Raw genomic sequence first — 70,588 nt, 5'->3', positions numbered from 1 at the left:
TTGCTGGCTATCTGCATATTTAATAGTACAAACTAGAAAACTGTTTTGGGGTAACTTTTTATTTTGATATCATTTGAAACTTCTGCATGAATAGTATGAAGCATTCATGTATGTGCGTGTATGTGTGTCTGCATGTGTGTCTGTGTTTGTGTGCACGTGTCTGTGTGCATACGTGTTCGCGTCTCTGCGTGCACGTGTCCGTGCATATTTGCACATGTGTGTATATACACATATACAAATTATGGGTGTTCCTCCTCTTAACCCTGAGAGTAAATCGCATTCTGCGCCCCTTTATCTTGAGATACTGCAGTGAACTAGGTTTTGGGAGTGAGGGACGCCCTCTTGTGGTCACACTTTTTCTCCACTGAAAGAATTCCTTCTACATTCTAGAAACAATCACTGTCCTTATATGTTTCGCAAATATTTTCTCCTTGTTGTCGCTTGCTTCCTTGTTTGCTTCAAAGTGGCTTTCAAAGAGCAAATACTTAAAATTTTAATGACCCACTTGATCTTTTCGTTGTGTGTGTTTGTCACATTTTGCATACTATCTAAGAAATATTTGCCTGGCCTGAGGTCGCCAAGATTTTTTTTTTTAAGATTTTATTTATTTATTCATGAAAGACACAGAGAGAGGCAGAGACATAGGCGGTGAGAGAAGCAGGCTCCGTGCAGGGAGCCTCACGTGGGACTTGATCCCAGGTCTCCAAGATCACGCCCTGGGCCAAAGGCAGGCACCAGACCGCTGAGCCACCCAGATATCCATCACCAGGATTTTTTTATCCTGTGTTTTCTTCGAGATGTTTATGGAGTTTCGGCTTCTACACTCAGGTCTAGGATTGGCTCAGAACTGATTTGCGTACGCTATACTATGATGAACTCACTGGTTCTGCATACACAGGCATGTTCTTAAAAGGAAGGCCTGTAAGAATTTTCAATTCGCCTTAAATTGGGCCTGTTGATTTAATGCAGTTGTAACCAGCTGTCCCAGCACATCCCAGTCACCATGCATAGCACATCGGAACATCTGCAGGTGCCTGAGATGGGAGCTCCCAGTCAGGAGCTGCCCAGAGTCCCCAGGCCTGTCCCAGCCCCTCCTCAGGCACCCTGGACCAGCCCCCCACCCCCACCAGAAGCATCCAGCTGGAACCTGGAAGAGGCTGGGGCTGCTCCGGAGGAGGGGGTAAGTGTGGGGAGCGGGGTAGGGGCTTGCCTGGGAGTGATGGGACTCAAACAGCTGTGCAGGGCCTGGGGGAGGCAGCAGAGGGGGGGACAGGCTTGCAGTCACTCTGCTGTCCACACTGGGATGTATTACATTATCATATATGCCATTTATTAATATAGTTAATACTTTTGTCCCTCCCAGCTGCAATCTAAGAAGGATGAGGTCAAGGCTTTTTGCGTTCATTTACTGCCATGAGCCCCGGTGCAGAGGACAGAGTCTGGGATACAAGAGATGCCTAATGAGTAGGTGTTGGAGGAGTCCACAGGCATTTTTCCGGAGTCTACCCAGTGCAACAAAATAATCACGACCGTGAAAATGTGAACTAGGCCGCCATCCTGTGGTCAGGACAGGATACCACGCTCATCAGGAAGAAAAACCGCCTGTAGGGAAATGCACAAACCCTGACCCCATTTCTGGAAGAAGTAAAAGACATTCCAGGGAGAAACATCCCAATGGCGTGAATATCTTTTCACAGGAGTGTGCAGGCACGCGGAAAGCGTGCAAGAAGCAGTTACTACCGACGTCAACGGGGCGCTCAGGCCGCGCTCGGTGGCCACGCCCCCGGCCGCACCCCGGGGCCTCGTCCTACCTCTAGCCACGCCCCCGGGGGGAGGATCCAGCCTTAACCACGCCCCTAGCGCCATCTGGCTTCAGTCAAGCCCTAAGGGGGCGGACCCGGAGACTGGACCCAATCGCGTTCCAGAGGGCGGGAGGATTAGCGCTCCCCTGCTCGCCGATTGGAGGACGCGGCTCGCCCCTCCCACCACGGAGGCTCCACCAATCCCGAGACCCAGGCTTGTTTCCTTTTCCGCTCCCGGCAGCCCCGGAACCGGAAGCGAGGGCGCCTATCCGGCCGGCGGCTGCGGTGGCACCTGCGTCGGGGCGCTCGCCTTTCCTAGTGGACGTTTCTGTGTCCTCCGCGGAGTCCGACCCTGCGTCTGCTCGACAGCCAGGGCTGGGTCAGCGGGCGGAGTCGTCCAGTCCGGGTGTTGGTCCCTGGGCGTGGGGGCGCGGGCCGAGCCCAGGCTGGGGGAAGGGCGCGTGTGCGTGCGGCGTCAATGCAGCCTGTGTTTCGGGGCCGCGTGCGGGGGGCGGGGCCGCGTACAGGGGGCGGGGCCGCGTACAGGAGGCGGGGCCTGCTGGACCCGGGCCCGTCTCCTTGGCAACCGCAAAGAGATGCAGGTGGTTGCGACCGGGAGCCCCTTCCCCGAGCCTCCGCGCCTGCTGGGAAATGCGGCCCGATTCTCGAGCGTGCGGGGGAATCAGATCGTCCAGGCACAAGAGAAATGTTCCCTTCTTAACTGAAGGGACACGGTTTTCAGCAAGTTGGGAAAGGGGGGTGGGGGAGACTCCGACCTGGTTGGTTGTGACACCCGGCGCTGCAGCGCGTTCTTGGAGGAAATATTTCTTGCTGATTCTGCAGTTGGTTTTACTTTTCTGTCCTCCCGGCCCCTGAATGTCAGAGCAGGGACTTACTGTCTCAGCCGATTCTTCCTGTCGCTCCTGCCTGCCGTGCTGAGTGCGCCCTCGTACTCGCCTGGGCGCCAGCCTCCGGCTCCCGTCCTGGCCCCAAGCCTTAATTGGTTCTCAGATGGTAACACGCAGTTTGCCAAGCCCTTCAGAGCCTCTGAGTCCACGTCTGTAAAAATTAAAGTACAACGGGACCTGCATTGGGCAGGTAACATGTGCCGAGAAGCGTCAGTTGTTAATGTCCGCTCATCATCATGGTCATCCTCATTCCAGTCTCTCTCTTTTAAAACATTTTGTTTATTTATTCCTCAGAGACCCAGAGAGAGAGAGAGGCAGAGGGAGAAGCAGGCTCCCTGCAGGGAGCCCCGTGTGGGACTCGATCCCAGGACCCCGGGATCACGCCCTGGGCGGAAGGCAGATGCCCAACCACTGAGCCCCCAGGTGCTCCTAGCATGTACATTTTCAAAATTTATTTATTTATTCATTCATTCATTTATTCATTCATTTGTATTTTATTTATTTATTCGAGAGAGGCAGAGACACAGGCAGAGGGAGAAGCAGGCTCCATGCAGGGAGCCGGATGTGGGACTCAATCCCGGGACTCCAGGATCACGCCCTGGGCCAAAGGCGGCTCTAAACCACTAAGGCCCCCTGGGCTGCCCACTTGTACATTTTAAATTGCAATGCAAACTGCCCGATTGTCCTCGGAGCAGCCTGCAGGGCCTGATAAGAGCAGATTTTACCCAACGTTGGCCAGTACTTGAAAATCTTGAGTTCATGGTCACCCGGAAGTGTTGACTCGGTTGTCACTTGTGCGACTGTTCAAATTATTCACTGAAGCTCCTGTGTCTTGAAGCTGCTTCCGATGGCACGCTTCCTCGGCCAGGTGTTGCAGAACTTGTTGAGAAGATTTGATTCTTCTGTCATTTTTATACACACTTATTTTTTTCCAGTTATTTCTCAGAATTGATTCTTGCAATTCTTTGTTCCCCGCAACCTGTGATTTTTGTGGTGCTGCTTTCAGCAGCAAATGCTGTCCCATGTGGTAGCCCCATGAGGCGGTTTCAAAAAATTGTATTTTTATTTAAAGAGTTTAGCGTATGTTGTTTTTAAACAGCTTTACTGAAATATAAAGTGTAGAAATATAGGGCTTTTAGCACCCACAGAATTGCACAACCATTGCCACAATTTTAGAATATTTTCATCGCTTCCAAAAGAAATTCTACCCTTTAGCTACCACCACCCTGTTTCCCTATCCCCTCACCCCCACTCATAAATTTTCCATCTAGAGATTTCCCTCTTTGGGATATTTCATATATAGAGAGTCATACAATATGTCGTCTTTTGTGACTGGCTTCTTTCATAAAGTTTTCAAGGTTCATCCACATTGTCAGTGCTTTATTTCTTTTTAAGACTGGATGATCTGGGCAGCCCCGGTGGCTCAGCGGTTTAGCGCCGCCTTCAGCCCAGGGCGTGATCCTGGAGACCCGGGATTGAGTCCCACATCGGCCTCCCTGGAGCCTGCTTCTCCTCTGCCTGTGTTGTGTCTCTGTCTCTGTCTCTCATAAATAAAATTAAAAAAAAAAAAACAACCAAAAACTGGATGATCTTCCAGGGCGTGGATGGGCCACATTTTGTTCATATCCTCACCTGTCGGTGGACATTTGGGTTGCTTCCACCTTTGGGCCATTGTGTGTAATGCTCCTGTAAACATTTGTGTGCAAGGATCTGTTTGAAACTGTTTTCAGTTCTTTCCTTAGATACTGTTAAAGAGACAGCAGGACCGAAATGGAGTCACTTGTGCCAAGCCCATGCCACCAAATGGAGCCGTGACACCTAACGTAACTGCAGTTCGGCCTCTCCCAGGAATCTCGGCCAGGCAGCTGGGAGTCCCCCGGTTGGGTGATCTGCCTGACGGCTCCTTTCTGTCCCACAAGGGTGACCTTGCCTGAAACCAGTCCGCTCTACTAATAACTTCTGTATTCTCCCTCTGTCTATGAAAACCTCTCGTTTTGTACAGCTCTCTGGAGCTCTTTTCTATTTGCTAAGAGCACATGCTGATTCATTAAATGCCGCCAATAAGATCTTTAAAACATATATATATATATATATATATTTTTTTTTTTTAAATACCTAGGAGTAGGGATGCCTGGGTGGCTCAGTGGTGGAGCGTCTGCCTTCAGGGCCGAGATCCAGGCTCTCTGGGAGCCTGCTTCTCCCTCTGCTTATGTCTTTGCTTTTGTCTCTGTGTCTCTCATGAATAAATAAAATTTTTTTTAAATTTTTTTAAATTTTTATTTATTTATGATAGTCACACACACAGAGATAGAGAGTCAGAGACATAGGCAGAGGGAGAAGCAGGCTCCATGCACCGGGAGCCCGACGTGGGATTCGATCCCAGGTCTCCAGGGTCACGCCCCGGGCTGCAGGCGGCGCTGAACCGCTGGGCCACCCGGGCTGCCCGAGCACGACAGGTGCAGCCAGCCTCGGACCCGGATGGATCAGGACAAACGCGGATCGTTCCCTAACCGCTTCCTGGAGGGCGGGCTGCTGGGCTCCCAGCGAACACCGCAGCCTTCCGCGCGGGTGTGGGCGGGGCCGCTGCTCTGCCAGTCGCAGCCTCCCCTTCCGGAGGTGAGCTGGGCCAGCAGGGTTATCCGGAGCCCAGGAGCCAAGCTGGCTGTCTCAGGCCTTCCTCCATATTCCCAGAGCTAAGCCTAAACCCTGTGATAGGTCTTTTCTTTTATTATTTCTTTATTTATTTATTTATTTATTTCTTTATTTATTTATCTTTATTTATTTATTTATTTATTTATTTATTTATTTATTTATTTATTTATTTAATGATAGGCACACAGTGAGAGAGAGAGAGAGAGAGAGAGAGAGAGAGAGAGGCAGAGACATAGGCAGAGGGAGAAGCAGGCTCCATGCAGGGAGCCCGATGTGGGATCCGATCCCGGGTCTCCAGGATCGTGCCCTGGGCCAAAGGCAGGCGCTAAACCGCTGTGCCACCCAGGGATCCCCATTTATCTATTTTTTAAAAATGTACCAGTCATTAAAATTTTATTGTTAATTTTCTGACGACATGGGAAAATGTTGGATTGTTTAAGATTTTATTTTTAAGTACTACAACCATTACATTTTTAAGTAAGAACACCCAACCCGGGGCTCAAACTCACAACCCTGAGATCAAGAGTTGCCTGCTCCACTGAGTGAGCCAGCCAGCTGCCCTGAAAGTGTATCATTAAATAAAAATATTACAAAGCAGGGATCCCTGGGTGGCGCAGCGGTTTAGTGCCTGCCTTTGGCCCAGGGCGCGATCCTGGAGACCCGGGATCAAATCCCACGTCGGGCTCCCAGTGCATGGAGCCTGCTTCTCCCTCTGCCTGTGTCTCTGCCTCTCTCTCTCTGTGTGACTATCATAAATAAATAAAAATTAAAAAAAAATAAAATGCTTAAAAAAATATTACAAAGCAGTACTTATAATCTTTTTCTATGTTTTTGGAGAGAGCGAGCGAGCACGTGTGAAAGCGGGGCGAGGGGGTGGGAGGCAGGCAGAGGGAGACCAGAGCCTCAGGAGGTTCCACGCCTGAGCACAGAGCCCGAAGTGGGACTTGATCTCACAACCCTGGTGTCATGACCTGAGCAGATAATCAGGAGTCGGACATTTAACTGACTGAGCCACCCAGACACCCCAATACAATCTTAACTGTGTTTAAATTTTTGTTTAATAGACTTAATTTTTTATTTTTAAAAAAATTTTGTTTTTGAGAGAGACAGAGGCCGAGGGAGAAGCAGGCTCCATGCGAGGAGCCCAACGCAGGACTCGATCCTGGGACCCCGGGGTCACGCCCTGGGCCAAAGGCAGACGCTCAACCGCCGAGCCCCCCAGGTGTCCCTAGACTTAATTTTTTCGAGTGGCTTTAGATTTGTAGAAACTTAGAGCAGAAAGTACGGGTTCCCACGGGCCCTAGGCTGCGCCTCCTCCGAAGCATCCTGCCCTCCTGGAGCCTTCGTCGTCGCGGGGGGACCTGGTGTCCACAGACTATTAACTACAGCCCGTGGCTGACAGGAGGGTCACCGCGCTGCCAGCTTCAGGCGGGTGCGGGGTGACGCGTGCCCACCACCGCCGTGTCACTGCCCCCAGCCGCCTCCCGCCCGGCCATGCATCCCTGCCTCCCCGCTGAGCCCCCACAGTCACTGATCTTTGTGCTGTCCCCACGGTTTTCTCCTGTTCCAGAATTGTCGTAGACTCGGAATCACACGGCGGGGACCCTTCCCCACTGGCTGCTTGCACGCCGGCTGCGTTCAGGTCCCTTCCTTTCCAGGGCTGATAAGGTCCCCGGGCGACTGTCGCACAGTTCTCTTGCCTGCTTGCCCGGGAGGGACACCTCCCAGCGACTTTGCACCAAGCGGCCGGGCACGTCCCCGCCGGGGTTTCTGTGTGGCCCTGCCTTCGAGTCCGGGTAGACCCCCAGGAGTCGGGTGGTCCCGTGAGAGGCCATTTATCAGTTTCGTAGCGAGTCGCCAAAGTGAGTCCGGGGTGGCCGCCAGCCTCGTGTCCCCGCCAGCCTGGACGGGGAGCTCCTGCTGCACTTGGGGACCGGCGCCCCGGTGCGGGGCATTGTCGCAGGCCTGTGTTGGTAGCTCGTCGTTGCTTTAATTCACGTGTCCCAGATGACCTAGGAGGTGGGGCATCTGCCCATGTCCTGCTTCATGTCCCCGCATCTTTGGGGAGGGGTCTCTCGGGTCCTCTGCCCGTTTCCGATGGCCTCCCCCGCTTCCTTGGTGTTGAGCCTTAAGGATCCTCTGTGACCAGTGAGCGTCCCTTATCAAGGTGACCGTGTCGCCAGCATATTGGGCAGCCTCCTGCCTGCTGTCCCCCTCAGCAGGGCCCGTCACACACACCTGGACGCTGTGATTTGCGTGGGTCTGGCCGGTCAGTGCTGTCTGTCGTGGGTCGTGGGGGCGCCGGGGGCGGGTGGGACGAACGTGCTCCAGGCTATGGCCCCATCCTATGTCACTAAGGGCTTTCCAAGGGGCGACCGGGTGGCTCCGCGGTCGAGTCTGCCTTTGGCCCAGGGCATGACCCCGGGGTCCCTGGATCGGGTCCCACGCAGGGAGCCTGCTGCTCCCTCTGCCTGTGGCTCAGCCTCGCTATGTGTGTCTCATGAATAAATAAGTAAAATATTTAAAAAAGAAAGAGATGAGGGCAGCCCGGGTGGCTCAGCAGTTTAGCGCCGCCTTCAGCCCAGGCCCTGATCCTGGAGTCCCAGGATCGAGTCCCACGTCGGGCTCCCTGCATGGAGCCTGCTTCTCCCTCTGCCTGTGTCGCTGCCTCTCTCTCTCTCTGTGTCATGATAGATAAATAAAATCTTAAAAAAAAAAAAAAAAAAAGAGATGAGGGTAGCCTGGGCCCCGGGTTTGTGCACGGAGGGGTGGCCCGGCTGCAGGGGGGTGGGGGGGGTCTCCAGAAAACCAGCCCCGGCCGCGCCGAGCTCCGTGGGGCCTGCAGAGCCCGCCGGCCAGCACCTGGGGCCCGCTGTTCTGATGGCCCAAGCTGACTAATTACACTGATTTTGAAAACTTTTTTTTTTTTTTTAATTTTTTTAACTATTTATGATAGTCACAGAGAGAGAGAGAGAGAGAGGCAGAGACATAGGCAGAGGGAGAAGCAGGCTCCATGCACCGGGAGCCTGACGTGGGATTCGATCCCGGGTCTCCAGGATCGCGCCCTGGGCCAAAGGCAGGCGCTAAACCCCTGCGCCACCCAGGGATCCCCTGATTATGAAAACTTAATGAGCTCACTGGTGCCCGCCTGACGCCCGTGACCTCCCGGGGGCTCCGCGGCGGTGCCCTATCAGTAACGGGCTGTGCTGTGTCTTCAAGGTTAAGGGCGCTCCCGTTTTGCCTCCTTCCCTGGGACGGGGACGATCTGAGGTCGGGGTGCTGGACGGGCGGTTGCGGGGGTTCATGGTTCAGACAGGACGCCCAGGGGCCTGGGGCACCGGCGAGCATCCTGGCGTGGCTGCGGGTTGGCCCAGGAGCGACCCGGCTGCTGACCCCGCGAGGTGGGCACCCCCAGGGGCTCCTGGTCCTGGAGGCGTCGGGCTGCGGGCACGGGCCGACGCGGTGGCAGCTGCTTCCTGGCCTCACCAGAGGCTGGCGGCGCCAAGGCCCCGGTGCCCAGCCGGCCGGTGTCTGATGGGGAGGGGGTTCTCCCGGGGGGCAATCCCAGAACCCCATTCATGAATTCATTGGGCGCCCGGCCTAGGCGGCAGCCAGAGGGCCCTGAGCTAATCTGCAAAGCAGCCGTGAAGGCGTGAGTGTGGCAAGGCCGCAGCTCTGGGGTCGGCGTGTGGTGGCCTCCAGGACGGCGGGGGCCTGGGGTGCTCGGCCCCCGTCTCCCACCTGCCCCCAGGGCCGGGGCACCTGTGCATCCCCACGAGGGCAACGCCGGGGAGGGAGGGACGGTGGCTGCTTTCTCAGGAGCTGGCCAATTCCTCCTTCCTCCAAAGGACCCCTGCACCCCCGCAGCCCCGCACCCCCGCACCCCGAGGCCGAGACCGAGTCGCCTCCTTCCCAGGCCTGGAGCCGGGCAGCCAGTGGGGACTGGGCTGCACCCCCCCCCCCCCCCCCCCCCCCCCCCGTGCCTGAGCCTCACAGCAGGTGGAAGCTGCCCTGCAGGTGCTCGCTGTGCCCAGCCCGTGGGGGAGCGTTTCCTCCGTGGGAGGAACCTGACCGTGACCTGACCCAAGACCGAGTTGCACACTCAACCCACTGAGCCACCCAGGCGCCCCAGAGCAGCCTTTAAGCCACGAGCGGCCATGGGAGGACTGGGTGCTCCCCCGAGGACTCCCCCCTGGCGAAGGGCGTGGCTGGACCCCCCAGGAATCTCTCTGCGGGGTGAAGTGGGGACCCGGGAGCCCTCACCCGTCCCCACCCAGCCGTGTGTGTCCGCACCAGCACCCCCGGCCCTGAGGACCACCAGGGCCCCCCGGAGGCAGGCTCGCCCCGTGACAGCAGCTGCCACCACTCTTGCGGGTGCAGCCGGCGGGGAGCTCATTGGTCGGCATGGGGTCCTGTCCTCCGGGGAGCGCGGAGCCCGGCGGCCGAGGCCGTGGGCGCCTCTCGGCTGCGACTGGGGGCGCCGGCCCATGAGGACCGTCAGCTGTGTCCCTACAGGTGTGACTCCCTCCCTGCTGCTCCTAAGTCAGACCTGCCAACACCTGTGCCCCAGGGTCTGCGGTTTCGCCCCCAGTTTGGGGAAGGGTTTGGGATTCCTCGCTGGGTCCCCCCACGTCTCCCTGCAGGATCGGGGTGTCAGCCCCTGGACCTCCCGGGGTCTCCTGGGGAGGAACTCTCCGTGGCACCTGGGCAGCTGCGTGCACTCAGCGGGCTCTCTGCTGTCTGGACTTACGAGGACACCTGTCCTGTTGGATCTGGGCCTCCCCCTAACCTCCCTTTGTCACCTCCCTAAAGGCCCATCTCCAAATACCCCCGCGCTGGGGTCAGGACTGAACAAAGGAATGTCAGGGGACCCCGTCCAGTGCCCATAGGGACCTTGGGAAGAAGACACCTGCAGCGCACGAGCTCAGCTTCACGTGGGGTCTGCGCGCGTGGCTTCTCATGTGGGTCACCCCGTTTCTTCTTCTGAGGATCAGCCTCATTTATTGTAAAATAATCCTTCCCCAAGTACCTACCACCTGGGCCATTTGTGGGTGATGGCAGCAAACCCCCGGGGTGCCCGCCCGGGCTGCTCTCTGCCCGGGGTGGGGGCTCCCCACATCTGCCGGCACCCAGGGGTCCAGGCTTGAAAACACCTCCGGGGGGCTTTGGGCTCCTACTCACCCTCATCCAATGATTTCTTCTTCTCCTCTTCCTCTCATTAATGTTTTAAAATTGAGGTGTAGGGATCCCTGGGTGGCGCAGCGGTTTGGTGCCTGCCTTTGGCCCAGGGCGCGATCCTGGAGACCCGGGATCGAATCCCACATCGGGCTCCCGGTGCATGGAGCCTGCTTCTCCCTCTGCCTGTGTCTCTGTCTCTCTCTCTCTCTGTGTGTGACTATCATAAATAAAACATAAATTTAAAAAATTGAGGTGTAATTTAGATACTGTTAAACTTCTCATTGTCAAGCATCCAACTCAGGCACTTCCCGTCTAGTCTGAGTTTATCAGGATTGTAAGCTCTGGGGAGCATCTACTTATTATGTACATCATTTTCTTTTTTTAAAAAAAATATTTAAATTCAATTTGCCAACATATAGTATAACACCCAGTGCTCATCCCATCTGTACATCATTTTCACAAAAGTTTCACAGGCAACAGTATGCAAACTTGAAATAATTTTATAAAACAGAAATAACGTGACAGTCCCAAGTGGTAAAATGAGTCTAATCCAGGCACCTGTTCCAACCTGGGAGAGGACGTCCTCCCTGTGGGCAGACCCGGAGTCCTGTGTGGCTCCTGGGGGTCCCTGCTCCGGGCGGCAGGAGAGCGGGAGAGGGGATCCTGCAGGAGCTCGGGGAGAGAACGGGCCAGGGCTTTGGGCGGAGACGGGGCAGGTGAGGACACGGGCTTAGCTGGTGACGTGTTTGCCAAAGTAGCACAACTTCCAACCTGTTTTGAAACTATTTTTCTTGGAAGAACTGTTTGGAACCAAACTCATGTTACCCAGTAAGACAGCCTGTAAGGGTGTGTGCTGAGAGACCGTGAGTTTGGGTGAGTTTGGGTCCAAAGCCAGCGTCGGCTAGTAGCTCGGGTGAGGGAAGACTGGGATCTCAGAGCCCTCTGACACTTGAGAAAAGGCAAGGGAACGATCTCTGTGTCCTGGGATCCCGATGAGCCTGTTCCCGAACGGCCAGGGCCCCCGAAGAGGCTCCCCCTCCCGCTGGGTCTTGCACAGGCAGACAAGGAGCGTGTCTGTTCGGGAAGGAGAGAAGGAGGCGCAGTGAGGAGCAGCCCAGGCCGGGGCCCCACGTCTCGGGAAGCCTGTGGCTCAGGTGTCATCGGCTGCCGCCCCGGGACGTCGTCGCTGTCCCGTCTGCACGGGGTGTGCAGGGCCCCCCGGGGTTCGCCGCGAGTCTAGATGCAGCAGGTGCATCCCAGGGCCTCCTCCCTGGAGGGTGGCGACACGGGGGCCCGCCCAGCTAGGGAGAGGCCGGAGGTGGCTTTTCAGGGACGAAATGTGCAGGTTGGTGGGTGCGATGCGGTCCCCCTCGGGCCGGGCGCTGTGCACGCCGCTGTCCCCAGCGTGGCTGTTTGCAGTAGAAGCGACCGGTCTTTCCCAGTATTGAAGTTTGTCTCCTTTTGTCCCCTGAGGGTCAGAGGAGGCTGGGGCCGTGCATCGGACGCCCTGTGACATCTCGGTGGTGGGCGTGTGGGGGCTCCAGAGGATGAGATTTACCACTGCAGTGAATTTTAGTGTTCGCTTTTAGATGACACACCTGTGGTGGGAGCTGGGCGGCCAGATTCACTAACTCTGCAGTGGACATCATTTCCCACGGTGGTCCTTTTAACTGAAGGAGCAGATCCCCATCTAGCTCCTTAATAAATGTTTATTTATTTATTTAAAAGATTTTATTTATTCATTCATGAGAGACACACACACACAGAGAGGCAGAGACATGGGCAGACGGAGAAGCAGGCTCCCTGCGGGGAGCCTGATGTGGGACTGGATGTGATGTGGGACTCGATCCTGGGTCTCCAGGATCACACCCTGGGCTGAAGGCAGGCGCTAAACCGCTGAGCCACCCAGGGATCCCCAAGAATACATTAAAAAAAAGGAGGGCGGGGTACACAGGAGGCGGGATGGGGCAGAGGGAGGAGGAGAGGAAGAGGCCGCAGGAGGTGGGGCCTGAGCAGCAGGTGGCTGCCACCCAGCATGTCTGGTGACAAAGATTAGGGAAAGGAAAGAGCCTCAGGAGCCATTTGGACACCTTTCAATGGTTTGTTGGCCACAATTATTTATTTATTTTTGGCCATAGTTATTTTATTTTCATTTTTTTAATCTTCATTTTTAAAACATTTTTAAACATTTTTATTTTTTATTTATTTTATTTTTTAAATTTTTTTTCATTTTTAAACATTTTTAAAACATTCATGAGAGACACAGAGAGAAGCAGAGACACAGGCAGAGGGAGAAGCAGACCCTCTGTGGGGAGCCCAAAGCGGGACTCGATCCCAGGACCCCGGGGTCACACCCTGAGCCGGGAGCAGACGCTCAAACGCTGAGCGCCCCCAGGCGTCCCAGGCCACAGTTATTTTAGAAATAGTATTTTGCAAATAGCCAAAATTAGGATCCAAAAAATGTCTGGAAGCCTCAGGTACCAGTTGAAGTGGGCATCCCTTCAGTTTTCGATGTTGTTTGTTTGTTGCTGTTATTTTTGCAACCACAACTTTCTCATTTCACTTCGAGTACACAACAAATTGGGGCAGATGGGAAGTTCTGCAAAGGGCCACTGAGGTTCTCCGTCTCTCCTGGTTCCGTCCACCTAGTTAGACGCACACCTGCGGAGGGAGCCCAGTTTTTACACACGAGAAAGAAGGGAGCGCTGCCCACAAAGCACTTGGATGACCGAGATCCCATTTCCTAGGGGTTTTTCTCTAGAGGAAAAAGGGAAATGTCCCCTAGAGCACCAGGAGTCAACCCAAAAGCCAGCGCATCTCCATCAGGCACCGCTCAGAGAGGAAAGGAGCTGGAACCAAAGCCTGGGGAGTCCTCTCAGAGGACGAGCCCCTCACACGGGTCCCCAGCCGACCCTGCAGAGAGCACACCGGGAGCGGGGCTCTGACCCCAGGACAGGACTTAGCCTCAGGTCAGGGTGGGGGGGGAGAGTGGGGGGCCCTGGGGGGACCTGCACCTGTTTGCTCAGCAGCTGGGAGTGGTTGGGGTCTTCTCTGGGCCCGTGCGTGATCACCAAGTCACGGGTTTGTCATTAGAAATAAAACTTTAGGGGATCCCTGGGTGGCTCAGCGGTTTAGCGCCTGCCTTTGGCCCAGAGCGTGATCCTGGAGTCCCGGGATCGACTCCCACATCGGGCTCCCTGCATGGAGCCTGCTTCTCCCTCTGCCTGTGTCTCTGCCTCTCTCTCTCTGTGCATCTGTCATGAATAAATAAATAAAATCTTTTTTTAAAAAGAGGAAACATAAAAAAAAGAAATAAAACTTTATGTCGGTTGTTTGCAGAAAACTGGGTTTATGTGGGAATAAATCATTGTAACAGGGAAGCTGGGAGCCACAGCCAAACCACAGGCAAGTCTGGAGAAGGAAGGGAGGGCCGCTCTTCTATAGAGCAGAGGATGTGGGCGGGGCTGCGCTAACAGAGACATCCATTGGAGCAAAGTGGGGGGAGGCGCCACCGTGGTGGCTTCTGATTGGCTGGGCTGTAACCGTCTCTCATTGGCTGGGCTGTTGCTGGGGCAATGAAGTCCCCCGCTAAAGTAGTGTGGCCCCCAGGATGCTGGGCCTCCCTCTGGGTCTGCCTTGAGGACCTGGGAGGACTAGGGTAGGGACAAGGGATTCTCATCCTGGCCTCTTATTTTATTTTATTTTATTTTATTTTATTAATTTATTTTATTTTATTTTGAATTACGACAGAAATCTTTATATTAAAATGTGTCCTTCAGTAATATGTTAGCATACATACAATATACACACATACATCTGTACACTCTTTGACACACTTCACGGATTGCCACTATCAATTTAACCAATAAATTAAAACTAAAAAAAAGGAGGGAGGGGTTGGGGGGTAGGACTAAGGGCAAAAATCTCCATGTTTTATCTGGTAAGAAACTGAAAATTTCTCAGAATTTCCCTGGGGAAAACCTGTGACCAGGGAATCTTTGAAATAAAATACATAAGTCCCCGCCTCCCCAAAAAAGAATTCCAAAAGATGCAGTTACAAGTGTGCTTCTCAGAACAGGAGCATTCCTTCCACTTCATACTCTGGCTTCTGCACCTTCTGGCTTCAAGATAGTCTTCCCCTCGGCTGGGGCAGAGAGGTTCATATGGGCACTTGGGCTCGGTGCACCTGGGCCGGCCTCTATCTTAATAAGGCTTTATTTTGTTAATTTTTGCTTCCTTTTTATGGCTGATTAACATTCTACGATATGAACGGACACGTTTGTTTATGCATTAGTTGATGGTCGTTTGGGTTGTTTGGACTTTTGGGCTGTCGGGAATCGTGCCGCTATGAACGTACATGAACAAGATTTTTTTTTTTTATGATAGTCACACACACACACACACACACACACACACACACACACAGAGGCAGAGACACAGGCAGAGGGAGAAGCAGGCTCCATGCACCGGGAGCCCGACGTGGGATTCGATCCCGGGTCTCCAGGATCGCGCCCTGGGCCAAAGGCAGGTGCTAAACCACTGCGCCACCCAGGGATCCCTTTTTTTTTTTTTAAACTAAAACAGTTGACAATTTTATTTTCCCATTTCACAATACAAATGAAAATTGCCCCCCCTTTTTTGTCCCACTACTCCCCTGCAAAAACTATTCTCTCTTTGATAGGAAGGGGAAGCAAGTCTTCCTTGTCATGCTGTTAGAAAACACCCAGAGTCACAGCACATGATCTCCTGGTGAAGTAGAACAAGTAATATAAAATGAATATAAAGAGGTTCCTGTCTCTCCTTATCTGTCTGGTCGAGTCATTCCTGCCCGAGTGGGCACCATCATGGGACGGGCAGGAGGTCTCATCATTGGGGGCCCAGGCATCATTGGCATGTGGCCTCCCATAGGTGGCCTCATTCCAGGAGCAGGTCCCACTGGCATCATCCCAGGAGGAGGAGGGCCCATCATTGGCATCATGGGAGGGCCCCCCATATGGGGGCTGGCATCATACCAGGGCGAGGAGGACCCGGGAGACTGGGGGGAGGTGGGATCATTGCCCCTGCAGGAGGAGGAGCCCAGAATGGAGTAGAAGGTACCTTTCCTGGTTGAAACGCAGCGGTTGTCTTGTCGACCAGGCTCTGAGCCTGCTCTCCCATCCATTTCTGAGAGGAGTCTTTCACATTCTTTGTGTTTCCTTCCACTGCGCTGTGTCTTTCTCACAGGTGGAGAGTCATGGGTGAGGTATGTGTCGCAGTAGTCACAATAAAACTTAGGCATGTTGCTCTGCAGGCTGTTGGCCACTCTGTCCCACGCCGCCCTGAAATGACGACAGGAACAAGTTTTTGTGCAGAAATGTTTTCCTTCCTCCTGGGTCCTGGCTTGTGATTCTTGTGGGCATATATCTGGGGGTGGAATTGCTGGGTCATGTGGTAACCCCATGTCTGACCTGTGGAGCTGCAGAACTGTGTCCCAAGGGGTTGCACCACTTATACATTCACAGCAGCCGTATACAAAGTGCTCCAACTTCTCCCTGACCTGGTCAGCACTGTTATCATCAGTCTTTTTTTTTTTTTTTATCATCAGTCTTTTTGATCATCCCCATCGCAGTGGGTGTGAAGCAGCGTGTTGTTATAATTTTATATTTCCCTAATGAATAATGGTGTCGAGCATTTCTTCATCTGCTTATTAGCAATGTGTATGTCTTCTTAGGAGAAATACCTATTAAAATGTGTTGCCCATTTTTCATTTTTTTGATCTTTTTATTTTATTTTTTAAATGGAAAAAGGAAAAAATGCTTATTTTAGAGAGAGTGATAGAACGAGCAGAGGGAGAAACAGAAGGAGAGAAGCTCAAGCAGGAGCCCCCCTGAGTGGGGAGCCTGATATGGGGCTCGATCCCAGGACCCTGAGATCATGATCTGAGTTGAAACCAAGAGTTGGACAGTCAACTTACTGAGCCATCCAGACACCCCTGTTTTGGTCTTTTAATTTTTGTTTATTTTAAACGTTTATTTATTTGAGAGACAGAGAGAGAGTATACACGCAGGGGGATCAGCAGAGGGAGAGGGAGAAGCAGGCCCCCTGCTGAGCAGGGAGCCTGATGCGGGGCTCGATCCTAGGACCCTGGGATTATATGTTTTGGTCTTTTTTATTGTTAAGTATTGAATCCTTTTTCTACGACATTAAATATATATATATTTTGTCCACTTTATTTTGGAGTGGAGGAAACAACTTAAACTCAACCCCTAACCCTAACTCAAAGAGCCAGGGGCTCCTGGCCGGTTCAGTCAGTGGAACGAACATGTGTCTCTTGATCTCAGGGTCATGAGTTTGAAGCCCACATTGTGCACAGACTTTGCTTAGAAAAAAAAAAATCAAGAAGCCAACTTCTAAACAGGATATTCTGGGAGAGAAGTTGTTGGGCGGCATGCAAATGTTAAGACTCACAAAGGGGTGAATCTTGTCCTTTGCTGTTGGAGAAGTCGGTACCCAAAGTTAGGGAAGAAGCAAAGGAGCAGGAGAGAAATGTAGGAGAAATGGCTTTTGTTCAAGACCTTTTGTGTCTCAGGAGAAAAGTCCATGCAAAGTATGAATTGGGGGCAAAGGACACAAACTTTTTCTGGCAAAGGCCAGTTGGCAACTCTTTCTGGCCTGCTGCCATGTGTCCTCTGGGCAGCTACTTGGCTCTGCCACTGCCCCTGAAATCAGCGCAGGCGGCCCTGGGGAAGGGCCTGGCACAACTTCCACCCACGGAGGCAGTGGGTTGGATTTGGCCTGCGAGCCATCCTTTGTCAGCTCCACCGTAAACCTAACTCAAACCTTGCTTTCTGGAACATTCCTGCAAGTAAACCGTTCCTCGGTCTGCAGGAGTGTTTGGAAGAGAAGCCAGGAGGAAACCGTGATCCGACAGCCACCTGGGACAGGCCTGTGGGTGATGGAGCCCCCTGGAAGCCCAGCGTCGGGGAGCCTCGCCCCAGAGCACAGGCGGGGTTCAAGGCCCGGGGTGCCCCAACGAACAGCCCCCGTCCTCTCCTGTTAGCAGGTGCGCTGGGGGCCCCGGCAACGAGAGCTGGGGTCACCGCACACCCCTTGGGACAAGGGTGCACACTGGCAGCGGCCAGAGCCCCTCTGTGTGACCCCGAGGGTCGTCTCCGGTGACCTGGGGTCCCTCTGGGCGCAAGAGGGTGCAGGGGGCACCCCCCTCCCCCGGGAGCGCCCCCCCCCCCCCAGTGGAGGCGGATCCTGGGGCGCCCGCCCTGCTGGCACCTTGCTGCTGGCCTGGGTCACCGGTGCTCCCCTCACCAGCCAGTGCGAATGGTGTGATTCGGGGCCTGTGCTGAGAAGGAGAATTCTGCGTCCTCACGGGTGTGCCCCCGCTGCAGAGCAGACGCCCTCGCGGCCACCCGCTGCGTCCTTCCAAGCCGAGCCGCCCTTGCGCTCCGGGCAGTGCGGCCTCCGGGAACAAAGCGCCGCCCCGCCTCTCCTTGCATCTGGCTGCGGATGGCTGCGGCGCCCCACTTCCTGGGAGACGACCTGCGGGTCCCGGGTTCCCTCCACCCCAGCACCATGCAGGCCGGAGGGTCCCAGGCACAGGCTGCACCCGGGCCCGGGGCCTGCACCTGCAGTAGCTCCCGGGCCGCTGCCCGGTGACCTCACCTTTGCACCTCCACGTGTGGGGAAAAGAAGCGTGTGCTGGCTGGCGCCATTGATTATTTATTAATTTTTTTAGATTTTATTTCAGAGAGAGAGAGCACACGCATGAGCAGTGGGGTGGGCAGAGGGAGGGAGAAGCAGACTCCTGGCTGAGCAAGGAGCCCCATGCAGGGCTGGGCCCCAGGACCCCAGGACCCCAGGGCCCAGGATCTTGACCTGAGCCAAAGGCAGATGCTTAACCAACTGAGCCACCCAGGTGTCCCTTAAAATCACTTTTTAAAAAAATCGGACGTTGCAGTAGTACAGAGAGGCCTCCTATCCCCTGTCCATCACCCCAGGCGGTGACCCGGGACACAGCTTTAGCGCCACATCAAAACCGGGAGAGCGACGTTGCTAGGAACCGAAGGCCTCGTTCAGATTTCAGCAGCTTTACCTGCACATGTGTGCGCGCGTGTAGGGTTCTGTGCCGTTTTACCTCCCGTGTGGGTCTGTGCAGCCGCCAGCCACGTCAGGACACACAGCCGCTCATCCCCCCAGGGGTCCCTCCTGAAGCTCCTGTTTTAAGGACGCCGCAACCCCTGGTGCATCGAGTTCGGATGAGGACTGAGTGTCCTGCATCTTTGTATGTGGGCTGGCTGGTTCCTTTCCTCTCTGTGTGGTGACTGTTTTCCACCTTAAAAAAACTTATTTTTAAATGATTTTTATTATTTTTAGGGGGGAGGAGCTGCAGAGGGAGAGGGAGACAATTCTAAGCAGGCTCCATCCTTGGAGTGGAGCCCCAAGCGGGGTTCAATTCCGTGACCCCGAGATCATGATCTGAGCAGAAATCAAGAGTCGGAGGCTCAAGGGACTGAGCCACCCAGGCGGCCCTGCTTTCCACTTTAATGCCGGATCCTGCATTGGCTCCACTCTCCCTGGGCTGAGGGCACGAGGGTGACCAGTAGTCTCATGCGTGTGTGCACAGAGTTGGCTGGTCCAAAGCAATAAAGGGCATCGTGCCCCTCTCCATGTGAGACACCATCTGTTCTAATCGCCTCCCCTTGACCCATTGGGGACCCTCACCCCAAGGTTACGGGGACAACCAACACATGGCATCCAACAATGGGCAGATGAGACTCAAAGCCATTAATTCGTCACGTAGACTCACAGCCTGGGGGAGCAGACACCGTAGGCCACTTGGGGGACGCACTGGGGGACAGAGTGAATCACAGGGGCTGCGGGAGGAGGGCTTTGAGTGACACGGTGGTGGCGCTGGTTCCTGGAGTGGGATGAGATTGGCTTGTGTGAATGATTCCAAGGCTTGGGGGTGGGGGACAAGCAGGAGCTGTGCCCGGTCCCTCGGGGAGGGGGCTTTGGGCTGGGGGCTTTGTTGGTGGGAACAGCGTTGGGGCCTGGGCTCCTGTTTGAGGCCGAGTGGCGTTCCCATGGGTGGTGGCCACGTTGTGCGTGTCCCTTCATTGAGCTTCAGCTCGTGACTTGCGCTGTGATGATCAGTGACGAACAGCATCTATTTGTTTTTTTTTTTGTTTTGTTTTGTTTTTTGAACAGCATCTATTTGAAGACCCTTTCCAGCTCCTGTGGGTGTGCACCTACGGGCGGGGTCCCTGGGTCACAGGGTCACGTTACCTCTAACTGCTTGAGGAACCACCCGACATTCCCACCAGCCGTGGGCAGCCGTCCCAACTTCTCCACGTCCTCACCCATGTATCTTCATGCCTTTTTATTTTCTGTCTTCTGATGCTTGGACATTTAGGGCCTCCTGACCCAGGAGGGTCAGGCACAGCCCATCAGGGGTCACCAATTCCAAGGCAGGAAACAGCTTGCCCGCTCTGCCCACCTTTTTTTTTTTTTTTTTTTAAAGATTTTATTTATTTATTCATGAGAGACATGCAGAGAGAGAGGCAGAGACATAGGCAGAGGGAGAAATGGCTCCCTGCAGGGAGCCCGATGTGGGACTCGATCCCAGGACCCCAGGGTCATGCCCTGAGCTGAAGGCAGACACTTAACCACTGAGCCCCCCAGGGGCCCCAAGATTGATTTAAAAAATCTATAGGGGGATCCCTGCGTGGTTCAGCAGTCTAGCACCTGCCTGCGTCCCAGGGCATGATCCTGGAGACCCCGGATCAAGTCCCACATTGGGCTCCCCACAAGGAGCCTTCTTTTCCTCTGTCTGTGTCTCTGACTCTCTCTCAGTGTCTCTCATGAATAAATGAGTAAAATCTTAAAAAAAATTATATAAGCTGTATGCCTCACATCAGGCCTGAGTTCATGACCCCAAATCAAGAGTCTCATGCTCTACCAATGGAGCCAGCAGGAGCCCTGTTTCGTTTTTTTAGAAGCACGGTCTGGATTACTTACATTACTTGTTGCTTCAGAGGCCGCTCTCCTTGGTGTGAGGACGGCTGTCTTCTCCCCGCCTGCTCACTGGGCCGTCCCTCTGAGTGTGAGTGTTCTAATCTCTTCTTTTCTTTTCTAAAGATTTTATTTATTCATTTATTTTAGAGAGGGAGATGGTGAGACAGAGCACGGGTGGGGGGCAGGGAGAGGGAGAAGCAGACTCCCCAACATGGGGCTCGATCCCAGGACCCTGAGATCCTGACCTGAGCCAAAGGCAGATGCTGAACCGACTGGGCCACCCAGGCGCCCCTCTAATCTCTTCTTATAAGGACACGGGTCAGATGGGCGTGGGGCTCACCCTGTGACCTCATTGTACCTTCATTATCTTTAAAGACCTCGTCTCCAAGTACAGTCACCTTCTGAGGTCCTGGAGGTCAGGACTTTCACAAATAAATAGAAGGTGAGGGGATCCCTGGGTGGCTCTGCGGTTTGGCGCCTGCCTTTGGCCCAGGGCGCGATCCTGGAGTCCCGGGATCGAGCCCCACATCAGGCTCCCGGCATGGAGCCTGCTTCTCCCTCCTCCTGTGTCCCTGCCTCTCTCTCTCTCTCTATGTCTATCATAAATAAATAAATCTGTAAAAAAATTAAGTAAATAGAAGGTGAGACACAACTCATTTCCATAACACTATACTAATACTAAAGTTTATAGACCCGCACACCCCCAAAATAAAATCAATTTTGGTGTGTAATACAACATAAAACAAGAAGCCATGCAACATATGGCTTGTGTTGGATCTTGGTTAGGACAACATCTACAAAGAACATTTTGGGGATAATTGAAGTAAATATAGACACAGACTAGATATAAAGGAATGATAATTTTGATAATGGTGAAAATGAAGGGTTCTCTATGTAGATTTTTTTTTGTCTAAAATAACACATTAGAAGTATTTATTTTGTATTTTTAAATTTATTATTAAAATTATTTTAAGGGGATCCCTGGGTGGCGCAGCGGTTTGGCGCCTGCCTTTGGCCCAGGGCGCGATCCTGGAGTCCCGGGATGGAATCCCACGTCGGGCTCCCGGCATGGAGCCTGCTTCTCCCTCCTCCTGTGTCTCTGCCTCTCTCTCTCTCGCTCTATGTCTATCATGAATAAGTAAATAAATAAATCTTTAAAAAATTTTTAAAGTAATCTCTACACCCCACGTGGAGCTCAAACTCACAATCCCAAGATCAAGAGTCCCATGCCCGACTGAGCCAGTCCCAACACACTGGAAGTATTAAGGGATGCTACATTGTCTTCGGTTTTGACTTTAAAACAATTCAATGTAAGTAATAAATATGCAGCGTCAGCTCTGCTGGAGCACTTGCTTTGCGAACACCAGATGGGTCACAAGATAATTAATATGTTAGGGAGTAATTTGAGCAAAATCGCAACTCCACATCTGTTCGCCTGTGGTTTCATCCACAAGAAACACTAGGGGATGGTGGGAACCTCACACGGTCGACCAGAGCCTTGTAAGAAAACACAGATACGCACCCTACAAAGCGGCTTATCAGTGTAATTCCAGGAATACCCATTTTCTGAAATTTCAGAAGAGACAGAATTAAACCAAACATTTAGTCACAAATAATAGCTGGTAAAGTGATGAAGAGCAAGACATAATTCAGGGTGGTGACCACCTCCAGAGGCCGGAGGTGACGAGTCAGGAGAGGGGGCACCCCAATAGATGAACAGCATGTTCATGAATGTGGTTGCCTGGGTTTAGTCGCCTTTATTGTTTATTCCTTAAATGTCACATAGTTTTGTTTTTTTTTTTAACTTAAAATTACTAAACTTAGCATGAGGGGTCACCTGGGTGGCTCAGGGGTTGAGCTCTGCCCTCAGCTCAGGGCGTGACCCCAAGGTCCTGGGATCAAGTCCCCCTGCTTCTCCCTCTGCCTGCGTCTCTGCCTCTCTCTGTGTCTCTCATGAATAAATAAACAAAATCCTAAAAAATTTTTTTAAAAATAAACTTAGCATGAAACATTCAGTGCATTCCCCCCCCCCCGGAATACTATGTGCTTCACAATACAAATTTAAAGACTTTTTAAAGCATGAACTGTACAGTTTTCAAATATTTATTTTCCCACGTGATGTGAGCATCTCCCAGTTGTTTTGAATTCAATTAGCCAACATACAGAACATCATTAGTTTCAGATGTGGAGTTCAGTAATTCATCAGCTGCATATGATACCCAGGGCTCATCACGTCACGTGCCCTCCTTAATGCCTAATTTTTTTAAAAAAATATTTTATTTATTTGAGAGAGAGAGCGAGCGAGCACGAGCTGGGGGAAGAGCGGAGGGGAGAGGCAGAAGCAGAGTCCCCCACGGGGCGGGGAGCCCAACGTGGGGCTCGATCCCAGGACCCTGAGATCATGACCTGAGCCAAAAGCAGAATGTCAACAGACTGAGCCACCCAGACACCCCAGCTTTGATTTTATGCTGAGTTTGGAAAAGGTTCTCAAGACTTTTATGGCGGGATCCTTTGAAATTTACTGTGTATAGGTGTAAGGCCAAATCAGATCAGACCAAGAGCTTTCATTCTCCCTGTTGAAAATAAGGAAACACATTTCTCTCTCCATTTTTTCTTTTCTTTTTTTTTAAGAGCATTTTCTTTAGAGAACTTGTGTTTATAAACCCTTTCTCTGTCCTTTGAAATATTATATAAACCTCTATAAAAGCTAAGGAAGGCTGCCTGCTTTACCACCAGGAGTCTTTGTTGGGAGCTATCACTTCGAGATGCATCAGTTCCAAAACTACCTACTGCCATAAAGGTAAGAGAAGTTTGTTCTTTTTCTTTGCAAAAAGCCAATTGTAACTAATACGGGTGGCCACCCAGTTACTGGGTGGATGGAGGATACACGATTGTTGATTTTTGTCATGTGAGGACTGGTTAACACTCATCCTGAGAACAGGTATGTCACCACTGGCCTTGCTTGGCTGTATAAGTGGGAGAGATGTCTTTCTGCCTTTACAGTCTCTTAGAGGATGGCCTGTGACTCATGTCACATTCTGGTTTAGTGCTGATTCAGAAATTGTTTTCTCCAGGCTTTGTGAGGGGTTTTCTGGGTTGGCAGGAGGTTTTGTTTTCAATCATATTGCCCCAACAGAAAGCAATATTTGAGTAGTAGAAGTTTGGAAATAAGCCCAGAGTATAAGTAGAGAGAACTGGTTCATGAACTTCTATCATTTCACATCCCCCTTAGGAAGATTATGAAAGTCACCAATTAAAGTGAGAAGCTATAGGATTTATTTTTAATTGAACCAAAAAAGCAAATTGTATTGCAATGTGTACACCTTGTTACTTTTTTAGAACATAGGAAATAAAACAACACACATAGGTGAACTTGTTCCTTTTCACACAAACACTGAGCAGATGTACAGGAAAGCAGTTGCTGAAGGACATGCTACCTAAGCCTGGCTAAAGTCTTAGATTTCTAAATCTCAGGCTGATTTTTTTATACATGACACTCATTATTAATGCATACAAAGAAAAGATTTTTAGGTAGTTATAATTCAAAAGTGATTTATTTTTTAAAGAGTTTGTTTATTTATTTGAGAGAGCCTGAGAGCCAGAGAGATTGCAGAGGGAGAGGGAGAAGCAGACTTGCCGCTGAGCAGAGAGTATAATGTGGGCTCAATCCCAGGACCCTGGAATCATGAACTGAGTCAAAGGCAGAGGCTTAATGGACTGGGGGCCCTCAAAAGTAATTTATTTTTAATTGAAAGTCACTTTTCTGAATAGGAAACCATTCTCAAATATATTCTTCTTGTTAAAAAAGAAACAACAACACCACACACACACAAGAAACAACAGGTCCCAAATGGAGTCCCTTGTGCTAAGTCACACATCAGCACATGGAGACTTGACACCTAACCTAATTGTGGATTTGGCCTCTGTGAGGAATGTGAACTTCACCAGTCAGCCTGTGATTGCCTGGTCAGCACCAGTGGGATAACCGGCTGGGTAGACACCCCTTTCCTCAAAGGAAGGTGACCTTGCCTGCAACAATCCAGTCATTGCTAGAAACTTCCTTTTCCCATCCCCTTCTGCCTCTAAAAATGGCTGTCTCCGTTTTACCATTCCCAATCAGGGCGCAGAGCTCCTTGGAGCTCCTTTCCATCTGCTAAGATGCGATGTCGCCTGATTCATGAATCATTAAATAAAGCCAATTACAAATTCAAATTTACTGAGATGAGTTTTGTTAACTCCCCCGAACACTTATTTTTATGAAAGTAAGACCTTTTTTGCAAAACAGAGAAAATTAATTTTTATAATTATGTTTGTGAGTAAAATGGTCAGTAGCTACTGGAGGTTATGCTTCTCTATCCAAAACTGGAGGGGGGTAGGGGAGAGATTTTTGAAATGAGCAGTCATATTAACTGCTGCTCCTGGTGTATTAAGAGTTTCAGGTCCAACATAAATTTATTTCAGCTTTTATTGCTTTTAAATCAGTTAAAATAGGAATTCAATTGCCTTCAGGATATCACAGCCTTTTATATTACAAAATTCTCTAGAGATACACTCAGAAACATCTAAAAACATTTCCTTGTAGGGTGTGAAGGAAGATTGAAAATGAAGGCATCTCTAAAAGAGTCACTCAAAAGAAAGTCGGAAGGACATTGAGGAAGCAAGGTTTATGCACATCTCCTGTTTCAATTTTCGGAACACCATGAACTTTTGACTTTTGTCTTTTGCAGTGGGACCACCTCCTGGAACACATCTTCCTACTGGGGACTGAAATAGAGATAATGTAATGCCTGTTAGCGCAACAGCCAATCACGGATTAGACAGTCAGTTCAAACTCTGCCAGCACCAATCATAATTCTTTCAAAACAACTTATGTAACTGTGTATTTTTCGCCTTTATAAGCTTGCACTCCTTGCTAGCAATTTGGAGCACACTGGATTTTGACTCTGTGCCTCCCAGATCCTAATGCCTAGGACCCCAAATAAAAGCTTTTGGATGCTTTATAGTCTTGCGGCCTTGACTGTGAAGAGGACAGTGCACATCTGAGGATTCTAACACTTCACACTGCAGCTGTGCTGAGTGGGGGTCCTACAGCTGGCTGCAGAGCTAGGGTCCCACTTCCGGGGACGGGGGTGGGGTGGGGGGTAGGGGGGTGGATAGGAAGGAGGTGGTAGTGGTGCAAAATCCCCAAGGTTGGGGCGAGGTTGCTAACCTCAAGCCCCAGAGGTGGGAACAACGGGAGCGAGGTCAGGGCCTCCAGCTGTGAAAGGTCACAGGTCAAAACCCACTGACCTCTCCCAGCACGCAGTGACGTCATTGTTGAGGATGTTTGTTCTTAAACAAAAGGCACAGATACGCCCTGACCTTACCCCCACGCTAACCCTTGACCCTAGGGCTCATCAGCCACTCCGGTATGTCAGCGCCGGTCCAAGCTCTCAGCAAGGGGAGCTCCGCGGGGAAACTGAGTCAGGACTTCACGGTCGGGGAGCCAGACGCAGGTAGCCGGAGATCCGAGCGCTGGGAGCCGGATCTGCTCCGAGCCCAGGCCAGTCGGCCACGTGTGTCCGAACGGCTTGTCACTCAGCACGCAGAGGGCGGGGCCTGGAGGATTGTCCAATCAGGGGCGGCAGGGGCGGGGCCGAGGCGTGGAAGCCCCGGGTGGTTAACCGCCCGCCCGCGCTCCGGAGGCGGTGCCCGGAAGACGAGCCAATCAGACGCAGAGGCTCGGAGCGCCGTCCAATCAGGGCGCAGAGGCCCGGAGCGCCGTCCAATCAGGGCGGGGGAAGGGCGCGCTCCAGCCGCGTGTCCATCGCTCCGCTGCCGCCCCGGCGCCCGTGCGCACCTGCCTCGCGCGGCCGCCGGTGTCCCGTCCTCCTCGGTCTCGGCGGCCCGGGTGGCAGGGACAGCCCGAGCGGGACGCGAGATGGTGAGTGCGCGGGTTCGGGAAGGGGATGCTGGAAACCGGCGGGGACCGGCTGGAGGAGGCGGTCCCGCCCCGGGGTGGGGGGTCGTGACCCGATCTGTGCCCTCGGCTGCGGGTGGGATCGCAGCGCCCTGTCCCCCCCCTCCCCGGGGCCGCGCCGGGTCCTCCCCTGGGTGGGGATCCCAGAGACGGTGGAGGGACCCCAGGGCAGGCGGGCAGGGGCTCCGGGCCCCGGGGGGCGGCGGAGGGGGCCCCTCCCTCCCCCTGACACAGCCTCATCCGTACGTGGTTCAGGACACCTTGTTCCTGCTAGAAAACAAAATCCAGCTGAGTAATGGGCGCTCTTCAGTGATTCATGAGCCGGGCAGCGTGCCATCTCGGGGCAGGAAGGAGCTCGGAGGAGCTGCACAAAATGAAGGACTTTCACGGGCACCAGGAGTGGGAGCAGGAGACTGTGAGACAGAAAGTGGGGCCGGTTGTGACAGGTCCCCTTCCGTCCCCGCGGCAGGGGTGGCCGGGGTCTAGCAGCCGCAGGACCTGGGCGCTCCTGACCAGCTCATTCCCGCCGGGCTGGTGTCACATTCCATTTCTGGGAGAGGCCGAAACTGCAGTCAGGCGAATCCTGGGTTTGGTGACAAGGAGCCTGGTACGCAGGAGTCCATTTTGGGTCGGCCGTCTCCGTTTTTGCCATTCCCAGGACTGCTGCTCGGGCCCCAGGCTCCCGGCACCTCCGGTCCGGCAGAAACAGGGCTTTTCCTCAGGAGGAGCAGGGACGGAAAGGAGGTCTGGCAGGAGCGGCCCCCCTGTGCTCCGGGCTTCCTTTGCTCAGGTGGGCAGTGGCGCGTTCTGCATCCGAGCACCTGCTCCAGCAGAGGTGGCGATGGGGAGACAAAGTCGGGCCGTGGGGAGGCCGGAGGCCTGGGGGAGTCGGTGACCCCGCGGTGCGGCGAGCAGAGGAGCGGCGGCAAAGGCGTTGCTGGAGAGGACAGCGCCGGCCACCCGGCGTGGTGCTGCGTGGGCCTCCCGGAGGGCAGCTCCCAGGCCCACGTGCGGGCCGGAGGAGGGCGAAGCCGGGCTGCGTGGGAGCAGCAGGCGCTGGGTGCCCGTGGGCCCGGGACAAGCAGCCGCGCTAGTCCGGCCAAGGAGCCGGCGCGGATCTGGGGGTCGGGGCGCGGCCCTGGTAGGGACGGGCCACCTCCCTGGGAGTCGTGCCTCGGCCGGGGCCGGGCCCTCTCTGCAGCCTGCTGTTGTCCAGGCCCACGGGCCGCTCACCTGCTGTGTGCCAGCAGCACAGGCTCTGGGGGGACCCGCAGGCCCCCCGCCCCCGGTGGCAGGCTGGTCCCTGTCCAGCTGCCTCCCGGGCCATCCTGGGCTTCAGCAGGTGGAGGTGGAGCGTGACCGACCCCTTCCTGCCTCCCCTCTTCCCCTCGAGGTGGAGGGCGGAGGGCGTGAGGTCTGCCCTCCTCCTGCTGACTGTGTGGCTCTGGGGCTTCTCCAGGGAACGTGCCCGGGGTGTGGGGGGCAGGTGTCCCGGTACTGACCCTGTCCCTGTGCACGAGGGTCGGGCGCGTGCGGGGGTCCGCACCTTCATGCCGGGCGGGTGGACTCATGGATGAAAGGATTCCTCCAAATCCTAGTGAGTGTTCACGCGGGGACAGCGCTGGGACACTGGGCGATCCTGTCTCCCTCCGGTTAATTGCGGGAGGTCGGACGGAGATCGTGGACGTTCTGTGAACTGAACGTGGTCGGTTCTGACCTATGATTTGTTACCACGACGGTAAAGTCAACAACTGCGTGTTTTCTGAAAAGGATAAACATTTCCCGTTTATTTAAACCATCAGCGTAGCCCGAGCCTCCCTCCCTGTTCCCTCGAGCCCGGGGTGGGGGGTGGGGAGTGGGGGGGGGCCGGGGACAGCGATTCTGCACCTTGTGCTTCACGCTGTGGGTCAGCGGCTTGGTCCTGGTGCAGGGACGCAGGTGCTGGAGGCAGGTGCTCCCAGGGCTGCGGACAGGCTGCCCCTGGGGCCGGGGGGGTCGTGCCCGCCTGCAGCGTGGGGCGATCTGGGGCTGCCCTGGGGCTGCTCCCTCCCGGCTGGTCCTGGCATCAGCCACAGAGTTGGTAGAGTCAGGGGGGATCTGTGCAAACTGGGGCCGTCTGTGAAGGTCAGGCTGAGGGGGCCCCCTGGGCTCAAGCGCCGTGGGAAGGGCTGATGAGTGCGAGCCTCTAAGGGTCAGCACCTAAGTCTGAGGGTTTCCTCCCTGGTGAGAATTGGGGTCCCGGAGGAGGGGCCGTTTCCACACTGAGGGGGGGCGGGGTGTGTGGAGCTGCAGAACCGTTCCCCGGCGGCTCAGGGTCCCCTCCCCCTTCCCTGGCAGCAGCCACCCTGACCAGTGTCAGCGGGGAGAGCTGGCCCCCGTGATGGGACCGGCCTTGACCCCCCACCCTGGGGTTTCTGGTGCTGTGTGGGTGCAGCGGGGGCTGACCTGCGCTGGCTCCCACTTGCTGCTGCTCCCGCGTGTTTCCTGGAGAGGCTCCTGCTGCCCAGTGAGCCCAGCGTGGGTGATACGACTTTTGTCATGTGGCCACATTTGCAGGACTTGGCTCTTTGAATTCTCGTGTGTTAGCATCTACCCGTGTGCTGCCCCCTAGGTGACCCGTGTCCTGCCCCTTCCTGATGGCCGCTGGACACGTGTCCACCACCAGGCGGTGTCACCTGACTGTGCCCTGTTGAAGATGCCGGTGAATGTCGGCAGTGTCCCTGCGGACGTCATGGCTGCTGTGTGGTTGCTCAGCCCTGGTCTGTGTCGCTGGGCAGGTGCCCTCGACTCGGGTCACCCCGTGAGCTCCTCCCTCCTGGGCCTCATGAGCCCGAGGTCCCAAGTCCATGCTTCGGGGTTGTCAGCATGCTGCGTCGGTCTTGTTTGGTCTCTGGGTGTAAACCCGTATTAATTATTTACACCTGCAGAAAATTGCATATCGTAGATCAAGGGGAAGTTAAAATTTATAGAGAAACGCGGATGTGGTGCGTGAATCTCACGTGGGCCGATGCCTGGCCCTCGGGCACTGCGGGTTATGCAGCTTCATGTCCAGCTGGAGGGCAGGACGCAGGATCTCCTTGGGGTCCCCCGTGGGCTCCTCTGATCCCCACTAGGGCGGAGCATCCTCATGGGTGGGGTTCCGCCTCCTGTGGAAGAGTTTCCAGCGTGTTGTCCCCTGTAGCCTGCGAGTCTGCGTGGATGGACTCTCCACGTGTTTACTACACTTGGCCTTCCCCGTGTCTTCCTGTGTTGATCACCCTTTTGTGCCCTGAGAGAACCCTTCCATGGCTCAGGCGTAAACACACCTGCTGGAACCTCCTCCTTGTGTGTTCTGCTTGTTTCCACGACAGTGAAATAAATCCCCAGGATCGCTTGTTGCCCGTAAAGTTGCCAAGGGAAAGGACCCCTGTTCCCCTGTAGACAGCCAGTCCTCCCGGCCCCTGCGTCCAAGCGTCACCCTCTCTGCCCCTGCCCGGGAGCACCTGCTGTGCGTAGATCCACTTGCCAGAATCAGGGCAGAGGGAGGTGTCCGTGCTTTCCGCTGTTTTCCATCAGGGCATCTGTCCATCCTTCACTGTTACTGCCAACCGTTCCAATCACTGGTAACTTTAAAATGAAAACTGTTGGTTATTTTACCATCAAAACCAAATTTGTTCCGGAATAGCAGAGAATTGCCATTGTGGAGTGTGAGGTCACAAAACCACAGGCAATTTCTGGAATGGGGGGGGGAAGGCTCTTTTACAGGGGAAAGGAGGAGCCAGGGTGGCTGTGGAAACACAAAGGTCTTGGAGGAAACGAACAGGTGGAAGTCCAGGGGCTCCTCAGTGGCTGGACGGTGGTGGGCGGTGGAGGGAGGCGGAGGCTGGCTCCCTCCCGCTGGGGCAGTGGAGTCCCAGGGAGAGTAGTGTGGACCTGCAGGGTGCTGGGCTTCCTGCGGGGCCCCCCGGTGAGGGCCAGGGCAGGGCAGGAGGGCCCCCCGCTGGCCTCCCACTCCACCCCAGAGAACTTTGTGTGAAGTTCTTCATTTCCTTCATTGGACCAACGTCTTTCCTTGGAGCATCTCTGAGCGAGAGGCAGGTCTGCGGTACTGGTGGGCTTGTCCCTCAGCGCCAGGAAGGTCCTCTCCTGGTCGTCACGTCTTCTGTTGCAGGGAACGTGCAGAGCCGTGGAAGCCAGGTAAGGCCGCACGTGGGTAACAAGGAAGGACGGGGGGAGAGACTCGCGGGCACCTGCCCTCCCTCCGTGTTCGCCAGGAGCGTGAGATGCAGAGCCCCTACACGTTAGGTGCATCGTTTCACAAATTCACAGGCAACAAAATACGAGACCGGAGGAACAGAATTCCGGATCATGTGACCGTTCTAATCCAGGACCCCGGGCGTGAAGGCAGCCAGCGGAAATGTTGACTGGCACCTGTTCCAACCTGGGGGAGGACGTCCTCCCTGTGGGCAGACCCGGAGTCCTGTGTGGCTCCTGGGGGTCCCTGCTCCGGGCGGCAGGAGAGCGGGAGAGGGGATCCTGCAGGAGCTCGGGGAGAGAACGGGCCAGGGCTTTGGGCGGAGACGGGGCAGGTGAGGACACGGGCTTAGCTGGTGACGTGTTTGCCAAAGTAGCACAACTTCCAACCTGTTTTGAAACTATTTTTCTTGGAAGAACTGTTTGGAACCAAACTCATGTTACCCAGTAAGACAGCCTGTAAGGGTGTGTGCTGAGAGACCGTGAGTTTGGGTGAGTTTGGGTCCAAAGCCAGCGTCGGCTAGTAGCTCGGGTGAGGGAAGACTGGGATCTCAGAGCCCTCTGACACTTGAGAAAAGGCAAGGGAACGATCTCTGTGTCCTGGGATCCCGATGAGCCTGTTCCCGAACGGCCAGGGCCCCCGAAGAGGCTCCCCCTCCCGCTGGGTCTTGCACAGGCAGACAAGGAGCGTGTCTGTTCGGGAAGGAGAGAAGGAGGCGCAGTGAGGAGCAGCCCAGGCCGGGGCCCCACGTCTCGGGAAGCCTGTGGCTCAGGTGTCATCAGCTGCCGCCCCGGGACGTCGTCGCTGTCCCGTCTGCACGGGGTGTGCAGGGCCCCCAGGGGTTCGCCGCGAGTCTAGATGCAGCAGGTGCATCCCAGGGCCTCCTCCCTGGAGGGTGGCGACACGGGGGCCCGCCCAGCTAGGGAGAGGCCGGAGGTGGCTTTTCAGGGACGAAATGTGCAGGTTGGTGGGTGCGATGTGGTCCTCCCGGGCCGGGCGCTGTGCACGCCGCTCTCCCCCAGCGTGGCTGTTTGCAGTAGAAGCGACCGGTCTTTCTCAGTATTGAAGTTTGTCTCCTTTTGTCCCCTGAGGGTCAGAGGAGGCCGGGGCCGTGCATCGGACGCCCTGTGACATCTTGGTGGTGGGCGTTTGGGGGTCCCGGGGGGCGGGGGGTGTAGATGTAGAGGGACCTACAGCAGGGCTGTCAGACGTGATCTGTGTGTGTGGGGGGTGGTGGTGGGGGGAGTGTGTGTGTCTCTATGGAGCGTGTCAGTTGAGTATCAGCAGTGCCCTGAGAGCTTCCCTCAGCCCGGGGGTTGTGGATGGTTCGCAAAGTGATGGTGTAAACCCGGCCAAATGGAATGGACCTGTCGAATCACCTGGCTGGTGACATGGGTGCTCTGGTCACCCTGAGGGGTGAGAGCTGCTCGCCAGGCAGGCACGATCTCAGAGAATTGCAGCCGCAGGACAGGCCCTGGACTGTCTACACGAAGGCTTCTGCCCCGTGAGAAGACACACAAATGGTGACCACAGTGTCCTCCTGTCCACACAAGAGGTGGGACCCCCGTTTATGTAGACGGCTGGGACCGGGAGCTGGGCACTCTGTGGCCTCGTTAACGTTTCTGCACTAGTACGGTTACTGACCACGGCCGGGGGAAAAAAAAGAACACGGCTGGGTTGTTCCGGTGGGTGGGTTCACGCACGTCCCGCGATGAGTGGAGGGAACTATGGGATCTCTGGTGGGGCGAGATTGTTATTTGGTCCAAAACACTTCTTCACTGGGCTGAGGAGGACTAGATTGCAATACTCTTTGCCTCTCTCTGGAGCTAGTTGTTGGGTATCTCTTATCAATTTTGTAAAATATCATTTGGGGAAAACATCCCTTTGGACGAAGACAGGTGTCTGCCTGTGGTTTCCTAGGGCAGGGTTTCAGTTTTGTTGGCGGGGGGGGGGGGGTAACGTGAGCGTGGGGGCGTGGGGAGGGGCTGACGGAGAGGGAGAGAGAGAATCGTGAGTGAGCTCCGTGCTCAGCACAGATCCTGACCTGGGGCTCGAGCTCATGACCCTGAAGTCATGACCTGAGCTGAAACCAGGAGTTGGAATGGTCAACCCACTGAGCCTCCCAGGCGCCCCTTCTTTTCTTTTTCTTTTTCTGTTTTTAAACAAGATTTTATTTATTTATTCATGAGAGATACAGAGAGAGAGGCAGAGACCCAGGCAGAGGGAGAAGCAGGCTCCAAGCAGGGAGCCCCATGCGGGACTTGACCCTGGGACCCCAGGATCGCACCCTGGGCCAAAGGCAGGCACCAAACCACTGAGCCACCCAGGGATCCCCCCCTGTGTACCCTTTCAACTTTTATTTATTTCATTTCATCCTTGTCTTTCTGCGTGTGCGTGTGCGTGTGCGTGTGTGTGTGTGTGTGTGTGTGTGTGTAGGTGATCTCTGAGCCCGTGCACGCCGACTGAGCCAGCCTGGGGCCCCCGCCGTTTTCAGGTTTGAAATAGGAGCCACCCCTAGCCCAGGGACCCTGCGTCCGTGGGAGGCGCTTCCCGCGGGTCGTGTGGGGAGTTGGAGGTGAGCTGTGGGCGGTTCGCGGTCCCGAGGGGTCTCACGCGGCCCCACTTGGGGCCTGTTCCCGGGTGAGACGCCCTGTGTATGGATCCTGAGGTTGAGAACAACCTGCAGGTTTTCTTTGGAGACTTGCTGGCCTGTGAGGGCAAACAGACGAAACAGGTGGATCCTGTGTTCCTGTGAAGGGGCCTGAGGGGGCGCAGAGAAGAGCCTCATCCAGGTGTTACAGCAAAGTAGACCCTGCTCGGACTTCCCACCCCAGATGGGCTGTTACGACTCCGGAAATCAGGACGACTGTGCAGCCCTGGGCCTGAATGTCCACGTGTAGTTCTGTTCCTTCCTTTCTTTTCTTTTCTTTTCTTTCTTCTTTTCTTTTCTTTTCTTTTCTTTTCTTTTCCTTTCTTTCCTTTCCTTTCTTTCCTTTCTTTCCTTTCCTTTCCTTTCCTTTCCTTTCCTTTCCTTTCCTTTCCTTTCCTTTCCTTTCCTTTCCTTTCCTTCTTTTTCTTTTTCTTAAGATTTTTGTTTATCCATGAGAGACAGAGAGAGGCAGACACAGGCAGACGGAGAAGCAGGCTCCCTACGGGGAGCCCGACTTGGGACTCGATCTCAGGACCCCGGGGTCACGCTCTGGGCCGAGGGCAGACGCGCCACTGCTGAGCCCCCCAGGGATCCCCAGTTCTGTTCCTTCCAAATGAAAGCAAGGCAAGCGGCCGTCTTACCAGCCGGACCAGAGAGACGTGCTGCGTGGTTTCTTTATGTGGAAAGTTTGTTCCTTCGGTGGGAAGGGATGTCAGCGTGTGGGAGTTGGGAAGAGCAGGGTGCCAGGCTTTGGGTTTTGTCACAGGTGGGGTGGCTACAGGGTTGGTGCCCGTGTCATGGGACCAGAAGCCTCTGAGGCTTGTCATCTTCCTTTATGGGCTTGATGCCTTTGCGGCCTCTTTACTTACGGGAACTGATTAATTCCTGGCAGAGCTTTGAGGGATTATCCCGAGTTCATGGGACGCGCCGGGGGGTCCTGCCGATGTCAGCGGGGGACTTCCCCGAGAGGGGGCGGGGCGGTGGGCGGTCAGGGCTGGAGCAGGTGAGAGGTGTCCGGGGCCTTTCTTCCCCCGTGAGGTATTTTCAGTCCCTTTTGTCCGGTTGTGCAGTGACCTCCCCTCCTGGGAGCATGAAGCTCCCGCGTGACCCTTTGTGAGGAACGAGTGCGGTGAGTGGATCGGGGTGCGGGGCCAGTGGGAACGGCCACCCTGCCCCGGGCCTGGACATCAGGACACGGACCTGCCGTGGTTCACGGGGAGGCCGCCGTGGGAGCCCCGGGGGGGGGGTGGCCTCCAGCGGGGAGGTCCAGGTCGAGGGGGGCAGGCCGCGCTTCCCCACCTGGCAGGTTGCCCCACGCGGTCGGCCGGGCCGAGGGATGGGGACTGGCCGGGGGCAGGGCGCCGCGCCTGGGGGCCAAGCTGGGGACAGTCTCCCGGCAGATGTGCCTGCTCTCCGCAGCTTAGTGGCAGCTGGAGGCGACGGGCGCCAGGGGCCCTGGTGGCCAGACGGGAGCGCCGGGGCTGCCTGTGGGGCAGCAGCCGCCTAGGCCGAGGCCGGCCCGGCCCCTCCTGGTGCTTGGAAGTGGAGGAAGGAGCCCGGCCCGGCCGGTGCGGGAGGTTCCGCTGGGGCCGAAAGACCCGGGTCCCCGGGAGGCCCGACAGGCCGCAGGCCCGGGGCGCCTGGGCTCTGGGTCCCCCTGGGCGACCGCAGGAGCTACACTGGCTGCTCAGGGTTGCCGAGTCTTCCCAGGCGTTCGCGGCCTGTGTCCCTCCGGGGCCAGGGTCACCCCACGCGGCCGGCAGCGCCGCGCCCCTCCCCGCAGAGCCCGGACGCCGGGGGGCAGCGCGGGTGGCGGCCCGGGCTGGGGGCTTCGGGCCGGTCTCTACGGGCCGGGCGTGATCGGCTGCGGCGAGGCGGGAGCAGGCCGGGGCCAGAGGCAGGGGTCGGCCGGCGGGTGGGAAGGGGGGGCCCAGCCGGCAGGAGCCCCGGGGCGGCACGTGGGGCGAGCTCAGAAGCCCTTTGTGCCCTCAGCGCTTTGCCTCCGTCAAGTGCCAAACAGGCTCTTGGGAGCCCCACGAGCCGCCTGGTCGTGTTTGCAGGTCTCCGGCGCCGGTCACGACGTGTGTCCCGTTCGGGGTTTCAGGGTCAGGACTTCCTGAGGAGTCATCCATGAAACAGGTTGGGGCAGGCCGAGATCGACGTTCCCCACAAAGGCCATTGCGGCTCTGAAGTACTTGTATTTTATTTTATTTTATTTATTTATTTTTTAATAATAAATTTATTTTTTATTGGTGTTCAGTTTGCCAACATACAGAATAACACCCGGTGCTCATCCCGTCAGGTGCCCCCCTCAGTGCCCGTCACCCAGTCCCCCCCACCCCCACCCTCCTCCCCTCCCGCCACCCCTAGTTCGTTTCCCAGAGTTAGGAGCCTTCACGTTCTGTCTCCCTTTCTGATATTTCCTACCCATTTCTTCTCCCTTCCCTTCTATTCCCTTTCACTATTATTTATATTCCCCAAATGAATGAGACCATATAATGTTTGTCCTTCTCTGATTGACTCATTTCACTCAGCATAATACCCTCCAGTTCCATGCACGTTGAAGCAAATGATGGGTATTTTATTCTATTTTATCTTTATTCTATTTTAATTTAATTGTACATATATCTCCCTTGGATGCTCAACCTTAACTGAGCCACCTGGACACCCCTCTACGACTATTTTTGTAATAGCTCTAACTGAGGTATGGACCACACACCATGATGTTTTATCTGCTTAAAGTATAAACTTCCGTGGTATTGATCGTATTTACAGAATTGTTCAGCCATCCTCACATTCTCATTTCTAAATATTTTATTAATTCCATAAAGAGAATCTGCATGTAGTGGTAGTCACGTGACATTCTAGTGCATCCCAGCCCTGGCTTCTAGACAATTGATTAGTCTTCCTCTCTTATTGATTTGCTTATTTTGTACATTGTGTAGAAATGACGTCTTACCACGTGTGGTCTTTGTGAAGCCTGTGAATGTTTTCAGGGTTCATTGGTTTTGTGTCCTGGATCAGTACTTCATTCTGCTCATTGCTGAATAATATTCCATTGTATGAATATGCCTAAGAAATGAGTTGTTGGGGATCCCTGGGTGGCTCAGCGGTTTGGTGCCTACCTTTGGCCCAGGCTGTGATCCTGGAGCCCCAGGATCGAGTCCCACGTTGGGCTCCTTGCATGGAGCCTGCTTCTCCTTCTGCCTGTGTCCCTGCCTCTCTCTCTCTCTCTGTCTCTCATGAATAAATGAATAAAATCTTAAAAAAAAAAAAAAGAAAGGAGCTGTTACCCTTCAAAGTGAAACTGTTATTAACTTTGCAGGCAAAAATGGGTTCATTCTGGAATAGGTGAGAATTGCAACTCTGAAAAGCAGGCTACAGTGAAACCACAGAAAAGCCAGAGAGAACTGAGGAGAGGAGGCTCTTTTATAGAGGAAACTGGGGATTGGGGAGGGGCTGTTGCAAACAAGAAGTCCATTGGTGCAGGCTTGGAAGTGTTATTGTGTCTCATTGGCTGAGTTGTGATGGTCTCTCAGTGCCTGGGCTGTTGCCATGTGGGAAAATAACCTTCCTCCTGTTGCCCTAGTAGAGTGGTATCCACTTGCAACTGCAAGGTCCTTCTCTTGCTGTTGGGTCTGCAGTTGACTGAGTGGTAGGGTGCGGGAGCCCCACCTGCTGGCCTCCTGACTCCAGTCTTCTCTTCTTTTTTTTTTTTTTTTGGTTTTATTTTAGAGCACAGCTGGGGTAGGAGCAGAGGGAGAGAGAGAGAATCTCCCTGCTGAGCATTGAGCCCAATGCAGGGCTCAGTCTCACAACCCTGAGAGCATGACCTGAGTCAAAATCAAGAGTCAGAAGCCCAGGCTTCTGACTGAGCCACCCAGGCGCCCCTCCTGACTCCATTCCCAACAAGGTTTTCCTATATTAGCTTTTACACATCTCCCTCTGATAAGGATCTTTTCTCAGGCTCCTGGGTGACTCAGATGGTTCAGGTCATAATCTCAGGGTCCTGGGATCAGTCATATTGGGCTTCTGGCTCAGCGGGGAGTCTCCTTCTCCCTCTTCCTCCCCTTCCCCTCCTGCTTATGCTCTCTCTCTCTCTGTCTCAAATGAATAAATAAAATATTTTTTAAGTTTTATTTATTTATTCATGAGACACACAGAGAGAGACAGAGACCCAGGCGAGGGAGAAGCAGGCTCCATGTGGGGAGCCCAATGTGGGACTTGATCCCAGGACTCAGGATCACACCCTGGGCCGAAGGCAGGCACTAAACCGCTGAGCCACCCAGGTGTCTCTGAATAAATAAAATCTTTAAAAAATTTCTCAAATGCATCAGTGATTGATTACAAGTCGATTTCTTTTTCTTTCTTTCTTTTCTTTTTTTTTTTTTTTTACAAGTTGGTTTTCCATGTTTAGTGGTTTTGTTCCTTGGTGCCAGGAAAGACCTTTCCTGGTTGTGATGTCCCATGTCACAGGGGAGTGCATAGCAGTTGGAAACCAGTTAAGGCCATAACTGAGTAACAAGAAAGATTAGAGTGGAGGAGTCTCAGGCATTTCTCATCTTTGGTCCCTATTTATCAAGTTGGTAAGCGTTGGAGATTATCTCCTTGATGGATATATCATTTTTAAAACATTTTGACAGGCAACAATTATAAAAGCAAAACTAACATGAAAATTGCAAATTGTCTGACGGCTCTAAACCAGGACCCTAGGTCTAAAAGTAGCCAATTGAATATTGGCAGTTTTCAGATGTGGGGAAATTTTTTTATTCTGTTGATAAAAACCTGGAGTCATGTATTCCTCCTGGAATGTGCATAAATTAGAAACTGAGTCAGTAGCATATGGGTGTTAGGAAGAACAGGGTGCCAAGGGTTAACAATGGTAATAGAGCTCAGAGGTTCTAGACAAACCTCCATCTTTGGCCACTGGGTTTTCTCCCAGGTAAAAACAGACCATTACAGGGAGTAGTGCAGGGGATGGTGAGCCTCTGAGGCTTGTAATTTTCTATTATGAGCTTGATGCCATTAAGAGCTTCTTTATTTATAGGATATTGATTGATTCTGGGGAGACACGTTGAGAGATCTATTTTATTTTTATTTTTATTTTTTAATATTGTATTTATTTATTCATAAGAGATACAGAAAGAGAGAGAGACAGAGACACAGGCAGAGGGAGAAGCAGGCTCCATGCAAGGAGCCCGACGCAGGATTTGATCCCAGGGCTCCAGGATCACGCCCTGGGCTGAAGGCAGGTGCCAAACCACTGAGCCACCCAGGGACCCCTGAGAGTTCTATTTTAATCGTGATGGGAGGCACAGTGTGAATTTCGCCAACATCAGTTGAAGATTTTGCCCAGAAAGAGGATGGTAGGTGATCTCATGAAGACAAATGATCAATGTCCCTAGACTCCACTATAGTGTGTCAGAGATGGAGCAGATGAAAGATGTGGAAGGGTCATTTATTTCCTTTGGTTGTCTATTTTGACCACTGTTGTCCCCCTTTTTAGGGATTAGAATTATTTAGAATTAGAATTATTTCCCCTTTTTAGGGCAAAGACACCTTTTTAAAAAGTGTCCGCCCAATTAAATGACTACAGGCATAGGAACTAAGTAGAAAATGGTGTAGCTCTCAAAGGATCTAGACAAAAGGGAGTGAGTTCAGAGACAGGAACCTGTTGAGGTTCGTTAGAGATCCCTGCTCTTTGTATTGTAGACCTCCTAGGTTGGGGCTGTTTGCCTGTCAGCAAGGACACGGAGTGAGTCATTCCCAGGGTGGGGAGTGGTTTCTTCAAGCTGATTACAGGGGAAGACTGGGAAGGATCCCTGTGGTTCCCTGGAGCACCATCATTGGGAATGAGGAGGATGTTGGAAAGGCTGGCTGCAGGGATGCAGCTGTGGGAGCGCTTAGGTTGGTAGTAATCTTTTTTTCTAATGTCCTGATCCTCTGCAAAAATTCGAGAAACTAGTCAGGCTTTGTTTTTGTTTAGGAACCTCCATTTGCTAGAATTGAAAATTAAGAATTTTAGTGGTCTTGAGGCTCCTGGTTGGCTCAGTCAGTAGAGTGTGCAATTCTTGATATCAGGTTCGTGAGTTCAAGCCCCATGTGGGGTGTGGAGTCTACTTTTTAAAATAAAATTAGGGATCCCTGGGTGGCGCAGCGGATTGGCGCCTGCCTTTGGCCCAGGGCGCGATCCTGGAGACCCGGGATCGAGTCCCACGTCGGGCTCCCGGTGCATGGAGCCCGCTTCTCCCTCTGCCTGTGTCTCTGCCTCTCTCTCTCTCTCTGTGACTATCATAAAAAAAAAAAAATTTAAATAAAATTAGTTGGGGATCCCTGGGTGGCTCAGTGGCTTAGTGCCTGCTTTTGGTGCTAAAAATATTAAACATAATATTTTTATTATTTAAAAATAAATAAAATTAATTAAAAAATTAACAGTCTTTTAGGTGACTCATTTAGGATATGTATGAGTGCTTTGGCAAATAAAATCTGCAGTGGACATATTTTCACATTCTGTCCTGGTCCTTTTAACTAAAAGAAAAAGATACTGGTTCTGCTCTTTAATAAACATAGACTTAAATGTTACCTAGGTGGATTCCATGTCTACAGGAAGACCAGAATTTTCTTTATTTTTAAAGATTTTATTTATTCATGAGAGACACACAGAGAGAGGCAGAGACACAGGCAGAGGGAGAAGCAGGCTTCCCGTGGGGAGCTCAGTGTGGGACTTGATCCCAGAACCCTGGGATCATGACCTGAGCCAAAGGTAGACACTTAACCACTGAGCCCAACCAGAATTTTCTTTAAAGGCAATTTGGAGTTGATTGTAATTGTCATGTAAAGACTGATCATCATAACCTAAAAAATAAATCTACTAGTTATTATACTAGCAAAAATGGGTTTATTTGGTAATAGTGGAGATTTGCAATTCTGTATGTAAAACCACAGGCAAGTCTGGAGAACAAAGGGCGGACCTCTTATAAAGGAGGAGAGAGGATATTGGGATGGGCTGTTCCTAACAAGACATCCACTGGAGCAAACTGGGGCTTCCATGTATAGTGTTTTCTCATAGGGTGGGCTGTGACTGTCTCCCATTGGCTAGCCTGTGACTGTCATTGGTTGAGCTGTGACTATCTTATTGGCTGGGCTGTTGCCAGGGAGGGAGGAACCTTCCTTTCTCCTGCTGGGGCAGTATGTGTCCAAGGTGGTCTCTTACTAATGAGTGTGGTACAGGATGAGTGGTACTGGTGGAAGCTCCAGGTCTGGCCCCCTGATTCCATTTTAGTTGTGTCTCTTATTTATTTTCAGAGGGTTGGTGGGCTTTGGGCGGTTGTCACTTGTTGGCTGTTATCAGTCACGCTGCTTAGAGTATGTGTGAATTAGTTGTTTGTGCTCATCTTCACTGTCTCGGGTAGACTGATACCAGGGGTGGAATTGTTGTATTGTGTGGTAACAGTACGTTCATCATTTCGAGGATGCGCCGGGCTCTTCCAAAGTGGCCGCACCATTTTACATCCCCAGCAGCAGAAGTGCACGAGAGTTCCCCCTTCCCTCACATCCTCACCAGCACTTACTTGTCCAGCTTTATAGCCATTGCAGTGGGTCTGGAGGGGTATCTGCTTGTGGTTTGATGTGCATTTCCCTGATGACTAATATCTAGTGTCTTTTCCTGAAACTATTGGCCACTTCATATCTTCCTTGCAAGAGTGCTCATATTCTTTGCCCATTATTTCATCACATTCTTTTTCTTCATATCATGTGTTTAATTTTTCTTCATTGTCATATGAATTTTTAAGGCATATTTAAAATACAGGACTTATCAGATGTGTGATAAGCAAACCCCACTTAAAACCATGATTGAAGTAGAATTTGCCTTCCTATTAGGTGATATGGTTCGGATTTTTTTTTTTTTCCATTAGGTATTGAGACACAGTTTTTGTTTAAACAATGTCTGTTTTTTTTTTTTTTGAAAAAAAATTTACTCTATTTCACGAGTGTGGGGTCATACCTTGTTGCTCTGAAGTTATGAATTAGCCTTATTTTCTTTCTCTGTTAAGGTCACAGTGACTCTGTTACCATCAATCCCCCAGGGGCTCTTCTTTCTGGTGTCTTTCTCCTTGAATTCTGGGCACTAGGGTGTATACTGGAGAGGCCCTGCTGATTTCCAAGTTTCTTCAAGAACCAGAACTCCTGTTACACACCAGGAGTGTCAGGCCCCCTGGCCCTCCCTGGGTCCATGCCCAGAGTCCACCTAATCCAGGGAAAGGGTCGTGTCTGCCTGTGTTGGAATAGAGGGACTGCACCAGGCTCCTTGACCTTGTTGCCTTCCAGGGTGAGAGCAGCACTGGAATCCGTGTCCACGGCATCCTCACATTGGTTCTAGTTCTTGGAGCTGATAAGGCAGTAATCATCTTTGAGCAAGTCGAAGATGTATCTTCCGATTTCTGTGTTGTCTGAATGACATTTTTCGTTCTTACTATACTGGTCTGCTCAGATCTTGCTCTGTCGGGATCCCTGGGTGGCGCAGCGGTTTAGCGCTTGCCTTTGGCCCAGGGCGCGATCCTGGAGACCCGGGATCGAATCCCATGTCGGGCTCCCGGTGCATGGAGCCTGCTTCTCCCTCTGCCTGTGTCTCTGCCTCTCTCTCTCTCTCTGTGACTATCATAAATAAATAAAAATTAAAAAAAAAAAAGATGTTTCTATTAAAAAAAATTAAAAAAAAAAAGATCTTGCTCTGTCTTAGTAAAAATAATATTTGGGTGTGTGTACGCCTGTATCGGCTGCTGTCATCACCCTCTGCTTCAGGTTCCTAGCCTGTCCCATCACTGAGTGCACTGCAGTGGATCCCCTTGTGTGTTGTCACTTCCCACACACGTGTGACTCGGGTCCTAGGAATGGAGTACAGTTCCCTGGCTGTCACCCCCCACCCAATCATCCCACACACATGGGTGAGGATGGAGCATTACTGCAATTGAATCTGTGGTATGTTTCAGGACTCGGTGGTCTTTGAGGATGTGGCCGTGTACTTCACCCCAGAAGAGTGGGCTTTGCTGGATCATGGTCAGAGGAGGCTTTACAGAGATGTGATGCTGGAGACCTGCAGGAACCTGGCTGCAGTGGGTAAGGATGGCTCCATCCCTTCACTGGTCTTTTAGGATAAAATGTTTCTTATAAGTGTCCAGTATTATTGGGGCCAAGGAATGGGAATACATTGGGGAAGAGACAGACATGGTCCAAGCCTTCATGGAACCTACCTCAAGTCACATACCTTTTCTGTGAAAACAGTTTCATGTAATACATTTTTTTAAAGATTTTATCTATTTATTCATGAGAGAGAGAGAGACAGAGAGAGAGAGGGGGAGAGACACAGACAGAGGGAGAAGCAGGCGCCATGCAGGGAGCCTGATGCGGGACTCGATCCAGGACTCCAGGATCATGCCCTGGGCCGAAGGCAGGAGCCAAACCGCTGAGCCACCCAGGGATCCCTCATGTAATAAATTGACTATTGCTCTGGATCAAAGTCAGACTGTCTAATTTTATCAGTGTGAGAATGGTCTCTGGTGTTGCTCTGGGGCAGTGAGTACTTCTTTGTGGAGGATACACTGAGATTAATACACATTTCTCATGGCAGTCATGCTGCAGTTAGCCTTGCACTTCATCATCTTCAGTGACCTTGAAGACCAAATTAACGGTCCATTTCCATATTGCTTGTTGCCCTTCAAATCCTCCCTCATGCTGAGCTGTTCTCCAGGGCAGGGCAGGAGGCACACACACCATCTGACCTCCCGGCGGCAGCTGGGGCAGTGCAGGCAGGCTTCACCGAGGGCCTCTGTGCCTTCAGGACAGTCCAGGAACCCTCGATTGGACCAGGTTCTGGAGAAGGGAATGGCATTTGGATATGAGCATTAGAAACATGACTCAGTCCTTGTTGGAGAAGAGTGATGTCTGTCATTCACCTGGCTTCCCTGTTCGAACTTTCTTCTACCCTTGCCCATGTGGCAAGCCTTTTTGTATTCCTCTTAGAGGTGGCATGTGGATGTATGGATCTTGCCCAGTTCCTTCCTACTTTGCTTTTCTGATAATACTTCTCTCCACATTAGTCTCCGTATATTTTGAAATATTTTTTTGCAGATGGGCTGCTTTTTCATATATTTCTCCTCTTATTGCCAAAGTCCCAAATCACTAGGGTCCTCAGAATTTTTCTTTGGTCACATGTTCATTCTTCCTGATGAACTTCATTTACATTTGGGATCAGTATGTGAATGGAAAGCCACATAGGGTCTATTTTCTTACCTTTAAACATCAGACCATTCCCAAGAAATTCAATTATGGTACCAATTCTTGCAGATTGTTGCACTCAAGTTAAACCTTGTGGATCAAGAACTCAGCTGAATATTTTGGAGAGTGAACTATCCAGTGAAGAGAAAATAGTAAGATTTACAAGAAATGATTCCTGGGCTCTTTTTGGAGAAAGCCGAGTGTTTCATAATATTGGAGATCAGTTCCAATCCCAGGAGAGGTGTCTGAGGTGAGTGCCTCTCCCATAGGAGAAAGGGGGATCTTGGCAAATTGTTAGACTAACTTGAAATTAAAAAATGTAAACCTAGCGCTCAACATTTTTGTAGTCGGAATTACACAATACAAGATCTATATAAATGTGATGTACATATTGATCATTAGAAATATAACTCATTTCATAACATTTATCAGCAAAACCCACATGTCAGCAATGCTGACAGTCACAGTTATTATTGGTCCCTTATTTTGAGCATTTAGCTTCTTCTACATTGTAGCAGTGTAGATGGTGCCACAAACACGTCCGTTCCTTGGAATTGGTCATTAGGTAGCCAAATAATCATTAATAAACATCAGTAGATCTTTAATTAAGAGATTGGTTATAATCATTTTTGCCTAACAGTGTGCCTTCCTGTTTTGAACAGAAGTCATTTGCTGGAGCGTGTCTGTGAGAGCAATGAAGGTAATCAAGGTGGAGACACCGTAAACCAGATTACAGGTCTTACTGTGCACGAAGATTGTCCTGCTGGAGAGAAATCCTGTGAATGTGCTAAGTGTAGAGAAGTCTTCAGAGATGGTTCTTTCCTTGAGAACCCACAAATATTTCACCCTGGATACAAGCTTAATCCCTGTGAGGAATGTGGGCCAGCCTGTAGCGGCGTCTTGAGCCTCAGCACTCAGGTGGATGCAGATCTTGTGAGGAAACCTTATGAACATCAGGACATTGGGAGAGCACCTAAGAGATACTCAAATAGTCTGGGTAGTCAAAAATCTTTAGAGTGCGGGAAATGTGGAAAAACTTTCACTTGCACGTCAACCTTTCAGGGTCATGTGCAAGGTCACTGTGAACAGAGAGTCCATGTGTGTGATGTGTGTGGGAAAACCTTTATGTATCAGTCCTATCTTACACGTCACATGAGAACCCACACTGGGGAGAGACCCTATGAATGTGTAGAGTGTGGGAAAGCCTACAGTTGCCTCTCATATTTTCGAGAACATGTGAAAACGCACAGTGGAGAGAAACTCTATGAATGTAAGCAGTGTGGGAAGACGTTCAAATATCCTGCATCCCTGCAAGGACATATGATGACGCATACTGGAGAGAGACCTTATCTGTGTCAACAATGTGGGAAAGCCTTCAGTTGTCCCAAATACTTCAGAAGACATGTGAGAACACATAGTGGAGTGAAACCCTATGAATGTACGTTATGTGGGAAAGCCTACAGTTGTTCCTTATCCCTTCGGGAACATGTGGGAACGCACAGTGAAGAGAGACCCTATGAATGTAAGCAGTGTGGGAAGGCTTTCAGACATCCTCGATATTTTCAAAGACATGTGAGAATGCACACTGGAGTGAAACCCTATGAGTGTAAGGAGTGTGGGAAAGCCTATAGTAGTTCCACATCACTTCAGGAACACGTGAGGACACACACGGGGGAGAGGCCCTTTGAGTGTCAGCAGTGTGGGAAAGCCTTCACTCGTCACTCCTCCCTTCAAGGACACGTGAGAGCACACAGTTTGGAGAAACGTTACGAATGTACACAGTGTGGGAAAGCCTTCCGTTGGTCCTCATCCTTACAAAAACATGTGAGAACGCACAGTGAGGAGAAACCCTATGAATGTCAGCAGTGTGGCAAAGCCTTCTGGTATCCAGCCAACCTGAGAGCACATGTGAAGACGCACACTGAGGACAGACCCTATGAATGTCCGCACTGTGGAAAAGCCTTCAGTTGTCACTCCTCCCTTCAAGTACATGTGAGAAAACACAGTGGGGTGAAACCATATGAATGTAAGGAGTGTGGGAAAGCCTTCTGGTATCCTGTAAACCTGCGAGCCCACGTGAGGACTCACACTGGGGAGAGACCCTATGAATGTCAGCAGTGTGGAAAAGCCTACAGGTGTCCTGCAAACCTGCGGGTACATGTGAGGACTCACACTGGGGAGCGACCCTATGAATGTCAGCAGTGTGGGAAGGCCTTCAGGTATCCTGCAAACCTGCGAGCGCATGTGAGGACTCACACTGGGGAGAGACCCTATGAATGTCAGCAGTGTGGAAAGGCCTTCCGGTATCCCACAAACCTGCGAGCACATGTGAGGACTCACACTGGGGAGAAACTCTGAATATGAGGACAGTGGGAAAGCCTTCATTCTTCCTTAAAATCTGTAAATCCAATCAGACACACTGGCAGGAAACCTTATGAATGTAAGCAATGTTGGAAAACCTTCAGATATAGCACCTCAATTATTTTGTATATAAAAACTCAGGGCTGGACAGCAAATCTGTATTTGTTATAAATATGGTTGTGCCTTATAAGTGCCTCGTCCATAACAAGGATCTCTACTGTATTTATTTCCACTGCATGTTTCTGATGAGAACACTGAGATAAGATATTCCCTTACCTGTCTTTTGTATGAAATATATTTTGTTATCTCACACATGAAAAAAAAAACTATGATTCTGTAAAACTTGTCTCTTTTCTATTACAATGTCTTTTGGACCCAGGAGTGATAAGTGATTTGTATACATATCTTGCCTTCTGTTGTGGATACTGGAATTTCCGACTCCATATCTACTTTTCATTTCAATCTTTATTATTGAAAGATGTATTTTCACATTTGCTCATCGCTGCTGTATACCACACCTGTGTTCCTTACAGAAATTAGTAAATGTGCAGGATGTTGTAAGAGGACAGTCTACTCTAATTATGTTCATATTTTGATTTCTGCTGATCACCCTTCACCTTGGTTGTTCATCAGTCAGGATGAGTTAAGAAGAGAAACCATGTGGCGTGAAGATGAAAGCTAGCATCTGGTTGATTCTCCTGGATTTCATTGTGAACATGGTGAGGCAGGAGACCCTATGTTGCAGAGTCGTCCTCTGTGTGGTTCTGAGATGAAGGCCCTGAGGAGAGAAACCTCGTGAAAGAGCCATGGTTTTCCATTCTTCTATGCCAGCAGGAGACAGAACTGCATGGGGACCCAAATGGGCCTGGGTCATGGCATGTTTTCCTGACTTCTGGTCTGTCATCTGGAACAGCCATCAACCTAACATATGTTCGATGGTTCTGTTAGGTAGCATATTCCAGAGACTTCTCCATGAGCTCTCCCGGGATGGACTGTCTTGGTTATCAGGCCCACACAGATCCTTGTGTTGCCTTGTGGCTCTTCATGTCCACGAGGCCACCTCTTCAGCCTGTTAGGTGTAGGGATCCCTCTCATCCTGGCACCCCTTCATCTCCCATGCTTTTCCTAATACATGGTTTCTGTGGTAAACATCTTGTCCCTCTCAGGATAGATCTGTGTCCTGCCACCCTGCTGACAGATTTAATGCTGCACCCACAGATACAGGAAACCTCCTTCCCTCTTTGCACTGTAGAGAGGCTGCACTGACCCCGTATTTCTTCCTTTTGGATGTTTCCATGATTGGAATAAGCACTTGTGAGAGTATTTGGCAGCTTGTGGGAACTTTCCCGTATGGCTGACTAGCTGACTTCTATGTAAAAGATAAGCCCTGTATGCTTAGTTTTTTTCTGTTGTTACATGTGGTTTCTCAGTGTTTAATTTTTTCATTCCTAATATGTGATTCAAAACAGTGGGATTTTTTTGGTGTGTGTGTGTGTGTGAGATGTAATCCTCCATATTACTTCTTAGAAAGCCTATTACCTGGGTTTTCAAGTCTGTTACACCCTTCTAAGGGCCATCTCTTATGATTCGTTACCTGAGAAGGTATGTTAAAATGTTATGCAAGAGGAGTAATTAATTTTTGTAATTGTATTATTTTTTTCCATATATATTCTGAATAGTACTAAATGCTGTTAATCTTAAAAATATGGCTGATGGTTCCTTTACCAGGAAAAACCAGGGTTTATCTGTTAATAGCAGTGAATTAAAATTTAGTACAGAAATGCTACAATAAAAATAGCAGCATGTCTCGAAGACAGAGGAGAGTACTGGTCTTTAATAGAAGAAAGGGGGAGTTGGGAGGGGCTGTTATAACAAATAGCCTACTGTAGTGAATTGGGAGTTCAAGTGTAGTGTCCTTTCATTGCCTGAGTTGTGACAGTGTCATTGGCTAGGCTGTTACTGTCGGAGAAAAACTCACTTCCTCCTGGTGGATGGTAAAGCACTAGCTAAAGAAGCATTGAATTATAAGGTGTCTCTTCTTTCTTCTTATTTTTTTAAAAGATTTTATTTATTTATTCATGAGAGACACAGAGAGAGGCAGAGACACAGGCAGAGGCAGAAGTAGGCTCCATGCAGGGAGCCCGATGTAGGACTTGATCCTGGGACTCCAGGATCATGCCCTGGGCTGAAGGCAGGCGCTAAACCGCCAAGCCACCCAGGTGTCCCTGTCTCTTTCTTTTGAGTGTGGAGTTGACAATCGGTGCTAGGTCATGAGACTTTCTCCTGCCAGCCTACCCCCTCTATTTTGGTGTTATTCCCTTTATTTTCACATTTCCCACTTTTGCTCAAGATCATTCTTCAAAAGCATCACTGATCAAGAGTCAGGCTTTCCTATTTCAGTGGTTTTGTCCCTCAGCACCAGGGAGGCATTTCCTGGTTGTTGTGTCTCATGTTGGAGGGAAAGTGCATGCAGTGGAAACCAGTTAGGGCCACGTTTGAGAAACAGGAAAGGTTGGGCAGGAGAAACTTTCTAATACTTCCCACCTGGTCCATATTTATCAAGATGATAAGCATTGAGGGACACCTGGCTGGCTCGCTTAGTCAGTAGAGCATGCAACTCTCAACTTCTGGGTTGAGTTTGAGCCCCATGTTGGGTGTAGAGATGACTTTAAAATAAAATCTTGAAAAAAAAATCTTGATAAACATTGGAAATCATTTAAGTATTACCCCTAGGGTTGGGATAAAGCACCCAGACAGAACTGTTCCCCCCCCCTTCCCCATCCCCTGCATCAGGGGCTGAGTATAGAAACTGTAGAATAAATACACAAAATACAGAGGAGTTGGGAATGCTATGCATGTGAATATTATAAAGCAGAACCCTACGTCTGAAAGTAGTCAGCTGAAATATTTATTGCCGCTTATTCAGACCTGGGGAGGAAAGGTTTTATCTATGAAAACAATCCCGGAGTCATGGATGCATCCTGGAAGCAGCATAGGAGTATGTTGTGAAAGCAGCACAGGAGTAGAATAGTGGAGGGGCGCCTGCCTGACTCAATGCGACCCTTGACCTCAGGGTTGTGGGATTGAGCCCCGTGTTGGGTGTACAGGTTTATTTTTAAATACATTCTTAAAAAAAAAAAAGAGTGGATATTGCAAGAGCACACAGAATCAACTGAGTGGACTGGGGTAGATACAGTGTGGTAAAAGAATGTGAAGCAGTGGCTGATAGAATTTTTGTAATGGCAAAATTTAAATACATTTTAAAATGATATTATTATTCTAAAAAAAAAGCCTGTTTAGAACCAAATATGATATCAAATACAGCCTAAAAAATAGAATTATCAGAAACTGGATTGCATAAGAATCCAGTATCAGTGAATATTTCAGATGAAAGACTTCTTTGAGGGGTACGTGGGTGGCTCAATCAGTTAAATCTCTGACTTTAAAACTCGGGTCATGGTCTGGGGTCTTGAGATCAAGCCCCACGTCAGATTCCGCCCTCAGTGGGGAGTCTGTCTCTCTCTCTTTACCTCTGCCCCTCCCCCTGCTTATGCTCTCTCTTTCTTTCAAATAAAAAAAAGCTTAAAAAGAGAAAGACTTTTTAGAGTTCTGAACCTCTTAACACTTAGGGAAAAGCTAGTGAAAATTACCTTGTCATGGGATCATGATTAGGGTGCTTCTGAAAGGCCAGAACTTGAAGAAGAGACAAGCCCTGCCGCTGGTGCAAGAGTTTGGGAAATGAGGACAAGGCATTTTCTTTCAATCAAAGAGAAGAAGTGAAAAAAAAAGAGAGAGAGAGAGAGAGAAGAAATGACAAAAAGAGCTCAGGCCTCGGCCAGACATTTCAGGAAGGCTGTGTCACAGATGTTATCTGCTGCCACTTGGGGGATCTTTACCAACTATTGATCTAAATGTTTGTGTTTTACTCTTGGCTAAGGTCCATGGCCAAGTAAGGGGGTGTAACTCATCCTATTAGTTGGACATCCAAGGGAAACACATTGCTGCCTCAGTATCTTTAAAAGGACCTGCAATAGCACACTCAGCCAAATATTTACCACTTCCATCCTTTTAAAAAGACCTATGAGTAAACTGGAAAATCCTTATTGTTTAGAGGAGAGACATGTAAAATGCCATAGAGTTAAAATGTGACACATCAGCATTAAGCGGTCATGAAGGGTTTTGTGTGGATCCAAGTGTGGTCTTGTTGCAAGGTCAGGTGCCCTAAATATTGGTCCTGAGCTTAAGCAAATATAAATTTTTGCCATTTATTTATTTTTGGAAGAGAGAGAGAGAGAGATGGGGGATGGGCAGAGGGAGAGGGAGACAGAGGATCCCATGGAGCCTGACCTGAGGCACGATCTCCCAACCCTGAGATTATGACCTGAGTCAAGACCTAGACTCGGACACTTAACTGACTGAGCCACCCAGGCACCCCTGGACTTCATGTCCCTTTAAAGCCAAAAGTTCTAGATGACATATTCCATTGAAGGGAAGCAGAGAAGCAATTATCCCCATACTGTACCAAAGTAAAGATGCAGAGAACCCTCTGTCACCCAGAGCGGCTTTTGGGTTTGTGAAAAGCAAGAAAGACTGTGTGGGTCTTGACCGTCCAGGGGTATGTCTGTGCTGCCAAATGAAAACAAAAGTTGACCACACTTACCAACTGGAATACTAAAAATGCACTGCATGGATGGATTGCAATGAAAAATTTGCTCTCCGTGGCGGTGGATGTCAGTAGCCGGGTTGGGGCGGGGTGTGTGTGTGTGTGTGTGTGTGTGTGTGTGTGTGTGTGTTAGGAACCACAGCGTGTGGAGGGATGGAAAGGTTATTGCTGAGAGGTCTTAGATGACCATTGTCAGCCGTTGGGTTTTCTCACCAGGAAAACTGGGGTGTTGCAGGGAATAGATCCAGAGGATCATGAGACACTGAGGCTTTTAATCTTCTATCATGGGTTTGATGCCCTGAGGGTCTTCATTATTTATAGGGTATTGACTACTTCTGGGAAGAGGTTTTGAAGGACCTATTTGAATATTGGTGGAAGGTCACTGGATTCCGCCGGGATCAGTTGAGCGTGTTGCCCATAAAGAGCATGGTAGCTGATCCAACAGGAACAAACCACCAGTGTTCCCAGACTGCTATCGTGCCACCAGAGACAGAGTGTACAAAAGAGGCCATGGGGTTATTTCCGCTGGTTGGCTATTTTGATCACTACTGCCAAATTCTAGAATTATTTGGCCATTTGGAGGAATTGAAATTCTGGGATTTTACATTTCTTAGAAGTCTTAGCCTAATACGTGAATAAGGGAGGAAGGAAGGAGAAGGGGATGAGTGTCTCTTGAAGGGTCTCAATGAAAGGAACAGGCTCAGGGACGGGAACCTGTGGGGGGGGGCGTCATGAGAGGACCCACTCTGGGAGCTGGGTCAGCCCTTCCAGGTGGGGTGGGGGGGTTGGGCACCAGGAGTGTAGCTCCAGGGTCACTGAGGGCAGAGATTTGTTCCCAGGGTGGAGAGTGGGTTCTCTGAGCTGCTTATAAGGGAGGACTGGGAAGAGCCGCTGTGGTTCCTTGGAACCTGTCATTGGGAATGAGGACATGGGAAAGGCCGGCTGGAGGGACACAGGCGGCTGGAGTGCTTAAGTTTGTAATGAGCTTTTTTCTAATATCCTGGATTTTTGCAATAATTGTAGAAAGTAGAGGTGGTCCCCATCCCCCATTTCATTTAGGGCTTTCATTTGCCATAAGTGACAATTGGGAATTTAATGGTCTTCCATGTAGGTGACTCATGTCGGATGTGAGGAACTTGTCTGTCAAATTGCCTAAATCTGGAATGGACACACTGTCCCATTACACCCTGGTTTCTTTTGCCTAAAAGAGAACGAACTCTGCCCATGAATAAACAGAGCTACGGGCTTCCCTGGTGCATTCAGTAGCTAAAGTTCAATTAGATTTTTTTTTTAATTTTATTTATTTATTTATTTATTTATTTATTTATTTATTTATTTATAATAGTCACATAGAGAGAGAGAGAGAGAGGCAGAGACACAGGCAGAGGGAGAAGCAGGCTCCATGCACCGGGAGCCTGATGTGGGATTCGATCCCGGGTCTCCAGGATCGTGCCCCGGGCCAAAGGCAGGTGCCAAACCGCTGCGCCACCCAGGGATCCCTCAATTAGATTTTTTAAAAAAATATTTTATTTATTTGACAGAGTGTGCGAGCACACAAGCAAGGGGAGCAGCAGAGGGAGAGGGAGAAGCGGGCTCCCCGCAGAGCAGGGAGCCCGGTGCTGGGCTCGATGGCAGGACCCTGGAATCATGACCTGAGCCAAAGGCAGGTGCTTCACCGACTGAGGGTTCTGGGATCAATCCCTGCGTTGGACTCCATGTCGGGGAGTCTGCTGCTCCCTCTCCCTCTGCCCCTTCCTCCTGCTTGTGAGCTCTGTCTCGAATAAGTAACAAAGTCTTGTAAATGGGATCGATTCCTTGATCTCCTTTTCTGCTGCTTCATTATTTGTGTACAGAAACGCATCAGATTTCTGTATTTTCATTTTATATCCTGTGACTTTGCTGAAGTCATGTATTAGTTCTGGCAATTTTTTTGGTGGAGTCTTCTGGGTTTTCTACAGAGTATCATGACATCTGCAAATGGTGAAAATTTGACTTCTTCCTTGCCGATGTTCCCCCTTGCTTTTATTTCTTTTTGTTGTCTGATTGCTGAGAACAAGACTTCTCATACTGTTTTAAGTAGTAATGGTGACCGTGGCCATCCCTGTCTTGTTCCTCTTTCCCCACTGAGGAGGGTATTACCTGTGGGTCTTTCATATTTGGCCTTTATGATGTTGAGGTATATTCCATCTATCCATACTTTGTTGAGTGTTTTTATCAAGAAAAGATACTGTGTTTTGTCAAATGCCTTTCTGCATCTATTGAGAGGATCATATTGTCCTTACCCGTTTTCTTATTGATGTGATGTATCATGTTTAATGATTGGCAAATACTGAATCACCCCGGCGACCAGGGGCGAGTCCCTCTTGACTGTCCAGTTCGACTTGTTAATATCTTGTTGAGAATTTTTGCTCCGTGTTCATCAGAGACGTTGGCCTGTAATTCTCCTTTTCAGTGAGTCTTTGGTTTGGAATCAACTTGATGGCCTCATAGAATGACATTGGACATTTGCCTTCCATTTCTGCTTTTTGGAATAGATGGAGAAGAATAGGCATTAAGTCTTCTTTAAATGTTGGGTTGAATTTGTCTGTGAAGCCATCTGGCCCTGGACTTTCATTTTTTGGGAGACTTTTGATTACTGATTCAATTTCTTTGCTGGTTATGGGTCTGTTCAGGTTGTCTATTTTTTCCTGTTTCAGTTTTGATAGTTTGGATGTTTCTAAGAATTTGTCCATTTCTTCCAGGTTGCCCAGTTTGTTGGCGTATGATTTTTTCATAATATTCTCATGATTGTTCCTATTTCTGTGGTGTTGGCTGTGATCTCTCCTCTTGGATTCATGATTTTATTTATTTGGGTCCTTTCTCTTTTCTTTTTGGTAAGTCTGTCTAGGGGTTTGTCAGCTTCATTAATTCTTTCAAAGAACTAGCTCTTAGTTTGATTTGTTCTACTGGTTGGTTATTTTGTTGCCATATCGTTCGTTTCTACCGTAATCATTGTTATTTCCCTTCTGTTAGCTTTAGGCTTTATTTGCTGTTCTTTTTCTTGTTCCTTTAAGTGTAAGGTTAGGTTGTGTATTTGAGACTTTCCTTGCTTCCTGAGGTAGGCCTCTATTGCTATGTACTCCCTCTTAGGACCGCCTTTGCTGCATCCCAAAGGTTTTGGACTGTCGTGCTTTCATTTTCACGTATTTTTAAATTTCTTCTTTAATTTCCTGGCTAGCCCATTAATTCTTTAGTAGAATGTTCTTTAACCTCTATGCATTTGTGGTCTTTCCAATTTTTTTCTTGTGGGTGATTTCCAGTTTCATGGCGTCACGGTTGGAAATTATACATGGTATGATCTCAGTCTTTCTGTGCTTGGTGAGACCTGATTTGTGACCCAGTGTGTGATCTGTTCTGGAGAATGTTCCGTGTGCTCTTGAGAAGAATGTGTATTCTCCGGCTTTAGGTTGAAATGTTCTCAATATATCTGTTAAGTGCATCTGGTCCAGTGTGTCATTCACAGCCCTTGTTTCCTTGTTGATCTTCTGATCCTGTCCATTGCTGTAAGTGAGGTGTTAAAGTCCTCTACTCTTATCGTAAGGATAATTGATGAGTTCATTTATGTTTGTTATTGTTTTACATATTTGGGTGCTCCCATGTTGGGGGCATAAATGTTTACAATTGTTAGATCTCCTTACTGGCTAGATCCCTTAATTATGATCCAGTGCCCTTAGAGCCTACTTCCCCTACAGCTGAAGCTCTGCAGCACTGTAGGATCAGTAGACGTGGTGCATGTGAGGGGCTTGTGGGGGTCTCCTGGGGAGGGGCCTGCTGTGCTGATTCGCAGGTAAGTTTACCCTGGTGGAGATGGACCCCCAGGGCACTGGCAGTGGGGCTTGGGGTAAGCATCCCCGGCCTCTACTAAGGGCACCGTGTTGCTTACCAAGCAGCAGATCCCTGCTGGTGGGGGAGGGGGCACTGGCATCACTCAGCTCTCTCAAGATGGGAGTGGAGAGTTTGCACCTGTCACTGTTCAGGAAGCCCTCACGGAAGGGCGGGCCATCACTGCCCTTGTGTCCCTGGCACCTGTCAGATCCCGGCCTTCACTCTGTGTCTGGGCTGTCTGCCCGCCAGGTGCCACAGGACTCCCGTGCAGCTGGGTCTCTGAAGTCCAAATGTGAGGGACCCGCGTAGCGCGAACCCACACTGATCCTCTGGGGGAGGGTCTCATGGTGGCCTGGCCGGTGCCGGTTTGTCACAGCAAAGCAGTCACAGGGCCGCATGGTGGTTTGGGCGTTATGGTAAAGCACAGCAAAAGGCTGGTGCCAAAGTTTGCCGCCCTCAGCTGGCATCCTGGTTTCTATGCTGGTGAACCAGGCAGCGTCTTGGCACCGCCAGTTCTTTGGTCCCCAGAGAGGCCCTGCTGTCCCGCCTGAGGGCGCTCCAAGAAGGGGAGCTGTTTCTCCATGTGCAACCCAGGGGATCCTCGGGCCATGCTGTGTGCTCCTCGTCCTCCCTCCTTCCCCACCAGAGCACCGTGAAGCCCACCAGGCTCGACCCCCGTGATGGCGCAGACTTCTAAAACCCTTGAGCTCCACTGCTTACAGAAGCCTGCGGCAGCCAGCCTCTCTCCCTTTCCCTCTCTGGTTGTGGGGAAGAGTTTTTCCTGTGCGGTCCCCTGCAAGCTACTTTCTCCCCCTCTGTCCTCTCTTTCTTGCACCTCTATGATCAGGGCTCCCTCTCTGCAGCACCCACGGTTCTTCTCTCCCCCAAATCACCTCCACATCTCCTACCTTGCACAATATGGCCATTTTTTAAAACCTGTACGTGTGCCTTTGTTCTCTCAGTCCTCAGATCGATTTCTTGGGTGTTTAGAATGATTTGATATGTATCTCGCTGCGTTGGAGGGATGAGGCACGTGTGGGGTCCTGCTACGCCTCCACCATCTTAACTCCGACAACCAAACTCCCTCCCAAAGTCAGGCTGTGCGAGGTGGAGGCTGTGGAGATCAGGAGAGGGGGACGTTGAGATGCTGAACTTCAACAGCCTGGTCTCTGGCTCCCTCGGCTGCCCGCGTGAGCTGTAGCCCTGCCCCAACCCTACTCTTGCGCGGGGCCACGCCGGCTCAGGACCTCCCTCTTCACCAGCCGATATGCTTTCAGGGCAGAGGGAAGAGGTGGCGGCCAGGCCCTGTTCAGTTTTGATATGTCTGTCTGCGGGGACAAGAAGTCCCCCATAATGGCCATGGATGTTTTAAGTTCTGGTGAAGTTAGTCCATTTAGTCAGAAATGCCTGTGAGGAGAGACCATGGTTTTTAAAACCAGAGGGCACCACAGAATGGGGACAGAGGGATGCTCTCAAAGCGTTTTGATGAGTGAGATCCCCTTTCTTAGCTTCTTTAGGACAAAAGGAGAAATTCCTAAAAACCACTTTCCTTTCCTTTTCCTTCAGCAGGAAAAGTTTGGTTCTACAAGGACTTTGTCCAAACGCCAGCACAGTTGTAGGCAGGAACAGTGAGTCCTCACAGGCTGGGACCCGAGGCTGGCACACTTCCAACAGGCACCACTTCTGACACCAAGTAAGCTTAGCCTTAAATGTCAGGGTTTTTTTTTTTTTTACCAGCAAAAATAGGTTTATTTGGCATAGCAAGAATTGCAAACGAGGACATGCAAAAATTGGCAAATCCATGGGCAAGTTCAGAGAACAAAGGAGAGGAACCCCCTTTCATAGGAAGGGGTGAGGAGATGGGAGAGGTTGTGGTGTAGGAAAGGTCCATGGGGCAAACTGGCAGCTAGAAGATGGGGGCTTCTCACTGGCCAGTCTGCAGCTCCCCCTCGTTCGCTGGCCTGTTGCTTGGCGGGAGCAAAGGTTTCTCACTGTGGCAGGAGCAGTAGAGCTGTGCCCACTTGCGCCTCTTCTGTTGGGTCTACAACAGGTCGGATGGGAAAGCAGCCCTGCTGCCCCCCGCCTTCATTTTCCTTTTGTATTTACACAAGACACACACCCGTTGACATTTTTTCTCTCCGGTGTGATTTTCTTTCATTCCTTTACAGTGACCCCTTTTATTCATAAAAACGACTTAGTGCATCCTAATGGCGAAACCCTTAATGTCGCTTATGCAATGGCCTCCGACAAACAACACTAGGAGTCGTGGTCTTTCCACTCAAGGAGCGTGGGAGGGGGGAGCCCGACACACGCATCTTCCCTACTTGTTTGCTAGAACAAACCACCTTCAGGTGAGTCTCAGCTGTGGGAAGGAGCATGGCTCGGAGGTCCGGGCACAAAAGCAAACCTTGAGCAATTCCTAGTTTCTGGAAATGCTGCTTCTCAATGTCTGTTGTCCAAATAGCTCTGACGTGTTTCCATGAAAATCCAGGTCACAGCAAACACACCCCCACGCCTTACTTCCTCGTGTTAGTAATTCTGCTAAATGACCACAGGACATTTCTTCCCAGGACGGATGGGTGAGTGGTTGGCGGTGCTCCACCCACCGGTGTCCCCTTGTATTCTTTCCAGTGGAGGACAAACTGGCCGTGCCTTTGTCTTTGCCTCAGACCGCCCACGCTTCTGTTGATCTGCCCCCAGTTGACACAGGTCAGTCTCCGTGTCCATCAGAGGGCCCCAGGGCTGCTTCTCCGGCCCTGGGCAGGGTGCAAGTAGTGTTGTCCGGTGGTGGAGCTGGCTGGGCTTCACACCTGAGGAGGTGTAAGGTGAGCAGTCCCCCTGGGACTCGGGGACAGAACGGTACGGGAATGTGGCGTGTGGATGAAGTAAAGATGCTTGTAGCGTGTTCGCAGAGAGGGATGCTCCCATCTAATTAGTCCAGCCACTGTCAGGATGGGCCTTCCTCCCCGCTGTCCTCGGTTCACCAGTATGACCAGAGATTGTGTGGACACCACACACCAATAAGGGCGGCGTAGCCGCTCTGAGCTGGAACAGCATGGAAGGTGTGCGTCACAACCACGTTTCGATGTCACCACCAGTGAGACAGCCTCAGCGCTTGACACCTTCCAGGGGACTCTCTTTTCCAGAGCAGAACCGGGCCGTCCAGTTTCCAACATTGCCTAGAAGTTATTAACCCTTCGCGTACCCCGAGGGAGTCTTCCTCTTCTGTGGCCTTCAGAACCGGAGTGAGAGGCTTAGCAGGGGTGGGCGCTGACGCTGGCGCGTAGCTGTGGAGCTGCACGTGGTCTGTGGACCTCAGCGGCTGCCAGTCACGGGTGGCCGAACCAGGGACACAGGAAGGCCCGGGAAACGGTGCGTTATGCTCAGGTCCTAGGGGACAGTCAGTGACCCCTAGGGTGACCCAGGGAGCACCCGGGGAGCGAGCAGGGTGGGAGCGTGGGGAGCGGTGAGCATGAGGACGTGGGGCGATGCCCGCGGGCCGACGTCAGTGTGGGGTACAGTGGTTTGCTTTGAGCTGCGTGTGCGCACACGAGGGAGGCTCGCTATGTGGCACCCGACACGGAATATAGAGGCCGAGACAGAGGCTCACTTCGAATCTTGGTCGCCCTGACTTGGTTCTCTCTTGCTCTGTGGCCTTTGGGCCGTCACCTGCACCTGCAGGCCTCAGGGAGCTCCTACAAGCACGGAAGGACGGTGTCTCCGTGCCAGAGTCTGCCAGCAGCGGGGCTCTGCGTCCTGCTAGCTTCCTTCGTGGAGACCGTTAACCCGGTGCGGGCTGTGGCTAAGCCATAGGTCAGAGTTCACAGAGTGACTGACAACGCCGGAGGCTGGCCCGGCGCCCACCGCTGGGCTGAGGCTTTCTCCTGGAGCAGAAACCTTGGCAGCCACCTGTGCTCGGACGAGGCACTTCCTTGTCGCTGGGGAGCCGAGGCACGCGAAGCCCATGTCACGGTCATGTCCGTACGAGGCCAATCTGTCAAAAGCAGCAAATGTTTCCTGCTTCCTGCTGATGCGCCCACGGCCTCCCTAGTCCCAGCTTCAGCTGCACTGCATGCTGCCTGCTTTCTAGAGAAGAGCTGCTAAGATGAGCTCTCCTACCCTAAAATTGCAGGGACCTCCTGACAGCATCGAATCCAGAGCAGAGGAGCACTTCGCACACGCTCAAGTCATCGATCACAAGTCTACATGCTACACGTCAGAACATGTCCTCGTGCTGTCCATGTCACGATGTGTCCCTCCCACTGACAGCTCGGCAGTCCGCGTGACGTGTTCACGTGATGCTCTAAAGCAGCACGCTCCTCTCTCTGACTACAGGTGTGGTCCTGGTGGTCTTTGGCTGCAGGGCATTGACCAAGTCGTTTCTTATTCTTACTGATGTCCTACAAGGCAATTATGACAAAAGTCTTAATATATAAGAATTTAAAAAATTGATTTCTAAGAAAAAAATCCATAAAGTCCTATGCATGTGGTAGTAGGAATAAGAATGTATGAGAATATTGACAAGAATGGTCTTTTTTTTAATTTTATTTTATTTTACTTTTTTAACATAAGAGACTTTTTCTTTTTTTTTAATTAATTAATTAATTTATTTATTTATGATAGTCAGAGGGAGAGAGAGAGAGGCAGAGACACAGGCCGAGGGAGAAGCAGGCTCCATGCAGGGAGCCCGACGTGGGACTCGATCCCCGGACCCCAGGATCATGCCCTGGGCTGAAGGTGGCGCTAAACCACTGAGCCACCCGGGCTGCCCAAGAATGGTCTTCAGTGAGCAATAGGCTGATTTGAGAACCCATAAGTACAGAGATATTTTGATATAGTCCTTCAGCCAGTGAAAAGTAAGAGACTGTCATTTGTTACAATGCATGTCATATTTAAGTATAATTCAGAAGACTTTCCTGGGACACATGGGTAGCGTCTTCTGCTTAAGTAAAATATCAGGGGTATCAGTGGAAATAGGAAAGTGGAACAGCAACTTAATGATTTCAGACACGGGAGGTTGATAGCAAAATTGATAAGATATACGCAGTTCAGCCATACACATCCTCTGGGTTCCGGACTGTCCCCCCGGATTTCATGCCCACTTGGAACCTCAGAATACAACCTCATCTAGAAGTAAGTTGTTTGGGATGTAATGAAGATGAGGCCATACCGGATTAGGGCAGGTCTTCATCCAATGACGAGTATCCCTATAAAACTGGAAAATTTGGGCACAGGGACCTTCCCTTCCAGCCTCCTCTACTCCGAGAAATTCAATGTCTCTCGTTTCCACCGTCCAGTGTGTGGCACTTTCTACTGGCAGCCCCGGGAGACGAATGCAGTTATCGAGGAGTGAGGGTGCCTGTGATACCCAAAGACAGCTGGAGGCCAGTGTGCCTGCAGCCCAATGAGAGGGGGAGGAGCAACAGCAGAGGTGAGAGGACAGTCACGGGCTGGGTCGCATGTGCTGCACAGCAGAGATGACTGACTTTGGTGGTGGGTGGCCTGGACCATCAAGATGAGCTGATGAGGCAGCCGCACAGCATCCCTCTGTTACCATGACAACAGGCACTAGGATGGGGACGTTGGCCAAGGTTGTGATCACACTGGGTTGGTAGCAGTGGCAGTGACGTGGAGGTTGAAGCCTAGATACAACTGATGTTGGAGCCATCAGAAGTTCCTGGCTTGGAGGCGGGCTGAGAGAGCGTCAAGGACACGTCCGCAGGATGTCAGTATTTACACCAGACGCTGAAGTGTGTTAACAGAATCCATCAATACTATAACCATGTTTTTCCTGGAACCTTGCAAGTCCCACTTCAGAATTGTATAAATAACAACACATGTTCCGTAACAGCCATGCTTTTCTAAACAATGAGGTGCAGCGACTTACCCTAAAATGATCAGTCATCAAGACCTTGTACGTTGGAAACACAATGATGAAGGTCTGGAAGCATAAAAGTATATTCGCAGAGGAGTCTAAGGTCATCACTTAAAATAAAAACTTCCTTACCGGGGATCCCTGGGTGGCGCAGCGGGTTGGCGCCTGCCTTTGGCCCAGGGCGCGATCCTGGAGACCCGGGATCGAGTCCCACGTCGGGTTCCCGGTGCATGGAGCCTGCTCCTCCCTCTGCCTGTGTCTCTGCCTCTCTCTCTCTGTGTGTGTGACTATCATAAAAAAACAAAACAAAAAAACTTCCTTACCTTAACTTTCAAGGCCTTTCACATTAACCAATTATTTAGGGGTGTTTGTTATCCGAGCATCTTACTTCCAGGCCTTCGAGACAGCTCTGCTGAGAACCCCCCAGCTCTGAAGACGCTGTCCTGGGTAAGCCAAGAGCGAAAGAAACACAGGGAGAAGCCTTCATGACCTTGCATTCAGTAAGGTTTCTTAAATGTGACCGGAAAATCACAAACAACGCAAGAAAAAGTAGGTGTATTAGGCTTCAGCAAGGTTAAAATCTTTTCTGCATCTAAGGTCACTATTAGGAGAATAAAAGGACACAGCAACACTGGGAGATCATATAGGTGAGTCACATATGTAAGATTTATCATCCAGGATACACAGTGAACCCTTATATCTGAATATCAAAACTCCACCCGTTAGTGAACAAAACATTCAATAGATTTTTTTTTAAGGTGACACACAAATGGCTCATAAGTACGTGAAACGATCTTCAGGTTCAGGGGAAATGTAAGTCAAAACCAGGATGAGATACCACTTCCCACTCACTAGGGTCGCTAGAGTCCAGGATGTGGGAAATAAGTATCCGTGAGGATGCGGGGAAATAGGAGCCCCTGTGCGTGGCTGGTGGGAGGAAACTGAGGCAGCTGATGGGGGAAAGTCTGGTTAAACACAGAATGACGGGTTACCTGGGTCTTCCAGTGCTACCGCAACTGACTCACACACCCAGACAGGTCGCGGGAATGCTGGTGCGACCCCGTTCAAGACCCGCAGAAGAGGAGCCGGCCCGGGCCCCCAGGGCGTGGACGCGGGCAGAGGCCGCTCACGCAGGGCGGAGGCTTATCCGGGCACACGAGGGGGTGAGGCGGGACACATGCTGCGTCCTGAATGGGTCTTGGAAATACGCTACGTGAACCACCCCAGACGCACAAGGCCATGCAGTGTGGGTCCTTAGATATACAGAAGAGGGACACCCGGGCTCAGCGGTGGAGCGTCTGCCTTGGGCCCGGGGCGTGACCCCGGGGTCCTGGGTTCGAGTCCCGCCTCGGGCTCCCTGCGTGGAGCCTGCTCCTCCCTCTGCCTGTGTCTCGGCCTCTCTGGATCTCATGAATAAATAGATAAAATCTTAAACACCTTCCAATCAGGTCGCAGGGCCCACTTTATCGTCCAATCGGAGCGCCGAGGCCTGCAGCGCGGTGCAATTAGCTCCTCGTGCGGAAACCGTCCAGTCGGGCCCGGGCGCGGACCCCAACCTCGCGGCCGAGGCTCACCTGCCCGGCGCTGCCCCAGGTGTGGGGTGTGCGGGGCGTCCACCTGTGCCGGCTGGCAGTGGCCGCGGCCGGGTCTCGCAGACCCCGGGGTCCCGTCCAGGAGCCTCGGCCCTTGGTCGTGGGGTGCGGTCCCGACGCCCTGTTCCCGCCCCGCGTGCCAGTGTCCCTGCGACCCCCCCCCCCAGTCCCTGGCTGCGGGAAGCTGGTGGGGCCCACCTCCCGCGGGGGCTGAAGTCGGGGAATTGGGGTCGGGGGACCCGTGGTGACCCGGGCGTTGACCTCGCTCAGAGCTTGGCCGAGGACACTTGATTGCAGAGAAGGCCCAGGGGCCGAGACCCCCCGGCCTGTCCAGGGACACACAGCCTGGGCTTTGCTCCTCTGGGTGATGGGGGCGGGAAGCCCGTGTCGGGAAGGCTCGTGGCCCAGTCCCAGGGCCTGGCCGCCCAGCTCCGTGGGGGGAGGCCGGAGGCCTGGGGGAGTCGGTGACCCGCGGGTGCGGGGAGCAGAGGAGCCGGCGCGGATCTGGGGGTCGTGCCTCGGCCGGGCTGGGCCCTCTCTGCAGCCTGCTGTGTGCCAGCAGCACAGGCTCTGGGGGGACCCGCAGGCCCCCTGCCCCCGGTGGCAGCCTGGTCCCCGTCCAGCTGCCTCCCGGGCCAGCCTGGGCTTCAGCAGGTGGAGGTGGAGCGTGACCGACCCCTTCCTGCCTCCCCTCTTCCCCTGGGGTGGAGGGCGGAGGGCGTGAGGTCTGCCCTCCTCCTGCTGACTGTGTGGCTCTGGGGCTTCTCCAGGGGACGTGCCCGGGGCGTGGGGGGCAGGTGTCCCGGTACTGACACTGTCCCTGTGCACGAGGGTCGGGTGCGTGCGGGGGTCCCCGCCTTCGCAGGTGGCCCCAGGGCTCGTGGGCCCCGCCTCCGCCTGGTCCGAGCAGCGCAGGGCCCGCTGCAGAGGAGCGGGGGTCCTCGGCCTGACGCAGTCTCCCCCTTACCAGGGACAGGTCTGGCTTGTCATAGTGGAGGCCCAGCCTGTGGCAGTTTCCTGCCGTGTGCCCACCTGTGCTTTGTGTACCTACCTGGACAGGCGTCCTCTGGCGTCCTCAGGTGTGCAGGCACTTTCTCCTGGAGGCTGGTTTCCCTTTTCAGTCTCTCTATTCAGCGCCACTGAGTGGACTCCTCTGAATTTTAAGAGCATCGTGATTGCCGCTGCTGTCCTTTGTAACCTGCTCTTTTCCACTTTACATTGGAAAACCCTGTAACACCAAGCCCTGGAACAGTTGTGTTTACCTCCTTCTGAACGTGTTCTACTTGTAAAATCTACATGAATTGGTTCTTCTGCATGAAGTTGCTATGAAGGACCTTCTCCACCCCGTAGATAAGGTCCGGCAGCCCCTTCTGGGTTCAGGTGTCCAGCATTTCCACCCTGGGCACCGCCTGCTGTCGCGAGCCTGTGCTTCAGGAGCAGCCGAGCTGTCTCAGGGCTTCCCTTCGTCCCCGGACCCCTCCCTCTGCTGTTCCACACTGTCCCAATTCTCTTGTGATTTACATACCTTGATTTAAAAAAAAATTATTTATTTATTCATGAGAGACACAGAGAGAGGCAGAGACAGGCAGAGAGAGAAGCAGGCTCCACGCAGGGAGCCCGACGTGCGACTTGATCCTGGAGTCCCATGACCAACCACTGAGCCACCCAGGCGCCCCCGTGCCTTGATGTGTTTTAGGGAGAGTCTCTTACCCCTTGTTTTGTAGAAAACTTGGCTGTTCATAGACCCTGCCTTCAATTTCAGTGTTTTGAAGCAGTTTTTCATAAATTCAAAACTAAAAAGCCCAACCTGGTTTGGGATTTAATGGAATGTCATTAAAACTCCAGTGACCAGAAGTGTCAGAACTGCAGTGTTCTGTGTAAAAGCAGAAAGATGTAGGAGAACCGTGGGCTTTCCAGATACAGTGTCAAATAAAAACATAAAGTCATCGTAAAGGAAACATAAAATGCTCCTGGGTGACATCAAAGTAGGAAGGCAGAAATGGAATGATGGCACATGTTCTCTGAAAGAAAACCGCCTGCCATGATGGCAACTCTGGAGTTTTAATGACACCAAACAGGTGTCTGCAGCACCAGCTGGCTGTCCTAGAATCTGACTCAATTCTGACTCTTTCTACCTTGAGACAGCATCAGACCCCACAAGCTGGGGGTTCAGTCCCCAAGACCGGCCCCGTTCCAAATGCCTAGTGCAGTCAGTAGAGCCCTAGGTCACCCGCAACTGTCTGACCTTGGCTACAGGACAGAGGTTCCCATGACCCCGTCCTTGGATTTATTTGCTAGGGGTGCTCCTGGAACTCAGGGACCAAACACTTAGCATTTACCAGGTTATTAAAGAATATGATAAAGGGTCCTGACAAACAGCCAGATGTAGAAGTACATAGGGGGAAGGTCCTGGCAACAGACAGAGAGCCTCAGTCCCTGTGGAGTTGGGGTGCATCATCCTCCTGGTGTGGATCAGATCACCTAGCTGGAGGCTTTCTGCACCCCATACTATTGGGATTTTAGAGGCGTCCTCACCTAGGCATAGTCAGTGACTAACTATGATCCTAGACCCTCTCCTGAGATGGAGTGGTAGGGTGTGGGGCTGAAAAGTCTAAGCTTGCGGTCATGGCCTTATCTTTCTGGTGACCGGCCCCCACCCACGAGCCACCTAGAGTCACCTTATTAGCACAAAAGATCCTCCTGGTGCTCTTATGACTTTATAATTTACAAAGACTTCAGGAGCTCAGTGCTAACAACTGGGCGCAGAGACCAATATATATATTTTCTCTTACTTCACAGACATACTTTAGGACTTAAAAAAGGTGTAATAAGTTGAAAAGTTGTCATTAAAATTAGTACATATATTCTAGAATAGACTCTAAAATTTATTACTTTTTAATCACCTGGTACTCATCACAAGTGCCTCCTTAACCCCCATCCCCTATTTCCCCCAACCTCCCCCACCTCCCCTCTAGTAACCATCAGTTTGTTCTCTATGGTTAAAAGTCTGTTCTTGGTTTGTCTCTCCCCACCCCACCCCGCCTTTGTTGGTCTTGTTTCTTGAATTCCACATGAGTGAGATCATATGGTATTTGTCTTTCTCTGACTGATCTCACTAAGCATAATACCTTCTAGCTCATCCATGCTGTTGCAAATGGCAAGATTTCATTCCTTTTGATGGCAAATATTCCATTACACACGCACACATGCGCACGTATCTTCTTTATCCATTCATCAGTGGCTGGCCACTTGGGCTGTTTCTATATCTTGGCCATTGAAAATAATTCGGCAATAAATATTGGGTACATGTATCGCTTTGATTTAGTGTTTTTGTATTTTGGGGGTAAATACCTAGTAGTGCAGTTGCTGGATCATAGGATAGCTCTATTTTTAACTTTTTGAGAAAACTCCATACTGTTTTCCAGAGTAGGTGTGCAAGTTTGCATTCCTACCAACAGGGCAAGAGGGCTCCCCTTTCTCCACATCCTCGCCAACACCTGTGAGGTGATATCTCTCTCTTTTTTTTTTTGATATCTCATTTTGATTTGCACTTCCCTGATGATGAGGGATGTTGAGCCTCTTTTCAGGTGTCTGTGGGCCATCTGTATGTCTTCTCTGGAGAAATGTTTGTTCATGTCTTCTATGTTTTTTTTTAAAGATTTTATTTATTTATTCATGAGACAGGGGGGCGGGCAGAGACACAGGCAGAGGGAGAAGCAGGCTCCACGCAGGAAGCCCAATGTAGGACTCAATCTCAGGACCCCGGGACCATGCCCTGGGCCAGAGAGAAACTCAACTGCTGAGGCACCCAGGTGTCCCTTTGTCTTCTATTTTTTACTTAATTTAATTTAGTTTAATTTAATTTAATTTATGTATTTAGAGACAGAGAGGGTGAGTGGGGGTGGAGATGGGCACAGGGGGAGGGAGAGGGAATCTTAACCAGGCTCCATGCACCAAGGTGATGTGGGGCTCAATCTCATGACCCTGAGACCATGACCTGAGCTGAAATCAAGACTCAGATGATTAACTGACTGAGCCACCCAGGCGCCCCTGCTCATTTTTTAATTGGATTGTTTTTTTGGGTGTAGTGTTTTATACATTCTTTTTATTTATTTTTATTTTATTTTTTTGTTTTATACATTCTTTATATATTTTAGATACTAACCTTTTATTGGATGTATCATTTGCAAATCTATTCTCCCATTCTGTAGGTTGCCTTTTAGCTTGTTGGATTGTTTCCTTTCCTGTGCAGAAGCTTTTTTTTTTTTTAAGATTTTATTTATTATTTATTCATAGAGACACAGCTAGAGAGAGAGGCAGAGACACAGGCAGAGGGAGAAGCAGGCTCCATCCAGGGAGCCCGACATGGGACTCGATCCAGGGTCTCCAGGATCACGCCCCAGGCTGCAGGCGGCGCTAAACCGCTGCGCCACCGGGTCTGCCCTGTGCAGAAGCTTTTTATTTGGATGTAGTCACAATGGTTTATTTTTGCTTTTATTTCCCTTTCCAGCAGAGACATACCTAGAAAAAAAGTTGCTATGGCTGATGTCAGAGAAATTACTGTCCTCTTTTTTTTTTTTTTTTTTTTTAGGATTTTTATGGTTTCAGATCTCACATTTAGGTCTTTAATCCATTTTGAATTTATTTTTATGTATAGTGTAAGAAAGTGGTCCAGTTTCATTCTTTTGCATGTTGCCCAGTTTTCCCAATACCATTTGTTGAAGAGACTGTTCTTTTCCCACTGGATATTCTTTCCTGCTTTTCAAAGATTAATTCACCATATAGTTGCGGTTTTATTTCTGGATTTTTAAAAAATATTTTATTTTTTTATTCATGAGAGGCACAGAGACATGGGCAGAGACACAGAGGGAGAAGCAGGCTCCATGGGGACTCCATCAAGTCCTGATGTGGGACTCGATCCCAGGGACTCACGCCCTGGGTCAAAGGCAGATGCTCAACCGCTGAGCCACCCAGGCGTCCCTGTTTCTGGATTTTCCATTGTGTTCCATCGATCTGTTTGTGTGTGGGTACTACCCTGTTTTGATTGCTACAGCCTTGTGACATAACTTGAAGTTCAGAATTGTGATACTTCCTGCTTTTCTTTTTCTTTTTTAAAAAGATTTTATTTATTTGCTCATGGGAGAGGCAAGAGAGAGAGAGGCAGAGACACAGGCAGAGGGAGGAGCAGGTCCCCACAAGGAGCCCAATGTGGGACCCCTGACCCTGAGGATCATGCCCTGAGCTGAGGACCCCAGGATCACGTCCTGAGCCAAGGGCAGATGCTCAGCCACTGAGCCACCCAGGTGTCCCTGCTTTTCTTTTTGAAGATTGCTTTTGCTAATTGGGGTCTTTTTGTGGTTCCACTGAAATTTTAGGGTTGTTGTTTCTAGTTCTATGACAAATGCCATTGGTATTTTGGTAGGGATTGCATTAAACGTGTAGATTGCTTTGGTTGGCATAGATATTGCAACAGTGTTTGTTCTTCCAGCCCATGAGCTTGGAATGTCTTTCCATTTCTTTGCATTGTCCTCAGTTTCTTTCATGTGTGTTTTATAGTTTTCAGAGTGCAGGTCTTTCACCTCTTTGGGTAAGTTTATTCCTATGTATCTTTTTAAAAAAGATTTAATTTATTTGAAAGAGAGCAAGAAAGTGCATGTGCAGGGTGGAGGGGCAGAGGGAGAGGAAGAAGCAGATTCCGTGCTGAGCCGGACACAGGACTTGATCCCAGGACCCTGGGATCATGACCTGAGCCAAAGGCAGACACCCAATCAACTGAGCCGCCCTAGTGCACCTCCATGTAGCTTATGTATCTTATTTGTTCCAAGTGTAAGTGGGATTGCTGTTTTATTTTTATTTATTTATTTATTTATTTATTTATTTATTTATTTATTTATTTTTGGGGATTGCTGTTTTAATTTCTCTTTCTGCTATTTCATTTGTGGTGTATGAGAATGCAACAGATTTCTGTACATTGATTTCATATCCTGCCACTTCACTGAAATTGCTTACCAAATCTAGCAGTTCTTTGGTGGAATCTTTTATAGGTTATAGTAATATAGAGTATCATGTCATTTAACAAATAGTGAAGGTTTTACTTCTTCCTTACTGATGGATGCACTTATTTCTTTCTCTTGTCTGATTACTGTGGCTGGGACTTCCAGTACTATGTTGAATCAAAGTGGGGAGAGTGGACATTCTTGTCATGTTCCTAACCTTAGGGAAAAAGCTCTTACTTTTTCCCCATTGAGGATGATATTAGCTGTGGGATTTTTATTTTTATTTTATTTTTTAAAAGATTTTATTTATTTATTCATGAGAGACAGAGAGAGAGAGTCAGAGACACAGGTAGAGGGAGAAGCAGGCTCCCTGTGGGGAGCCCGATGCGGGACTCGATCCCAGGACAGGGGTCACGCTCTGAGCTGAAGGCAGATGCTCAACCACTGAGCCACCCAGGCGTCCCAGCTGTGGGATTTTTAAAAAGATTTCATTTGTTCATTTGAGAGAGAGACCACGAGAGCACTTGAGCACAAGTCGGGGGAGGAAAGGGAGAGCGAGAAGCAGACTCCCCAGTGAGCAGGGAACCCAATGAGGGGCTCAATCCCAGGACTTTGAGATCGTGACCTGAGCTGAAGGCAGATGCCAACTGACTGAGCCACCCAGGGTCTTTGGGTCTCTCATATATGGCCTTTATTATGTGGTGGTATGTTCCCTCTAAACTTACCTTGTCGAGGCTTTTATCATGAATGGTTGTTGTACTTTGGTAAATGCTTTTTCTGCTTCCACGCAGATGATCATATGGTTCTTGTCCTTTCTCTTATTAATGTGATAGATCACGTTGATTGACTTGTGCATATTGAACCATCCCTGAAATCCTGGAGTAAGTCCCACTTGATCGTGGTGAGTGATTCCTTTAATGTACTGTGGGACGTTTGCTAGTACTCTGTATCTGCATCCATGTTCATCAGAGATATTGACCTTTAGTTCTCTTTATTTGTGGTGTCTTTATCTGGTTTTAATGTCAGGGTAATGGTGGCCTCATAGGGTGAAGTTTTCCTTCCTCTTCTATCTTTTGGAATAGTTTGAGAAGAATAGGTATTAAGTCTTCTTTAAATGTTGGGTTGTGGGATCCCTGGGTGGCGCAGCTGTTTGGTGCCTGCCTTTGGCCCAGGGCACGATCCTGGAGACCCGGGATCGAATCCCACATCGGGCTCCCGGTGCATGGAGCCTGCTTCTCCCTCTGCCTGGGTCTCTGCCTCTCTCTCTCTCTCTCCGTGACTATCGTAAAAAAAAAAAAAATGTTGGGTTGAATTTGCCTGAAGCCATCTGGTCCTGGATTTTTGTTTGTTGAGACATTTTCTTAAAGATTTTATTTATTTATTCATGAGAGACACACACAGAGAGAGGCAGAGACACAGGCAGAGGGAGAAGCAGGCTCCATGTGGGGAGCCAGACGTGGGACTCGATCCCAGGGTCTCCAGGATCACATCCCGGGCTGAAGGCGGCGCTAAACCACTGAGCCACCCTGGCTGCCCCTTTTGAGATATATATATATTTTTTTTTGAGAGATTTTTGATTACTGATTCAATGTCTTTGCTGGTTATGGGTCTGTTCAGTTTTCTGTTTCTTCTGTTTCAGTTTTGCTAGTTTCTATGTTTCTAGGAATTTATCATTTCTTCTAAGTCGTCCAATATGTTGGCATATAATTTTTCATAATACTCTCTTATCATTGTATTTCTGTGGTGTTTATTCCTTCTCTCATTTGGGATTTTATTTATTTGGGTCCTTTCTCTTTTCTGGACAGTTCTGGCTAGAGGTTTATCAATTTTATTGATCTTTTCAAACAACCTCCTGGTTTCATTAATGTGTCTATTGGTTTTTAAGTTTGTATGTCATTTATTTCTGCTCTAATTTTTCCCCCTGCTCTAATCTTTATCATTTCCTTCCTTCTGCTGGCTTTAGGTTTTGCTTGTTCTTGTTTCTAGCTCCTTTAGTTGTAAAGTTAGGTTGTTTTTCTCTGAGATTTTTTTGTGCTTCTTGAGGTAGGCCTGTTTTGCTATAGACTTCCCTCTTAGAATCACTTTTGCTGTTTCCTAGAGATTTTGAAACATTGTGCTCTAATTTTCATTTGTTTCCATGTGCTTTAGTTCCTCTTTTATTTCCTATTTAACCCACTCATTGTTTACTAACAAGTTATTTAACCTCTACATATTTGTGGTCTTTCCAGGTTTTTTCCTTGTGGTTGACTTCTAATTTCATAGCACTGTGGTCAGAAGACATGCATGGGATGACATCAGTCTTCTTGAATCTGTTGAGACTTGTTTTGTGGGCGAATATGTGATCTATTTTGGAGAATGTTCCATGTGCACTTGAAAATAATGTGTATTCTACTTTTAAATATGGAATGTTCTTTTTTTTAAAAAAAGATTTTATTTATTCATGAGAGAAACAGAGATAGCCAGAGACATAGGCAGAGGGAGAAGTAGGTTCCCCATGAGGAGCCTGATGCAGAACTAGATCCCAGGATCCTGGGATCACCAGGATCAACGACTGAGCGACCCAGATGCCCC

The 70,588-nt window shown here is 50.9% G+C and overlaps 1 protein-coding gene and 1 pseudogene across 1 annotated transcript; one reads left to right on the top strand and one right to left on the bottom strand.

The window, feature by feature from the left end:
* Positions 1 to 15,289: 15,289 nt before the first annotated feature.
* Positions 15,290 to 15,826, bottom strand: LOC121494153 (annotated as a pseudogene).
* Positions 15,827 to 26,229: 10,403 nt separating this feature from the next.
* Positions 26,230 to 47,839, top strand: LOC121495405 (zinc finger protein 77-like). The gene is made up of 4 exons (XM_041762820.1): positions 26,230 to 26,471; positions 42,382 to 42,508; positions 43,736 to 43,916; positions 44,329 to 47,839. Exons 1-4 carry the CDS (start codon positions 26,469 to 26,471, stop codon positions 46,022 to 46,024), a joined length of 2,007 nt encoding a protein of 668 aa, XP_041618754.1. The 5' UTR covers positions 26,230 to 26,468; the 3' UTR covers positions 46,025 to 47,839.
* Positions 47,840 to 70,588: the final 22,749 nt, after the last annotated feature.

The sequence above is a fragment of the Vulpes lagopus genome, chromosome 7 (assembly GCF_018345385.1).
Source record: "Vulpes lagopus strain Blue_001 chromosome 7, ASM1834538v1, whole genome shotgun sequence".
Classification (NCBI taxonomy): Eukaryota; Metazoa; Chordata; class Mammalia; order Carnivora; family Canidae; genus Vulpes; species Vulpes lagopus.
This window is presented reverse-complemented; position numbering and strand designations above follow the sequence as displayed.

What these genes read in the sequence shown, in the direction of transcription:
- LOC121495405 (XM_041762820.1), top strand. An exon ending in CAGGAACCTGGCTGCAGTGG is followed by an intron (nt 42,509 to 43,735) that starts GTAAGGATGGCT and finishes CAATTCTTGCAG; the next exon opens with ATTGTTGCACTCAAGTTAAA. An exon ending in TCCCAGGAGAGGTGTCTGAG is followed by an intron (nt 43,917 to 44,328) that starts GTGAGTGCCTCT and finishes TGTTTTGAACAG; the next exon opens with AAGTCATTTGCTGGAGCGTG.